At 36.3% G+C, this 71,867-nt stretch overlaps 8 protein-coding genes and 2 non-coding genes across 11 annotated transcripts in view; 3 read left to right on the forward strand and 7 right to left on the reverse strand.

The window, feature by feature from the left end:
- The first annotated feature begins 14,706 nt into the window (after positions 1–14,706).
- LOC103440982 (zinc finger protein ZAT5-like) lies at positions 14,707–16,038 on the forward strand. The gene is given in 1 exon segment (NM_001328971.1): positions 14,707–16,038. A coding segment is annotated over 1 exon segment (969 nt). The 5' UTR covers positions 14,707–14,862; the 3' UTR covers positions 15,832–16,038.
- A 5,142-nt stretch (positions 16,039–21,180) lies between these two features.
- Positions 21,181–21,253, reverse strand: TRNAV-UAC (transfer RNA valine (anticodon UAC)). The gene has a single exon. It is a non-coding gene; the product is annotated as a tRNA-Val (tRNA).
- A 97-nt stretch (positions 21,254–21,350) lies between these two features.
- Positions 21,351–21,423, reverse strand: TRNAV-UAC (transfer RNA valine (anticodon UAC)). The gene has a single exon. It is a non-coding gene; the product is annotated as a tRNA-Val (tRNA).
- A 450-nt stretch (positions 21,424–21,873) lies between these two features.
- LOC103440981 (large ribosomal subunit protein bL9c-like) lies at positions 21,874–24,838 on the reverse strand. Its single transcript, XM_008379677.4, has 6 exons — positions 24,537–24,838; positions 24,183–24,310; positions 23,513–23,558; positions 22,907–23,004; positions 22,783–22,830; positions 21,874–22,277 (listed from the first exon to the last, which is right to left on the reverse strand). Exons 1-6 carry the CDS (start codon positions 24,681–24,683, stop codon positions 22,157–22,159), a joined length of 588 nt encoding a protein of 195 aa, XP_008377899.1. The 5' UTR covers positions 24,684–24,838; the 3' UTR covers positions 21,874–22,156.
- A 1,736-nt stretch (positions 24,839–26,574) lies between these two features.
- LOC103440980 (uncharacterized) lies at positions 26,575–28,746 on the forward strand. Of its 2 annotated transcripts, XM_029099849.2 has the most exons (5): positions 26,667–26,787; positions 27,854–27,932; positions 28,024–28,123; positions 28,222–28,356; positions 28,445–28,746. In XM_029099849.2, the coding sequence occupies exons 2-4, from the start codon at positions 27,854–27,856 to the stop codon at positions 28,346–28,348; spliced, it is 306 nt and encodes a 101-aa protein (XP_028955682.2). In that variant the 5' UTR covers positions 26,667–26,787; the 3' UTR covers positions 28,349–28,356; positions 28,445–28,746. The 2 variants fall into 2 exon arrangements, with proteins under 2 accessions (XP_028955683.1, XP_028955682.2); XM_029099850.2 differs by lacking the exon at positions 27,854–27,932 and having other exon boundaries at positions 26,575–26,787.
- Positions 28,747–30,231: 1,485 nt separating this feature from the next.
- On the reverse strand, positions 30,232–30,939 carry LOC103440979 (histone H2B.7-like). The gene has a single exon (XM_070818994.1). It carries the CDS (start codon positions 30,847–30,849, stop codon positions 30,430–30,432), a length of 420 nt encoding a protein of 139 aa, XP_070675095.1. The 5' UTR covers positions 30,850–30,939; the 3' UTR covers positions 30,232–30,429.
- Positions 30,940–35,286: 4,347 nt separating this feature from the next.
- On the reverse strand, positions 35,287–35,808 carry LOC139194658 (uncharacterized). The gene has a single exon (XM_070819554.1). The coding sequence runs from the start codon at positions 35,806–35,808 to the stop codon at positions 35,287–35,289; it is 522 nt and encodes a 173-aa protein (XP_070675655.1).
- A 5,183-nt stretch (positions 35,809–40,991) lies between these two features.
- LOC139194659 (uncharacterized) lies at positions 40,992–41,738 on the forward strand. Its single transcript, XM_070819555.1, has one exon. The coding sequence runs from the start codon at positions 40,992–40,994 to the stop codon at positions 41,736–41,738; it is 747 nt and encodes a 248-aa protein (XP_070675656.1).
- A 3,437-nt stretch (positions 41,739–45,175) lies between these two features.
- On the reverse strand, positions 45,176–46,737 carry LOC103440976 (protein SENSITIVE TO PROTON RHIZOTOXICITY 2-like). Its single transcript, XM_008379673.4, has one exon. The coding sequence runs from the start codon at positions 46,589–46,591 to the stop codon at positions 45,356–45,358; it is 1,236 nt and encodes a 411-aa protein (XP_008377895.3). The 5' UTR covers positions 46,592–46,737; the 3' UTR covers positions 45,176–45,355.
- Positions 46,738–70,671: 23,934 nt separating this feature from the next.
- The window catches only part of LOC103440985 (cyclin-dependent kinases regulatory subunit 1), a 1,918-nt gene continuing 722 nt past the window's right edge, over positions 70,672–71,867 (reverse strand). The window contains exons 2-4 of the mRNA XM_008379681.4: positions 71,778–71,867; positions 71,606–71,666; positions 70,672–71,094 (exon numbers count right to left, since the gene is read on the reverse strand). The exon at positions 71,778–71,867 is cut by the window's right edge and continues 34 nt beyond it. Coding sequence (XP_008377903.1) covers positions 70,942–71,094; positions 71,606–71,666; positions 71,778–71,830 — 267 coding nt within the window. The 5' untranslated portion in view covers positions 71,831–71,867 and the 3' untranslated portion in view covers positions 70,672–70,941. The remainder of the gene's footprint in view (positions 71,095–71,605; positions 71,667–71,777) is intronic.

Consider the following 71,867-nt stretch of genomic DNA (forward strand, 5'->3'; position numbering starts at 1 on the left):
TTAGAGAGAAACCTCAAGTCATTTTATTCTCCTTATCTTATGATAATTATGATTATAATCTTCTTTTCTATGTTGCATAGTTAAGGATAATGTTGTATTCTCTTTTAGGAGAATGAGCTCATTCTCTCACTTGCAAATAACGTATTTTTACCATAAAAATTTCAAGATCAAAACCGTTCAATCTCTTAATAATGAGAGAGCCGTGGAGGAGAATTGGAATAATGAGAGGAAGAGGCCCCCTGAATCATGGTAGTATTTATTTGCAGGTTATCCTCACAACAAATCATTCGAATCGAATATAGTTTAGTCATCTACATGTATCAAATAATCAACAATATAGGTACTATGTAACATATTAAGGATGAACCGTTTATTTGTTTGATACATTTAAATGACTAATTAAACGATATCTGATACAAATGATTTTTTTTTGTTTGTAAAGATAATCTTCAAATAAAGATTAATAGATTGGACAGTATCTAGTCATAAAAATTTTGTGGTAAAGATACATGATTTGTAAGTGAGAGAATGATCTCATTTTCTAAAGTGAGAGAACCTTATGCGGAGGAATGCAATTAATTATAACTTCCATCAGACACCACGACTTTGAGTAGAGTAGTACTACATTACGCCATCACTATTACTAGTGCCACTAATTACTCAACCAGAAAGAGAGTCCACAGGGAGGGAGATCTGATTCGGCAGATTGCTTTTGGCACCGTTGAGCTGTTGTTAGGGTTGTGGCTGGTGTGTAGTCAAAGATTGTAATGCTACAGCTAGTCATGTTTCGTGACGTTGGGATGTAATCAAAATAATTTGTTAGTAGTTGCTTGCATTACGTATCTCTATTGCTTTTCTTCTCTTTTTTCGTTTTCTAGAAAATTAATAATGCAATTCCTACCTAATATTTTTGTTTTACCAGTTGTATTTGAACACTTCAATTTTCCTAGCAATGTGAGCCAACTCCTAAAAAAACTTGTTTAGTTTGTAACTTTTGCATCCAGACACTTTTGAGTATTTACTTGGCTACCAAGGCATCAAAACTTTTACTCATTGTTTTGGATTTTTTTTTCCAGTGACATGTAGCACTTAATGGTACAAAAAATGAATAACAACTTCTTTTTTTTAATACATCGACATTTTTACACTAGGGGAGGGGGAGTTCGGCTAAGTCACACAATGGGCAGCCTAATTTGGTATCGAATTCGTCATCCAAGAGATTCGAACCTAAGACCTCTCACTTCTAAACGAATAGGAATACCACTAAATCGTAGTACTGAGTGGCGAATAACTGCTATTTAGAATAACTAAACAATTGGAATTTTTTATGTAGCACTTAATGGCTAAAACACGCGTAACACTGAGTGCTACATAGCAATGAAGCTAATGATGGGGTCAGAAAACCAAAAAACCGAAAAATAGGGACGAAAAACCGAATCGAAATTGAAAAAAAAAACCAAATTGATTGAAAATCGAACTAATCCAAACGAATGAATGAGAACTAAATTAATACTTATTTATTTATTTATGTTGAGTATTCATTTTCTAAGTCCAATTCCAAGTTAACTATTAGCCTAATTTCAGTCCAAGACTAGGTAAACCTAACTTTAGGCCTAAATATGCTGAAAGTCTAATTCCCTAGATTTTTATTCTTCATTTTCTCTCCAATTTCAAGTTAAAAAGAAAATTAATTTGAAAAATGGAACTTTAACGAAAAGCTCCCGCTACTGTTCATTTTAACGAAAAACCACATTTTTACACTAAAAAGTCAATCCTGATAAATCAAAACCAAATGCAATAAAAAAAATTGAACTAAAATTTAAACCGAACTAAAATATAAATTGTAAAAATTGAACCTAACCAAATAGTAATTTCGATTTGATGAAACCGAACCCACCCCTATATATACCAAAAAAAAAAAAAAAAAAAAAAAAAAAAAAAAAAAAAAAAACTCATTCCTCTTTCTTTCATTTATGAACTTTTTTCGATTGTAAAAAATCGAATCCTGAAACTATCTTAAAAGAAATTTTAAACCATTAAGTTAAGAGGAGTTAAAATCCAATTTTAAATAGATGTTGAGAATAATGATTTGGAAATTTTGACTTCTAAACTGGCTACTACATTACTACCTACTTACGCCTGCCAATCACCTAAAACATAAAATACATGAACTGATCAGAAGGATGCAAAATAAAGGTCATCCCTTTTGTTTTTTTTTTTACTGATTTTATCTTTTTCTCATGCCCACGTAACTTTTGTTTGGTGTGGAACTTGCAAAAGTAGGTAAAAGTTCAGAACCGAAAGCATACAGAGTCAGTCTGAATAAATTCTATATCCATTGTATTATCTTCTGCAAGCAAACCTCCACTAACATCGTCTCTGCGGCTTGAATTGAATTATGCCCTTCTCGTACAGTCTTACTGGAAGGATCCATAATGCATGCTTTGCTTTGCTTTCCTCCACCACCGCCACACAACCACCATCCAATAACAACAGCACCAAACTAATGGCTGCATGCATTGGCCCCTCTTGCATTACGTGCTCGGTGAACTGACCACATAAATCTTTCTGCACCAAGAATCGTTGCCCAACTAATGTTGATCTTTAAAATACAGTTACGTCATATATAACTATTGGGGATGGATTCTTCTAGCACTGTTGGACAAATTAGATTTAAATTTGGACTATAATTAAGGTTCGTCAAGTAAAAGAAAAGGTGAACAAATAAAAAAGGTGAGTTTTTGTATTAACGTATAGTGTAAAATTAACAGTCTGATAAAATAACATATCGGCTCGATACATGTATGCACACAAAGCAAATAAAATTCCCATTTTTGTAGGAAAATAATCCACGATGTGTCAGAGATCAGGGAGGTTGGAGTTATTTGCAAGTAAAACTCTAGTACAAACTAAACACTCACTAATTATATCCCAAAAGTTTAATTAAGCTCTCAAAAAATGTAACAGTAATACATATCAAACTAACATAAACAATATAATTTATCATTTCTGTTGGTTACATTACATCTACATCGACCTCTACAAAAGTGAAATTCATGTGCAAGACATTTAGAAAAGTGCGGTTTATCTTTTTGGATAAGATATGTAGTTAGTAATTGCACATATCTTACCCACCATAAAAAAATTAGTAAACGAAATTTAACACTAATTAGTGCATATGGTTTGCTTAGTCTGTCAATGTCCAAGTCCAAGCATGGTGTACACTACCCACCAAAATATCATCAAGACTTTATGATATTTTTTTTTTTTGTAAGGATGTGCTTGGTTGCAAGAGAAAAGGCTTTGCTCTCACTTATGAGTGGCTCACAAGTCACAAGCTTCTCACACTCCCTCAGTGACATCTCAACTGTTAAAAAAAGTGGAGTGCGTATCAAGTCCCCCACAATACTTCATCACCTTCATTGTAAAGAATACCACATTATTACTCAATTGACTAAACTACTGAATTGGATTATTAGGACCCTCCCACCCCCCAACACTTTCCTCCAACTCCAAACAACGTGGCCACCAAGTGGCAATCACCAAATATAAATTCGATCGGATAAATGTGCCCCATATGCTATAGTTTTATTCCTAATTTTTTTTTCTTTTGAGGGAGCTTTCTTTGACCACTCAAACTATATGTATGTGTAATGTTGGCGTACAGATTATGGCACCTTTTCATCAATCTATGGATCGGTCATCATCACTGGTTGTTGATGCCTTCAAAATGATAAAGGATTAATGACTTTTACAATGACAAGCAATCCACATGGTTAGGGGTGTAAGGTATAACTGAAATTTTTTACTTCAACCGAAACCAATCAGATATTTTCAATTTTGACATGAGATATAATAATCTTGAAAGTATTTTTAATGATTTTAAAAAATGCAAAACCAAGCGTCAATTTTTTTTTTGAAATTTATGTTATTTACCATGAATGATAATACAATATATGAGTATCATTTACATTCTTGACATATCCCTCGTTTACTATAACACACATGGAATAAAAACAATAAATTTCATTACCAGGGATTTTTGTCATACCTAAATAATTTAGGTATTATTCCTGCATAATCAATTATCTCATGCGATTCCTATTCCTATTCCTGAAAATATAAGTAAACATTGAACAACTAGATTGAGAAATTCTGGAACCAAAATGCTTTATGGTCTAATACCTTATGGTCTTATCCATTTCGATAATTTACATAAATCCGTTATCAGTATTGATGCAGATATTGGTGGCTGCTTACAAAATTTGACATAGTAAATCTCTAAATATAAAATGAACATGTCATCCTCTAATGAAAATTTTCTGTTCTTTTTCTTCAGTGATGGAATCAAGCACTTAGCTAGCATATGTAGAGAATACATTTATATTCTACCACTTGAGCTAGAACCCCCACTAAACAAATTTTATCTCGGTTGAGTGGTCGAGTTATGAGATGAGCCATGTGATTAAATGTCTCTGGCTTCACATATCAATCGGGACCCAAATATATGCTCCAATATCGATCTTTGGGGTTATAAGCAGCAAACCACGTGAGAATATTAATGCAAAATATGGACATATTTTACTAGGGTTACAACTCTGGCAAACTATTCAATCTAATTTGATTGAATGGTGCCCTTAATTAGGAAAGAACAAAACCCCCAACAATAAACCTAATCAGATTCTAAAGAAAAAGTATGCAGCCACTTTTTTCAGTCCTATTCATTTTCTGATATATGAGTTGAGCCAACGCATTGTATTTACTATATAGCATGTGGAGTAAGTACATAAATTAAAGATGAGATTACTGCAAACTAATTATTACCTCCATTGGACCATGGCGTTATACTCTTCAAATATTCCATGTTTTTATCTAAATCTTTCTCAATTAGTCCGAGTACAGATTGGCACAAAGAAGAAGAATATTTTAATTTTGGTACACCATGCACCTTCCTTTGTGCTTTATGAGAAACGAAATAGTAGCACTAGCAGCATCACATAAACAGTAGTACTTTACGTGCCTCACACGACTAATTAATCACGTTTATCTGTTACGCCAAGAATATCTGCCTTACATTGCCTGCTCATTGTCTCACTACTGTTCCCTTATAATACTTAATTTGGAAATTTGGATGTCATCCGTGTATACTTTGTGTTCCTAAGAGGAAAACAATCAAGAGTAATTTCATCCTTGTATACTTCACAAATGCATGTAATTACCTACAAACTATATGTATTAACTATCAAATATACAAGAGTTGCTTTTGCACCCACGAAAAGGATCAAATAAAAAGCGCATATACCTAGAACCACTTCACCCGAAGAAAAATTGCTTGAGCTATTAGGCTACCCAATCCCCCAAGCTCCCCAAACCACTCTAGCCCTACCTAATCAATTGGGCTCCAGGGGAGTCTGACTCGGACAAGGATTGTATGCCCTCCCACTTCCGGTGCCCTCTCGTGCCCTCCTGTTTTGTGTGGTCACGGTTAAGTCACGTCAACATTTTATATTGTTTTTTTTATAGAGATAATAAGACAAAAATGAATAGTAATATAAAATGTTGACGTGGCTTAAACGTGACTACACAAACAGGAGGGCACCGGAAGTGGGAGGGTAGACAATCCTTGTCCGTCTGACTCACCACACACACTAGAATAGCCCAGCCTACTAACTAAGTGGATCTAGCGTCAACCACCTTTTTATTTATTGGTTTCGCCGGCGCATGAATTACATGCGAGAGAAGCGGCGAGTGGCCCGACAAGAAAACAGGGCTTGGGCCCACACTGCAAGCACAATCAACTCATTCGTGAAGGGGGCAACATGGCTCTTCCTAAGCTGTTGGATTTCAAATGGTTATATTTCTAGGCCGTTAAATTTTCAACGGTTAAAAAAAATTGAATTCGAATCTAATGGTTAGTACATGTGGCACTTTCTGGTCCGTTATATTTTCTAATCAACGATCCAGATTTTTCGGGTTAAAAAATAAAAATTCAGAAAAAAATCAATTGTTACTGTTGGCATATGTGTCAAAATCTGGGATGTTGGATTACTGAATTTTTGTAATCCAATGGTCCATATTAATTTGGTTAGATAAAAATTATTAAAAAAATAAAAAATATATATATAAAAAAGATTTATACCTAACCATGCTCTTCCACCTTACACCACATTTCAATATTTTCAAATTCTTACAAAATTTAGGTGCTATGAGATTGGTTAAAAATCTACTAAAAATATATCTACAAAAATTGTACTTTTGGATAATGACACGTGGCATGACAAGATTGATTAAATATCCTATCTGAAATTAAAAGCAAAAAAATCTTTTATTATTATATAAAAATAATAAGATTTTAATACCAATAGCATGGGCAACTCAGTTTAGGAGTTGGAGATACACTTGGACAGCTACTGTTCACTAAGGCAGTAATTGCTTGGGCAATTTGCTTGGGTGGAGTTGCTATTAGTTCCTATTTGGCCGCCCTAGCTAGTAATTTTTGTGTACTTGAAATCCCGCCAAGTGGTTTTATATATTTTTATTTCAGTCAAGCTACATAGTATGGGGATAAGAAAGTGTGAATGTAAGATTAAATGAGTATGGGATAAGCAACTTCCCTATATTAATGAAATACATTCATTTTTAAGTAATGTCATACCAAATTTTAGATAGTATACACCAATCCCCAATTAAATTGAAGGACCTTTTGGTTAGGCCCCTGATGTTCTTGATTTTCTACATAATATTTTCTGAGCTAAGTGTATAAATATAATAACAATCACTGAAATAACAAATAAAGTGTACCTTTTGGTTTTTTATAGCCTTGAAGATATTCCTACTGTTTTCTGGTACCGTAGCTCCGGACTAGAAGTTTCGGGGCAAGGTTTTTAAAAACGAGTAATCCACAAATAAGACAAAAAAACTGGTTGTGTGTGTATATATATATGAAGGAGCTTCCAAATATCTTTCTGTAGACTTTGTAATATATGGTTTTTCGAGGACTAGTCCCTAATTTTAGAGCAAAAGTGAATGAAAGAGTCTTTGTTCATCATGCATTCAATATCCCTTATCTTTTCTACTAGTAATTAACAAACAGATCCAAAACTTATATGGACTTTTGAATAAGATGGCTTTTTTCCATATTAATAGGTGCTCCCACTTCATCGGCTTGATCATCATCATATATTCCTGTGGATCAATAGTTCATCATACACAAAAATAAGGAAAAATTTATAGGTTAAAGTGAAAACAACAGAGTCGGAATATATGTAACACAAGCCATGAATTTATATATTTTTTAATGCAAGGAGAAGGAGATTCTCTTTACAGATTGAGGAAGAAAGGCATATGTGCTTAAATGCTTGAATGGTGCTTGTCGGTTAGATAGATTCCTCTTACACATTTTAAGACCATCTCTAACTCATGAAATAAAGCTTAAAATATAAGCTGTAAAACTTTCAGTAATTAGAAGAGTGCAATATGATTTCAGTAAATAAGGAATTTTTTTATAATAGGTAAAAGTTTTAATAATTATTCACAACTTAAACTTGAAGTATCATGAATAATGAAGGGTCTGTTTGAAAATACCTCAAAATATAATGAAATTTCTAATAAAAATGTAAGCGCTTCATGACAGAAGCCCATAGCACGTGTTATTTTCTTCTTCCAAAAAAATACTTGTGAGAAGTGCAAAATGAATTTTTTTTTACTACCAATAACAATTCTCTTACCAAATCTGAGGCCAGTCATTATCAACACTCATCCTCCTCCATCACTTGAACTGACCCTAAATGCTTATGTGTTCTTACCATTTTCACTTACCTTTATTATTTCTTCCTTGCATTGCTCTCGGATTAATGTTAAGTTTAACCCATAATTAAACTTTTCTTCAATCACAAGCAATCATAGTCTAATTAAAGCTTCAACGTCAACGTAACATAATGACGTACGTTATATAATCATGAATTTCTTCCGAAACTTTTCTTGTATTGCAAGGAATTCATCTTTTAACAACCCTTACGAGGCCTATACACTCTAAGGGCTTGCTTGTTGGCTTCACTAAGGGTGTGTTTGTTTGGGCTCGTTAACTTTCACTGGACTGAACTGGACTATTTGTTACTTACATGGACTAAGTTTAATGGGATAAAGCGGGACTCGCATGCACTATCTCCTTCACTAGGAGGTCTTAGCAAGACCCTCCGAATACCATGGGATTGCTAAGACCTCATATGCTTGCTTCGCCAACATGGCCTACACCCGCCAACCCAAAACCAAGGAGAACCTAGAATCCAGAATCAAGTTATCTCGTTTTGAATCGTGGAGAACCCAAAATTGCCAACTCTTCATCCGCTCATTTCGAATCGCGGAGAACCCAAAACCCAGAACCCAGAATCACCAACTCTTCGTCCGTTCTTTCGAATCGCGGAGAACCCAGAATCTCCAACTCTTTGTTTGCTCGTTTTGAATCTCGAAGAACCCATAATCAAGTCGCGCATTCTCTCTCTCTCCACTCTGCTTTCTTTGCTCTCGTCGTCATCCGTTCACCTCTAAGTATGCATGGGCCTTCGTTGGTAGACAAAGACAGAGAACTTGGTAGGCGAACAATCATGGCCGATGCCCACTTCCATCTATAACCACAACTTCATCTTAGTCTTCTACACATCTGCACAAATTCAATGGAATAAAAAAAAAACCCAAATTCGGTGGAAGTGCAAACCCAGATTCGAATTGCTAATTGCAAATCCCAGAGAGAAAGATTTCTGAAAAACTAACCTATTTTCAATAGAGGGAAAGAGTGTTCATGCGATAGAGTTCTGAAAAACTGCGATAAAGTTCATGCGATATAGGGAAGAGTGTTCGATAAAAAGGAAAAGGAAAAGGAAAAAGAAAAAGAAGAAGAAAAAGAAAATGGAAAAAAAAGAAAAGAAAAATATTATTCAATTTGTTAGTCTAAAACTGCACCAAATGCTTCACTAAGATAATCCAGCTTAGTCTAATCTAAGCCAGTCTAGCTTGGTCCCTAAAGCTAGTTCAGTCCGAGATAGTCCAGTGCAACAAACACACCCTTAGTATTCTTAGACTAGATTGGATTAACCTTTGGAGTCCCATCAGGGCCGGTACTAAGATTTTTGAACTCGGGGCAACGCCAAAAAATGTGCCCTAACTTTATATAAGAAAATTTTTTATTTTCACTTGTAAGACTTCGATAAAATTATATTTACAAAAGCACCTCAAACTCAATAATTTAGAAATAGGGAAAAACTATTTTATTTTGTACTGAGAAAGGGAACCAAAAAACCCCAGGCATACAAGTAGAAAGATGATGAGTTTTGTTTTCCTTATGTCTGAACTTTTAAAGTGTTTTTATATAAATCGTGATGTGTTTTTTTCTTGTTTACTAACCTTGTCAATATGAGACTGAAAAAATAGTGATGATGCTTTCTAGTCTTTAGTTGATATGTATAAGCAATGAATGGGCACTAAGTTAAACCAATTGGTGACACATCATATGATTTATAAATTTGGTATACACATTACTCTTTGTTGAAGGTTAGACTTGAATTGGAACGAATGTTTAAAAACTACAAGCCACATGGCTACTAGCTAGTAATTAAAAGAAATTAATAACCAAACAGAAATTTGTAAAATTTGAAAAGAATAAACATGCACATAGCATTTCGAACTCAAGACATCTTGTTACTTTTAAACAACAAAAACCATTGCTTCTAATTAAACCTCTTGATCATTTAGCCAAATTTCATAAAGTTAGACTCTTATGAAAAGAAATTTGTAAAAGTTGGAAAGTAAAAAAAAACACATTGTTTTGAACCTAGGACCTCCTTGTTTATTTTAAATAACATAAACCACCACTTATGGTCAAGCTTTTTTTATCTTTTAATCAAATTTTATAAATTTTACTCTTATGAAAAGAAATTTGTACAAAAATTGGAAAGTAAATAAACACACATGGTGTTTTCAACCCAAGACCTCATCATTATTTCACACAACAAAAACCACCAATTCTAGTTAAATTTCTTTGTCATTTAAACAAATTTAAGAAATTTATAATTAAATTAAATAACTACAAAATAATATTTTATAATATAATAATAGTTGTTTTTTGTTTTTCAAGGCACAATTCAAAATGATAAAAAATAATTTGTGACCTAAACATATTTTAATTCATAATTTAGTCTCGCACACTACCAAACACTTCATTATTCTTATCTTACTTAGTCCAAGCTAAACCAGTACTGCTTAGTCTCTGAAGATAGTCCAACCCGAGATAATCTGGTGCAACAATGCAACTAATATGTCATGAATCAATAAAAGAACAATCTGATATATCAAACAAACTCGCGTATTTGGTTAGAGGGTTATATTTTAGGCTTTTAGCAGATATGCAATTGTAAGTTTAAAATATTATGTTCTTGGTTTGTGAAAAAAAACCTAAAATTATATTAAATTCGCAGTCCAATTAATAAAGGGGCTCATTGATCCCGGCCGGCCTATACACTCGAAGTCTCATGAATCAACAAATAATCTAACACTTAATATGTATTTGCACAACTGATCATTCTTAACTGAAAAGTATGGATCTAAGTGACTAAGTAACTCGCTTTGATTTATCAAAGGAATTGAAAAACTCTAGCGATTGAGGAAAGCATAAAGGAACATCAAACAAATAATGCACCAGATGAGTAAGGGGGTGGCTCCTTGGGAATAAATAAGTGGGTCAACGGTACATGAACCACTAGATGAAGTCCCGTAGAAGGTACCTAAACTTTGGTAGTTGTTCTCAGACTTCACTTTGATTTTAAAAGCAACATTTTCATAAGAGGTCGTTGTGAACTTGTGACACTGTTCATTGTTAATTTAAAAAATCTCTAATAGGGTTGTCATGAAAATTGAACCATTTAATAGTCAAACATCGAATAAAAAACTAAAAAATTCTAGGATGTTCCGCAGTATTCAAAACTTTAGGTGTTTTAATCGTTTAATTTTTATTTTTATATTTATAAATTAGATTTAACGGTTAAAACATTCAAAGCATTCTATACTCTAAGGTACCGCTAAAAAATCCCTGAAAAAAAACTATCATAGTAACCAGCTTCTGTATTGCAATCAGTAAGAGCTATTGCATGAGCTTATAAGTAAGTTAGGTTACTCCTCATATTGCCAATTGGTTTTATGGTGGAACCTCAACTTTCTTCATGATATCAGAGCAAGTTGTCCTATGTGTAAATTCAAATGACCACACGCGCTTCACGTCATCTCGTTGTGTTGTCCACGTGTTAGGCTTGAAAATTCGCCACACGTGAGGAGGCGTGTTGAGAATGAATCCCACATTGATGAGAGAAGGGACCTTGCATGGGTTTATAAGTAAGTTTGGCTATTCCCCATATTGCCAATTATGGTGGAACCTCAACTTTCTTCAGTCCCCCAACAAGCCTCAAATTCCTTTTCTTTTTTTTTTCTTTTTTTTTATAGGTAGGTCGTATTTTCATGAAGAAAAATAAACACTTTGAGGTTTTTGAATAAGTTCCAGGGCAAGTTTTATTTTTCATTTTGTTGTTAAAACCACAACGTTTATTTGAAAATTCAATTCAAGGATTTAATTAACCAGTTAATGAGAAAGATCGATGAAGATGCTGATGATCTTGGCCATAATATATAAAATTTGGTAATCTAGTGTGAGAATATGAGTGTTGTCACATTGAAAAGGTAAGGACTTTGTACTTGTTTATAAGAAATTGAGTTTTTTCTCTTATTACCAATTGATTTTAGGGTAGAATTTTTTTTTTTATGGTATTAGAACATGTTGTCTCACATGTTAAGCTAAATGGTCATATATAAGTATGCTCTTACTTGTGTTCACTTGTTGGCTTAAATGTCGCCACACGTGAGGAGCAGGTGATATTGTGGAGTATGTTTAATTATAAAGAGTTGGACTACGCTCCCCAGCACTATTGTCAATAAATTGCAAGATGAAACCTCAACTTATTCATTAATTAGGTCATAATCCGGGTGCTTAGTCTTTGTTGTGGTGTATTAGGGATTATTTAAATTTATCTTAAAACTATATGTTAACTCACTCTTATATCTCGAATTAGACGTTACAGAAATTACTTTTTTTTTAATTGGCATCAACACAGGACGAAATATATATGTTTAGTGTCTCGTTGTTATTCAATTATGATGATGTTATCCACACATTTATTTTTACTTCTCACACACCTCTTTCAATTCCCGGCCATTAGATCGATTGAAGTACATCAACGGACAAAAATTAATAAGAGTGTGTAAGAGGTAAAAAAATGTGTGTGAATAGCACTACCCATTCAATTATACACATATATAGAGGTGGTTTATATGTACTATTTTTTTTTCCAGTTTCCCACGTGATCTATCTCAAAAATATCATGACCGACTTTGCAAAATACTCCAAGAAATTTTGTTTACATCTTTTAATACAATTTACTTGGTCCAAAAAATATAATGCTTTCACATGGCAGTGTTCTAACTGCAGCCGTATTATATTTCTGTTTCCAAACAAATATGTGATAATCGAACCACTTTTTATACGTCGACTTTTCTGTGATAATCGAACCCTTCTTTAGAATAATAGGAGCTTCACTATTGAACTGATAATGGACTTGAACTGCAAACAATTTTCCCAGCATGAAAAATATTATATAGCATTAATTATGTTCTAATAAGATGTATCTTAAGTTTTTATTTTTTGTTTGTCAACTACGTTGTGTGCTCACTTGAATTTGATTGGTAACTGGACCTTTCAAACTTTTTTTTTTGTTATTTTATAAAACAACGATATTATTTACACTAAGGAAAGGGATATTAGGTTAAGTCGCATAATGAGTCAGCCATAATAATTGGTATCAAACTTATCATCCACGAAAATCGAATCTATGACCTCGCACTTATAAAGAAAGATAAATAATGCTAGTGGTAACTGACCTTCAGACTTAAGCATAAGCATTAGTTGTTTAATTATTGAAATCGGCTAGCTGCACCAATAGCTTTACATTGAGTTCTTAATAACTCAAACGAACAATCAATGGTTGAATTAATCTTTATAAACGAAAAAGAGGTTATTTGTAGACATCACAAATTAATTAGCTGCTAGTGCACCCAAAACTACTGCTTTTAAACAAGATGATATAGCTAGTCATAAAATACCCGTGTGCATATATACTTGTATTGTATGGTAAACATGCCCTACTTATATATCACTTAACCAAAGCCTACTTGATGTGGGCACTTATTTGTGCACACTACTTAAATGATGTATCGATCCCCTTCTTTTCTTGCTAGGCTGGGCACTTTTGGTGGCTTAAAATAAATTCTTTTGGATGTTAATGTGGCACTGTCACGTGATGTTAATGATTTAAATTTATGCATTAGAATATGAATGAACAACGAGTTTATACTTTAGAATATAATATTACATAACAGTGTTACATTCATAACGAAAGCTTCCGTGCTTAATTAGTTGGTGATGCAACCTCATTCATATATGTATTGATACTACTCAGAGCTAATGTAGGCTACTGGTACATATTGGGCACGAGCTTTAGATGAGTGAGCAATTGGCAAAGAAAGAATAGTTGACAGAAAAAAAAAGTAATAAGGGGTTTGCTTGAAAGCCACCCGAATCTCCCATCAATTACTCAATATATATGAAGATGTAGTGCTACTTTTCTTTAACAAGAAATGAAGTGAATGAGGGGTAGCCATGCTTTTAACGTGCAATCCTCCTTTGCTTTGATGGGTGTGTTTATTCGTGACTTAGTTGGCTTACTATGTGATATGAGAAAGAGAGTGTGAAACCAACTCCAAACGTTTGTACCAAACATTCTTGAACTGTGTCTCCATTATAATTTTAATTTTAGTTTCCCCTCTCTCTAACACTCTCTCATTTTATTTTCTCCTCTACAATAATATAACAAAACTTCTTATAACAAACTAACACAATATAACACTAAACAATAATAGAAAGCAAAACTTTTTGCCATGCACTCCAACGAGTCATATATTTTAGTTTAGCTATAAAACAACAAACCCACCACCTAATCATTAAAAAGTCTATGCATGGATCATATTTGTTGATCATTATATTATAAATTACATACATAATATATTTTTCTTAGTGACAAAATTATTATGTTAATACGTTTGATACGTACATATAGATCTGACTTTAAAACGAGATATGGTCAACAATGTGGTTAGTAAAAATATAGGGAGTTTTAACAAAACACTCCTGGTACTGTTCACTTTTAATGAAAAATCACATTTTTACATTTTATTTGTACTATTCACTACACCTTTATTTGTCATTTTTCATTAAAACTAAAGTTTTTTTTAATTTTTCGTTAGTTTTCCTAAAATTATATGCCTCTCCCTTTTCCTTTCTAACCCTCTCATGATGCTAGGAGAGAACATGACTCTCCAATTGAAAAAAAATGTTGACGTACAATATATATATATATATATTCGCGTGAAAATAGAACAAACTTTTCTTGGTAGTCACACTTCGAAGGTTGGAAACGCAAGGAAGATTTTGGTGGCAGACTTATTTATGGTTAACTGTGTGCGGAGAGGCGGATTTTGACCCCACAAAACTTTCTCACCGTTCACTATATATAACAGCATCACTCACTCCTCTTTCCTTGCTTCCCTTCATTGCTCTCTCTCCTTTCTCTCTCTCTCACTCCCTCCTAGCCCTTCCTTTTCTTAGTTCTCATCAATCCCCTATCACAATTTCCTCTCTCTCTCCTCCAATACTTCTTTCTCTAAGCTAGCTCTTGGTCAAAACCAAATTCTGGGTTTTTGTTTGTGAGCATGGAAGGCCAAGAAGAACTAGTCGTGACCAATGATCAAGCGTCACAGATGATCATGATCAAGGGCAAGCGTACCAAGCGACAGAGGCCTCAGTCCCCAAACGGGTTGGTCACCGCGGCAGTCACCTCTAGCTCATCCAGCGCCTGTGGCGCTGGTACAATTGGAGGAGGAGATCACGATTACAATTATTATGGAAATTCATTCACATCTCCCACAACTTCTGGTGAGATTTATGAGAGCACGGAAGAAGAAGAGGACATGGCAAATTGCCTAATCCTCTTGGCTCAGGGTGATCATGTTAATCCAAAGCAGACCATTGAAGAAAGATTAGCACAAAATACTAACATGGGCAAGGCTGGTTTTTTTGTCTATGAGTGCAAAACATGCAACAGAACTTTCCCTTCATTTCAAGCACTGGGTGGCCACAGAGCAAGTCACAAGAAACCGAAGTCCATGAGTAGCACGGAGGAGATGATAAAAAAATCACCACCAGCGGCGGCTCCACCAACCCACCATTTCATCACAGCCACAACTTTTGAGGAATTTGAAGATCAAAGCAAGCAGTTAATCAAATATAAGAGCAGCCCACCTCCTGCAATTCCAATCCAAGTAGGTAATAAGCCTAAGATTCATGAGTGTTCGATCTGCCGGTCTGAGTTCACATCTGGTCAAGCACTTGGGGGCCACATGAGAAGGCACAGAACAGCATCTGCAGCAACCAATAGTAACACTATTAGTGGTAGTGCTACTGCTACACATGTGGCTGTGAATAATAGTAGCAATAATATGATTGGCTCAAGTACCAAACTGCAGAGAAATGTTCTCCCACTGGATCTAAACCTTCCTGCACCAGAAGATCATGATCATCACCACCATCACCATCATCGTGAGTCTAAGTTTCAGTTTGTGCCTACCCAACAAACTACCCTTGTCTTCAACGCCCCTGCTTTGGTGGATTGTCATTATTAAGAGAGAGAGAAAAATAAGAAAAAGAAGAAGAATCTTTAATTAGTAGAACATCTCAATGTGAATTATAAGCATTGTTATTTTCATTTTTTACTATTGTTGAGTATTTTTGTGGAATATAAATTTTTTGATCTATTCATTTTACTTTTTAATTTCTTTCTACCAAATGTTGGATCATGAAGTAAATGTGAGTTACATCAGTTGATTAGAACAATACAAACTCTTTTGCACCAAAGCTCGTATTTCTATTCATATAGATGAGTTTTTAATTAGAATATTACTTTGTCACTCAAAAATTGTTGAATCATCTAAATTGTTGAAGTTGAATACTTTGAGTAAGTAAGTGGTTAGTGTTCATGGTTGTCTTTCATTCACGAAAAGTGAGTGATGAGGCATCTTTTTCTTTTTACAATTTTCCTCCCTTTTTCTATTTTCTTTTCAAGTGGGAGAGTTATGCACATAAACACTATGAGAGAGAGAGAGAGAGAGGAGGGGGGGGGGGGGGGAATGTAGTGGCATGGGAGGGATGGCACAGCAGCAAAGGGCTAGGGTTGGGCAGCAGTGCAGCATCCAGCACCACAACCAAAAGTCATGGATTAGGTTCCATCTTCTCCTCCTGGAATTGGTGTGTTATATATTTTTATTACATTATTATGAATAATAATAAAGCTAAAAAGCCTATAAAAGCTCTCTCCCTCTCACTTCACAGTCTGTTCCATTAAATGACAAGAAGTAACGGATAGCAAGCAAAGTTGGCAACTGCATGCCACATGTCTCTCTCTCTCTCTCTCTCTCTCTCTCTCTCTCTCTCTCTCTCCCTCCCATTTTTTAGCTTAATTTATAATAAACAACAATAGTAATCAATTTGTATGTTTTTTTTATCAAGATAATCAATTTGTATGTTAATTTTATCAATCAGGAGATATTTTTTCATGTATTCAAAACATAAGCCACGATACTACGTGTTATAATATAAAAAAAAAGATATATTTTTATATTTGTATTATGATACGTAATGTACCCCTTCGTGTTTCAAATACAATGATAATTTAGTTAGTTCCTAGCCTAACATACATAATTATACATTTACAAGCACTCTCTCTAAACGGTTGTACCTAATTTACCCAACTGTGCTGCTGTGCTACTATGAGATCCCTTACTTTGCAAGTCACTTTAACTATATTTGAGATCATCAATCATCATCTCTCTCTAGTGAGGCCCACACCATGGCACATTCATTGATATTCCCAAGACAGATACTCCAACTCTCTCACACCACAACCACACACACACACACACACACCCCTTTGTTTTTAGGGTTTGGCTAGCTTCGACATATACAAGCTCCTCTCTCACTCCACTCTGTGTGTGTGTCTGTGTACGCTGCGTTAGGACCCACAATCCACTCGCATATTTGCTGTGATAGGTCACTGCTTTTCAAATCACCCAGTTCTCAATCATCAGCTATTATTCAGGGTTCCTCTGTCTTTAGTACTCTTTCTTTTACCATGTCATAGAATTTCCTTTTCCATATATGTCACATTTTCAAGAATGTAACCCTAGCTAGACTGGTCCAAGTATTATCTACAAAGACATCAGTTAACATAGGCCAATCGCCAGCCGGATGCAAGTGAATGAACTCTAAAATCTTTTACGTATTGTGTTACAAAGACGTCAAACTTATATACGTATTTGTGTGAGTACAGACAATTTATAGTTGGTATTTACGTGCGCACAAACAATTGTAGTTGGTGTATGCTTGTATATGGATTATGAATTCAGAGAGAGTGTTACTTTCACACTACTAGCTAAGTTGTGGAGAGTTTACTAAGTGCACGTTTTGGTGAATGCGTGAAGTGAAGCATGTGGACAGGTTGCGTGAGAATAGAGATGTCCAAATACACAGAGAGAGGGGAAATCATTGACATTGGCACATGTAGTGGGGAGGTTACCTTGTCATGTATCCTCTCCCATTATTCTTCTCCACATTTAAATATTCAGTATATGCTCAAAACGAGAGCTAACTAACTAAATAATAGCGTGACTTTGCTTCTTTTATAAAGATTCTCTTTATTGGCTACTCTATCAAATTATCAATCATATAGATTAGGAAATAGTTTATTAATTATGAAGAAAATAACAAGGTCGATAAGTCTTTGCTTAGTTTATGTCAAATGCTCATTATTTAAAAGAAATCACGCCATATATTGTATTATACAGCCGTATACGTGGTAAATGAATTGGAAGTATTTTACACTTAGTCTAGTTGTATTTCGCACGCAATATGATTAGTATAAGTACATTACTAATATTTAAAATGATCAAATATTTTGTAATATTTTACAAAAAATTGCATTCCTCTAAATTTTTACCATACTATCATCTATAACTCCTATAGTCCTATGAATACCAAACATCTCTATCTCCATAAAGATGCCTTAGATTAGGCTTTTTTTTTTTTTTTTCAAATATAAAAAGTAGATGCCCCTTGAACTCGCTTATATGTAAAGATGCGATACTTCAACTCTAAGTCATTTTCGTGGTATCAAAATTTGTGCAACCCATGGAGGTTGAAATTTATCCTAAAATTTTTATTTTTATTTTTGAAAAAACAATATTATTTACACTAAAGAGGTGGAGGAATGCGCTAAGCCTTATAATGGGGAGTCATATAATAATGTGATTCAAATTTGTTTTTCGCAAAAATCGAACCTAAGACCTCTCACTTACAAATGAAGAGGAATACCACTAGACCGTAGTACTAAGTGACCCATAAAAAGCATATATTTAGATTGGCAAACTTTTTTCTTCGTGCACACAATTCCTACTGCTGCTAGAAATGCCCGTATTTTCGACTTAGACATTTAGCTGTTTATTTATCTATAAAAAACAAAGGAAAATATATTTTCGTAATTTAATGAATATTGCCAAGTGGACATGGATTCCTTGATACATCCTTTCCTTGTACACGGAAGTGAAAATTTTGATCTCTTTGCATAGAGTATACAACATCGTGTACCACTCAAAAAGTTCAAAGAACCCCATTGCCAATCGCAACGAGGCAGCACAACATCGACACAAAAGTTGATCCATTCATACATGTCCTAACAAAAACGAAGTGGTTTTGTCAGGTTTGGCTCCTATGTTATGGAATGTGACTACTTGTGGACACTTCTCACTTCACATACTCGAATTAGATATGTCGAAATAGTAGTGTGGCGTGCTTTCCAACTTCACACAGCTGTATGGCCACGAATAAAAACCCACAGGCGCTGAGCTCCTCCAATGGCATAGCATGCAAGCTAAACTACCAAAAGCAAAGACACCCAGAAAGGATGCTGTGGTGGCATTGACATATGTATGGCCATTGCTTGCTTAGAGACAAATTAATTAGTTAATTAATTAATCTTGTCTAATTAGCTGTCGCACTGTCCAGAAATGGGTATTTGCCGGCCATTCTTGTTGCAATTGAAATTGCAGCTAGCCAATTGTTTTGCTGGCTTAATTACTCCAACTTTTAATCACTTTGGACTCAACTAAATTATTAACAAAATGGGTTAGTCTGGTGTTGCATGAGTGTGATACAAAAGTCGTGATCTTTTTGGTTATTTTTCTTATGGTTGTCATTACTTGGTTTGGTGAGATATTAAGTACCTAATCTCTACTACTAATCAGCTGGTTCACATATTTTGGTGGGTTAGGTTTTTTCATGGTCATGGACTCTTGGTAGTTGTGTTAACAAATTAAGAGGAACTTATTATCGTGATGCTAAAATTTGTCACAATTTGTAAAACTTGTGTTCTTTGCTATGTTATTGGTCATTTTGAAGTGTATTCTCTAATTCTTAGTTCATTGACTGAATCGAAAAATATTGATCCGCTACCTAGATCACTGCATGGTGAAAATGTCACATCTTGTCAAAGACTATGAGAAGAGCGACAAATTTGGAGTGCAATGGGGAACATTGTTTTAACCATTTGACCTAATACACGTTTGAAAAGTAAATCCCACAAAATTAAATAAATTAATGGCCTAAAACCATCTCCAATGGGGATGTCAAATTTTAAACATAGAATTTAAATTTGCAGACTTATGTGATAGATTGTTTTTTTTTTTTATTTTGTTTTCCAACTGATATGTCAAATTTAAACTATTATTTATTACTTTATTTACTTTTTATAGTTGTAATTAGTATATTTAAAACAAAAGATAAGAATAAAAATTATGAAAAGCATTAATTACTAAAAATAGATATAAAGGTGTTGTTTGACATCAACTTCCTCTACTGTCATTCCATGTTATGCCACATAGGAATTGACATTTCCGTTGGAAAACACTAATGATGTCGTTTTTTTTTACCGTTATTGATGATGTGGACTTTTTGATATCTCCCTTGAAAATGTTCGAAGTTGCTAATTTTTCTAATGATGTATATTAATTAGAAAGTGTAGAAAGGCAAAACATGGAGCATGGGAAAATTGAATTAAATGTCTTATCTCTTCAAATATGTGGGTGTGTATATGCCATGGTGTAGCCGAATTTGAAAGTATTGTACGGGGTCATGTTGCCTGTTGGGCTTTGGAAAATTTGAGATGCATAGATGCATGACACCTTTTTGTTTTTTTGTTGTTTTTTTTTAGGTATATGATTCACTTTTTGATGAATTAAGATATGTGATTTGAAAGCCAGAAAGGTGATTGGGTGCACAAAAAATGGTAGGTCGGGGACGTTTTTTAAGGGTAATAACACCAAAGAGGCCTAATCTTGATAAGAAAGATGGTATGAAGCTCAGTTTTTGTATTGATACACTTTTTTCAGCTATTTCACATGAACTAAAGGTTTTGTGTGAGAAAGTGACTATCTGAAGGTGGAGTCTTGATAATGTCTTAATCCGAGCTCGAGTATAGTATTCGACTTAGTTCGGCTCATCTCATTTACAACCCAAACGAACGTGTAAACAATTAGTGGCATATATAACACTTCATAAGTGCAAACTAAAAGATAATTTCAGGCATAATAACATTCGTGTTACTTCCGTTCTAAGAAGTCTCAAATAGAAAGGTGAAAAGCAACCACTTCCCCACAGAGCCCAACCAAGTTAGGGATTCATCAAATAAAAAATTTCAAAACATGCACTCAGTGCAAAAAAAAAAAAAAAAAAAAAAAATTTAACGAAAAGCTCATGGTATTATTTGCTTTAACAAAAAATTACATTTTTATACTAAAAAATCAATTATGGTACTATTCATTTTACCCTTTATTTTGTTCTTATCGTTAAGATTCAAAGTTTTCAAGCACTTTTCATTAGTTTTTCTAAAAAATAATGAAAAGGCTAAGGTGAAAAAACAAACATGTTGCTGCCCAGGATCGAACTGGAGACCTTTAGTGTGTAAGACTAACGTGATAACCACTACACCACAGCAACCCTGTGATAACCATGTGGAAACTATTAAAAAACAAACCTTTCCATTTATACGGCTAATAAAGTATTAAAAAACAATTAAATAAAAACTAATTAATTATGTTGCTGCCCAGGATCGAACTGGGGACCTTTAGTGTGTAAGACTAACGTGATAACCACTACACCACAGCAACTTCTTGTGTTGTAGATTTTAGCATTTTAATACAGTTCCTTCAGGGTTTAGTTATTTCGGAGACACCTTGTAGCACTCTTAAATTTAATTTCAATGATCCAAATTATTTATTTTTCAAGCTTTTTTTCTTAGATCAATATTGTGAAAAATTGGACAATTCAAAATTAGTAAAACGGATAGCCGAAAACGGTAGTTCAAGAAACCACTTAAATAACAACCATTTCATTGAGTGGTTTAAACGTTTTTGGATTTGAGTTTTTTTTTTTAAAGGACAATTTTTTTACAAAAAAAAACCAAAGACCTAACCACTAGACGGTTTGGAACATTCAAATACAATGCAAAGTTGAGCCTGCAAAGACATTACTATAAGCTTTTTTACCAAAAGAAGAGAATTAAAGAATTATTTACCAAAATCTTGGGACTTCTTGGGGTGACAATTGAAGTACCAAAATTTGCTGAGAGGAGGAATTATCACTCACAGGAAACAAATAATACTTACAAAAAAAGTGGTATCTAATCAAAGTAATGAACGCTAAAAATACATTGGCAGGAAAATCAGATTTATACATCTCTACTTTCATTAAATTACATTGCAGCCACCTTCCAATTGGTGCCTATATGAAATAGATGATGTTGATCATACTTTGGCCATGTACATCCTGCACAAACACATCAAAAATTCATCTTCTCCGCTCCCGTGGGTCCTCGAAGATGACTCCAGGAGGTGCTTATCCCTAGTTAGCCGAAACGATGACTCGCACTTTAGCAGTGACTTCTGGGTGAAGCTTCAGTTCTGCAATATATTCCCCTACCTCTCGAATCTCTGGAAGAGAAACAATGCGCTTGTCCACTTCCCTACACATGAACAAAAGAGCAGAGAATGGAGCGTCAGTCGAGCATGGGTGTATTTGGCAAAGACAAAACTACAAACACGAGCATAAAAGGTTTTAACTGCAAAATATCACAATATCTGCTATCCATATGCATATGATTACCGCGAGCTCTTAAACTGCAAAATGCATGAGCATACAATAAATCATCACAAGCTTTCACTGTTTGGAAAAGTTGTGTTCCAGGAATATATTTTGAAGGTATTATCTGGAAGTTCCTAAAGCTTTAATCAAATGCATTGATAGGAACAGCACACACGTATATCCTTCTTGTTTCTTTTCCCTCTTCTTTTTTCTTTCTTTTGTTAGTTATTTCGGGGGTAGTTGCAGTTTAAAATTATTAATGCTTGTGTTAAGAAACTCCTATGGTATATGTCATGCATAAAAAATTCACAACGACAATAACAGTGCTCATGGGAAAATTGTGATTGGTATATTGATCATACTCGTACTTGATAAAAGATACTAACCTGTTAAGTTGTGCCTTGATTATGTCAACGAGATCTTGGGGTGTCACACTGCAGAAACATGTCTGTTAAAATTCATACGCAGACAGTGCATGAAGTACTTAACATTGCACTGAAAGCAACTCACCTTCCAAAAATTAACTTCCCTTTTCCACCTTTGCGCTTCACCTTGAAACCTCCAACAGTTTCAAAAATCCGAGCAAGTTGCTCTGCCTCTTCTTTTACCTGCACCAAGATGAAACAATCTTACAAGACATAATTGTTAGGACAAATTCAGACAATATAGAATCTACTACCAAGAGAGGCAACAAGTCAGCTCAGAATTTTTTTGGGTATTCAACGCCACATAGAATGTAATTATTTGCATTTTGTAGCGTTCATTAATCCACTTAAAGATACAAAGGTATTCTCCAGGTACACTCTATTTGTGACAAGCAGCTTTGCTGTCTTTCCATGACATGACAAGGGATAGCAAGAAGTTGCATCATTTTATAAGCAGCATATGCTCTTCAGGCCAGCTTAGGATGGCATGATACGTCCAAAGCCCCAAAACCTGAGCCTTAATGAATGATATGTGCATAGGGGTTACCATGATGTATAGAGACATGGAACGGCAAACTGACAGGAGGCACCGAAACAAGGTACATCCAAATCATACTTACGATTTGAGTTACAATAACATCTGTATGGCCCCCGATGCAAAAGGAGACAAATAAATGTGCTATCTAAATACCCGTATTTTCTCTGCCTCAATCCTTTCCTCTTCCACCTTCATTTCCCTGGAAAGAACAATTAAAATTATGGGTAACATGTTCTTAAGATATAATCATTTTTCCCTCAAAATCCAAAGTGTGAATGTCAAAGACTGAGATGTTTCCAATTAATTAGCAGAAGCAACTAAAAAGCATAATAGTTATGCAAATAAAAGTTCACATTTTGATGCAGACAACTTGAGAAGTATTACTACTAGTAACTCACATTGATAACAAATATGAGTATGGATCCAATCTCGAAGTATACAAATAGGTTGACCACTCAAAATTTTTGTGGATTTATTACGAAAGAATTTCAGAGTTAGTAGTATACTCTAAAGGCTATTTACATTTGAGAGCAGTTGCTTAACGATAATCAAGTCTCACCACCACAAACACCATCAACATTTCATACATTACTTTCACAACTTGTATTGTATATGCCTCCTCTATCCATCTCATTATACATCATCTAATCAATTCCGTCAGCATTCTGCATAAGTCCTATCTTATGGATTCCAACTAAAACTTCTTGTCATCAAACTAGTTCGACTCCGTAAGCACAATACAACAGATTCACAAGCCTTATCGTACACTTCAAAATCGAAAATGTGACAAAAATCGAATTAAAAAGTTGAATTTATGCATTACTTGAGCAGCAGGGGAGTGACAATCTGGGCTTTCCCCAATGGCAGCAGATAATTCCTGTAGTAACCAGCTTTCACGCTTAGAAGTTGCCCTTTCTTTCCCAGATCAGTTATGTCCTCCTTTAGAATTATCTGAAACATTCCAACAAAAACAATTAAATTAAACAAACCCCAATAAGACTACATTCAAATTCACTATTACACTTTGAATTAGAAAGAATAAAAGAAAATGGAACACAAAATTGAGGTGGGTTCTTAATTTACGAATTCTGGATTCAGAGAAACTATAAAAATTTGAACTTTTGGGTAACCATTGAAGCACTGGAGAAAAAGAAGAGAACCCATTTCTCAAATTTACCGTTCGAGCCTTCTTTGCTTTCTTCTGAGCGATAACCACCAATCCTGTTCTTCTATCTGACAATTTAGTGGCTTCGTTTGTGTTTCCGGCGAAGCTTTGAAGCCACGAGGAAGAACTCCATGACAGAGTCGATGCTGCGGATGCCATTGTCGCTCTTTTACCCTTACACAGGCTCACACTGCCTCTCTCTCTTGCTCAGTTGCTCTCACGCAGTCTCTTAGGAGTTTTATGGGATTTACTATCTTATCTCTTTCGGCACAATTTGCGTTTTATCATTTTGGCCTCTCTGAAAAATGTAAACTACAAACGTTACCCGCTGATTTTTGTAAATTTTAAAACAGTTGTCTATCAACAACTATCACTGCACTACAATTTGCGTTTTATCATTTTGGCCTCTCTGAAAAATGTAAACTACAAACGTTACCCATTTTGTAAATTTTAAAACAGTTGTCTATCAACAACTATGGAATCGGATCCCTTCGGACCCAAGTAAATTAAGCCTAAGAATCAAAGGATCTGGACTATTGAAATTTGATATAACGGCTACAATTATTATAATTTTTAGAGGAGCCTCCTGTTTGTAGCTGTTGGATCAAATTTTAACAGGCCGGATCCTTTGCTCAGGAGGCTCAGTTTATTTGGGTCCAGATGGGATCCGGTTCCAACAACTATCACTGCACTCTCTAGTCATACTTATGTACTTGTAAGGGGAATGCCTGAAATTTGATTTAATTGAACAGTGAGTTCACACACCTATACACCCATTTGTATCTTCCGTTTGTACTTCTCACACATACTTATTTATTTTTTGTCATTGATCTTTTTTAAGTCATTCTATCCATCGCAGAAAATTGAAAAGAGTGTGTAAGAAGTAAAAATAGTGTTTGGTAGCACTATCCTAAAATAAAAGTGGACTTTCTCTCTCCATCTAAATGCAAGAAATAAAACCAATATCATGTAGACCAAACTTGACCAACTCGTCCCGTAGTTTTAGGTCTAATTCTCGACAAAGGAAATTTTGAAACACATTATTATGCCCTGCCATTGTAAGGCGTAGCCTACTCTCCCATTCCTTTAGTGTAGATAATATCGTTTGATTAAAAAGGAAAAAAAAAAGGTTAGAAGAAAGCTTAAATGATCTGATAGCGCCATACCAGTTAGGGGTGTGCCATGGCCGGCCCTGAGAATTTAGGGGCCCTAGGCGAGCCTTCGAAGTGGGGCCCTAAAATTCTCTGATCTTCGGTTCTTTGTATATTGATTTGTATAAAAAAGAATTCGCTAAATACATAAAAAGCTCTATACATTAATTTAAGATTGAGAAGTGGGGCCCTAAACATTACACGATTCACATTTTTAGACACAAATGTACTAAATGTTTGCAGTCAAGAGTTTAAGATTGAGAGTGAAGAACAATAAAACTTGATGATCAAGAGAGTAAATAACAATAAAACTTGATTGAGGAGTATAATTAATTTAACGCCAATTGTTTCTCTTGTGTTTTTTTTTCTTCTAAAATCAACATCACACTAACGAATTGAATATTAAAATAATCCATTGAATAAAAAGTTATTGAAAAGAAAAATATAAAATTCAAAGTTTTGATTACCTTAAAATACAATCTTTAAGACCATATGATAGTTGGTTTAAACATTTGATAGAAATGGAGAGAATGGGAAGTTGGTTTAAACATTTGATAGAAATAGAGAAAATGAGAAGTTGAAAGAAAAAAAATTGCAAAGAGACTTGAGTTTTATAACTTTATATGCATTTGGACAGATGGATTGACAGTAAATTTGAAAAACAAGAAAAATCTAGTGACTTAAAAAAAGGCAGCTTCGTGTTTCGAACTCAACACCCCAAAGAAAAATGAAGCCAACACTTTCCACTACACTAACAAATGAATTATGATATTTTTTACTTTTTTGTATTTATATGTTAATTACAAGATAAAATTTTTTTTGGGATCCTTCTGAATTGGGGCCTAGGCGGGCACCTACTTGGGCTACCCTCAACCGACCCTGGGGTGTGCGGAAATGATTTCTCGTGTATGAAATGCCAAATAATTAGATTTAAGTTTCTGGCCCAATTTTATTCAGTTCTTCACTTTAGCCAAGATTTGTAGGCATTAGCCCAAACACCTACCCAACGTTGTCTTGTATTTTGCTAAAGCCCGAGTCTTAAACCGAGTCAGAGCACTCGGCGAGTTGTTGCTTCTTTCATCAGCAATCCGCGTCAGTCGGAAGTGACTCAGGTGATTCAACACCTCTCTGTTATTTCTTGTTTGCAAACTTAGATTGGAATCCCCCAATTCATTTCTTTATGCAATTTGTTTAACATTAGGGTTTTTCTTCCATTCTATAAATGTGATTGTATTGAATTTTGGTTAATATTACCCAATATATTGAAAAATTTGATCTTTTTTGTTTGTTTGTGAATGACTAATTACCTGTTGGGATCAAAACATGCGGAAATTAAATCCATGATTAACGAAGTGATAGATGTGTTCATTTTTTGTTCTATGAAAATTGGGGCTTGTCAAGCCTTTCAATTTCTTAATGTGAGTTGAAGGGTTATTCATGATTCAAAAAATGTGAAAAACTGTGGAGAATTTTAGTTGGAAGTTGTTCAGTGTGATATAACTCCTTTCGGAGACATATGGAGTTCTTCGTTCGACATTACATTAGTCGGGGAAGTTGTAGACTGTTTCTTAAGCTTATTGACTATTCCAGTAATCCTATATTCTTTTTGGAATACCATTATTCCGAATTCTGAAAGGGAATTCTATTTAATTGATATGTTTTCTTCGTAAATACGTTTTATTCTTAAAGCAACTTGTGAGTGTGAATGGTGTTTATACAATCAGGATTCATGTGACTGTTAGTATACTGAAGTGTGTGCATTGGTCTTTGTGGAGACAACCATTGGTAATTATAGAGCTGTGCATTGATGGCATTGATGGATTGTCACTTCTGTGTGCTGTAATCTTGGTTAGGTTTAGAATCAGTCCTAGTGGGATCATGTGCAATGTTCATGCATTGTAACTGCCAACTAGAAGAAACTAAAATGTATTTTATCCTTAGTTTAGTAGGATCTGAATGTAAGATTTAGCGTTTGAGCTGAAAGTAGGGTATTTGTAGGTTTCTTATAGTTTGAAGGTTAGGTTGGCATGGAAAATGTTTAGCTGCTGGATACACATAGGCATACCCCAAATTCCAATCTGTTTTATCAGTTGAGCATTTCCTTGTCCAAATTTACAGTCTGCTGAACATTTCGTTTGATTAATCATGGTGTGTACGTTGGTAATGAAAATAAACTAGATGTTTGTTCTCACTTTGATACTGGGCTGTAATTTTCGGGACAATTTCATGGAAGTGTTCACTTGGAGTATACTGAATAGTTAGTTTCATAGTCACTTAATTTTCAAGTAGCTTCACTGAAGAATCCAGCTGAATATAACAGTTATGCTCCTTGTTTACTCCATATTTAGTTTCCTGCGTACTCTCCATGGCCCGATCACGGAACGCAATTGTTGCTACTGGCTTGGTAATTTTCGCAGCTGCAGGCTTGGCATTTCCCTTTTACATGGCGTAAGCATATTCTCATTTCAAAGATGGTGACTACACAATATAGATTTATGTTAATTCATCAGGAGAAAGTTAGAATCATGTGGTTTTGTGTTATGCAGGTCATCGCCAAAGCCTGTCATTGACCCATCAAAGCCACTATCACCCCAGGCAACATTTCGAGGGCCTTATATAAACACTGGTTCTCGTGACGTTGGACCTGACTATCAGACCTACCCGAAGAAGTGACCATCATGGTATGATATCTTTTCTTGGGAGGAACTTTAAGTAAACACTAGCGTGCATTATACCTAATCTGAATCATTTTGGAATTTGCTACTCCAGATGAAAGGACTTGTCTGTATTTTGGACCAAGAAGGTCTCTCTTGATCTACAAATCTAGATGACATATAGAGATCTAAGATTCTTCTCGTGTTCACTTTGAATGGAAAGAATAAGCGTAAGAGTTTTAAAATCCAGTCCACCGGACATGTATGCTTTAATTTCGTTGTAAACTAGTATTACTAGCATTATTATTATTTTTTGTTTCTTTTCTTTTCTTTTTTCACTGTAAGCCTCATAACCTAATTTCAGATTCATGAAGGAAAATCATAAAAGTTCAAAGGGAAGTAGTATACTTTCTTTAATTGGGTGTAAAATTCTGTATGCTGTTTATACCTTTATTTTTTAGCATAATTTATGTGGAATGCTAAATAGTATGGGCTCCAGTTTTCTCAGATTAGTAAATTTTTCAGACGAGTTTAGAGGGTTTATTCCTGCTCGCCTGCTCGTTTTGAATGAGTTTATTGCTTCCTCACTTCCTGTGGACAATTATGTTGGTTTGGTGGTGAACTTCCTATGGAGATTTGGTTCCTATCTCTTCTGCATATAACATAGCTCAGAATTGATGTTTACTGATCTTTGTTGCGTCCAAGAGTCCAACTCTGTACAAGATGCAACCATAGTTTCACGGTTCATTTTGGTCACTTGACCTACATAGAACTAGGTTACATGGTAATGTGTTGTACAAAATTTCTCTGTACAAGACATCTTTTCTTATCAAATAACGGATTTTGCTAACATTGTTTATTTATTTATGCATTAATAATGTTAGCGATGTGATATTGACATATTATCGAGACCATATTAGCAGTTCTCTTAAAAAGAGAATTTGTGTATGTACAATATGTTTCAAAGGTTGATTTTCACACCCCCTTCTTCATTTCTAACCACTGAATTGAATCGATCCTACGAAAATAATGACAAGATTAAACCGGAGTGTGTAGGAGGACAAATCCAGTGTGTGTTTATCATTTCCTTACGTTTCTCACTGCTCTTTCTTGAACTTGCTTAATGCAATAACTAGTTGTAAGAGGAACTTGCTTAACGGGGATAAGTAAATAGAGTCTGAGAGGATGCTTGATTTGTATAAGAATATTTTGGCCCGAAAGAATGCTCAATATGCAACGGATTCATCACACTTCTCATGACAACGTATTCTTCAACTAAAATGTTATTAAAACCGTTTTATATAAGTCGCTGTTAGATTAGGAGGCAGATTCTCTGCCTTCCTATTTTCCGTGCCCTCCTGTACTTTTCTGTTTGTATAGTCACGGTTAAACCACGTCAACACTTTATATTACTATTTATTTTTGTCTTATTATCTCTATAAAAAAAATAATATAAAATGTTGACGTAGTTTAACCGTGACCATACAAACAAGAGGGTATGGAAAGAGTGAGGGCAGAGAATTTGCCTCCGTTAGATTAATCTTGATTTTTCTCTTATGTCACGTCGTTGTTATACACATAAATTTGAGCTGTACATTGTGTATGTTTGATTGTGACTACGAGTAAGATGAAATTTACTCGCATGTAGGGTCATAATCCCGGGTAACAGTTCAACCCCTGTTTCCCGCCATGAAAACTTGCTTGATTTCTTGTACAGTCTCCAACGTACATCTCACTGAAAAGCTAGTGTCTACTTGTACCATCTCCACCGTCCATCTTACTGCTCATCAGTGTGAAGTATTCAAAACCAACTCCTTGTTTATAAATTTTCAAAAGAATTCATCGCATAATTATGTGTAAATATTACTAATTATCATATACCAAAATTAAACAAAAATAAAATTAAATGCAAAAGATAAAATCTTCCATTATATCCAGAAATCATCAAGCAGATGTTCCTATCCGATTCCAACAAAAAAGGAACTGCAAAATACCATATAACACTAATCATTCTAGATCCCCATCCCAAAATTCAAACTTTACACCTAAAAACCCTAAATCCATCCAAATCCCCATTTCCCAAGTTACCCCTTCACAACCCTAAGAGCTAGTAAACTTGGTCACCGCCTTAGTCCCCTCAGAGACGGCGTGCTTAGCAAGCTCACCGGGCAGCACCAGACGCACGGCCGTCTGTATCTCCCGGGAAGTGATCGTCGGCTTCTTGTTGTACCTCGCGAGCCGTGAGGACTCCTGGGCGAGCTTCTCGAAGATGTCGTTGATGAAGCTGTTCATGATCCCCATGGCCTTGCTGGAGATTCCGATATCGGGGTGGACCTGCTTCAGGACCTTGAAGATGTAGATCTTGTACGTCTCCACGCTCTTCTTCGATCTCTTCTTCTTCTTATCTCCGGCTGCGGCGGCTTCCCTCGGGAGCTTCTTCTCAGCTCGGGGCTTCTTCTCGGCGGGGGCCTTCTCGGCCTTCTTCTCCTCCGCGGGCTTCTTCTCTGCCTTGGGAGCCATTGGTGTCCGATTCTCTAAAAACTTTGGGTTTGCAGAAAAGGGGGAAATACTGAGCGTTTTCAGACGAAGGTTGTGAGTAAATGAAAGGCGTTTGTTTGGGGTTCTGTATAAATAGGGGAAGGGGGTGAGGTTTGATTGGTTGGGTTTGTGAGACGCAGATCGCTGACGTGGAGTGGTTTGATTTTGGGAGGTTATATGGACGGTCGAGATCGGATATGTTTGAGCGGTAGAATTTTTGGGCTACTTTGTTTAGAAATTGTTTTTAAATTGGGATCTTGGATTCTTAGGCCTTCTCCAATTATGGGCTAAAAGCCAAATTTCTCTTTCCCCCAACAAATCCAACCAAACCCAAGTTAAAAAGTGAACCTAAAACTCAAAAAAGGGCCAAATATCGGCGGGCTAGAAATCGGTGTGGGGCCCACCTGAAAAGTGAGCTGTGAAGCCCATATGCCGATCCCCCACTTAACCAATGAGAACGCACCAGAGCCAATCCCAGCGGGACCCCACCCACGTGGGCGTGTCCCCCGCGTGTCAGCTCGGTCGGGTAGCCTAACGGCTACTTTTGTGATCCAACAGCCTACGTTCAAATTTTTTTTTTAGTTTTATATTTATATATTTATTGAATCCAACAGTTTAGATCGAACATAATCAAATCCAACAGTAAAAAAAAAAAGATCTAATGGTCCAAATTTAAATCCAACGGCTAAAATAATTAAAAAAATTATTTAACTCAAAATTCACCAAAAAACTCTATAAATACCTATGTATTTGTTCAAACATCCACACAAAACTCACTTTTCTCCTACAATTCTTCCAATTTTTCTTTCTACCATTTCTTCTCATTTCCAAATTTTTCAAAATGGCAAAAGAGCATATTAGAGGTCGTAATTGGACCTTTTGAGGAAGATATTGCTTTACGTTTGGCATGGGATTCTATTAGCAAAGATGATGTCGTCGGCACGAATCAAAATAAAAAGGTTCTATGGGTAAAATTGTTGATAAGTTCCATGAAACTCCAATGCCGGCCGAAGGGAAGGTGGTGGTGTTTATGATCAGTGGAATGTTATCAACAAAGCGTGCACTTTGTGGAACGAAAGCTTGAAGAGAGCCATGGTTGACATGGCTGGTGGAAAGAACGCCTTAGAAATTGTGAGTTTCTTTGTTGATATTTTATTTGTCATGTACATAATAGTATTTTGCAACTATTTTTTTTTATGTATTTGTTGCATAGGGTGACAAAGAAATTGCGATTTACAAGACAAGAACTACACCAAAAAATTAAGCTTTTAAGTTGCATCATGCTTGGAACGTCCTCAAAGATTGTCCGAGGTGGGGAACTGATGCGGACCAAATATGGGGAAGATTATTTCAAAGTCAAGCCCCACCCCCAAATGATTTCAATGAAGGTGTGAATGAAGGTCTCGAACAAATGACCCCAACTTCTTCTTTTGCAAGACGCCCGGGAAGAGATAAGTAAAAGGAAGCAAGAGAAAAGGGAAATTCCAAGATCCCATACCGGATTTGCAAGATTGACTGAAAACCATAGCTCTTAGGAGGAAAAAGTTGCCCGAATATGTGTGGCTATGACGCACGAAGGGGCTAAGGAGCAAGAGAGGTTCAAAATTAATTTCATGATGGAGGACCTCAACAAATACACTCTAGAGAGGAAGAAGTACTTACGTGGTAAGCAAAAGGAAATTTTGCGAAGGTATGCCACAAGGAGTATATTTCAAGATGATGATTCATCTCAAGGCTATATCTTAAGTTCACCACCAAGTCAAGATGGTGGATATCATTATTAAGTTTATGTAGTTTCTGAGTTTTCTATTGTATTAAGTTTATGTGTTTTATTAATTGTCCTTTTTTTTTTGTGGGTAAAGTACAAAAAACTACCTCAACTATTGGTGTCATGACACTTTGTACCTCATCTTTTAAAATTGACAATGTCATACCTCATCTTACGAATTTGTGACAATGTCATACCTCCGTCAATTTTTCTGTTAATTTCTCAGTTAATTGCTGACTTGGCTTGATTCGGGACCCATTTTCTATTAAAAAAATTATTAAAAACTAAAAAAAATCATTTAATATTTTAAAATATTAAAATAATAAAGAAGGTTATTAAAAAAAATAAAAAAATAAAAACCAAATAAAACTTCCCCTTGCACCCTCTCTCTTCTCCCCCATCTTCATCTCCCTTCATCTTCTTCCTACCTACTGCAACCTAGAAAAAAGAAAAGAAAAAAAAACAAAACAAAACAAAATTTGTCCCTTACCCCCTAGGCGCCCTCTCTCTTCTCCCCCATCATCTTCTTTCCTCTTCTTCCCCCTATTTGCTGCAACCCAGACAGAAAATAAAAAAATAAAATAAAATAAAAAAACAAACAAACAAACAACTCCCTCCCCCCCCCCCCCGACACCCTCTCTCTTCTCCCCCATCTTCATCTTCTTTCCTCTTCTTCCCCCTATTTGCTGCAACCCAAAAAAAAACGAAAAAAAAAACTCCCCCCCCCCCCCGCCCAACTTGCAAAAGAAGATGAAAGATAAGGAAAAAAAACAAGGTCCCTTGCTGCAACCCAGAAAAAAGAAAAAAAAACAAAACTCCCCCCTCCCCGCCCAACCTGCAGAAGAAGAAGAGAGAGAAGGAAAAGAAAAAAAAAGTCCCTGCCCCCCCCCCCCGGGCAACCTGTAGAAGAAGAAGAAAAAGAGAGAGAAGGGAAAAAAAAAAGGAAGGATACCCAGTTCGTCCATCCCCCCGCGTGCCCACCTTTTCCCCTCCACATCCATTCCCCCCATTTTCTCTGCGCCCAAGTTCTCAATGAGATCTGGGTTTTTTTATTTTTTATTTTTTGGGTTGCAGGTATTGGGTGCGAGGTTGGGTGCAGAGGGTGGGTGGGAAGGTGGGTAGGTTGGGTGCGGATAGTGGGTGCGGGGAGAAAAGGGGGTGGGGAGCGAGGAAGACAAATTGATTTTTTTTTTCTGGGTTGAAGTTGCAGGGAAGGTTGAAGAAGAAGAAGATGGGGAGAAGAGAGAGAAGGGGGGAAGGGGACGAATTGATGTTGGGTTTTTTTTTTTTTTTAAACTTTTTTTTATTATTTTAATATTTAAAAAATATTAAATGATTTTTTTGATTTTTTTTAATAGAAAATGGGTCCTGGATCAAGCCACGTCAGCAATTAACAAAAAAACTGACGGAGGTATGACATTGGCACAAATTCGTAAGATGAGATATGACATTGTCAATTTTAAAAGATGGGGTATGAAAGTGTCGTGACACCAATAGTTGAGGTAGTTTTTTGTACTTTACTCTATTTTTTTTAAAGTTTATGTGGTTTATTGATTGTCCTTTGTATTAAGTTTATGTGGTTTATTAAATGTCGTTTGTATTAAGTTTATGACTTATCAATTATTGTTTCTATTAATCTAGATGTCTTCAATAATTATTGTACTTATTGTTGCACACTTTGATGTACAATAGATGCCTTCAATAATTCAAACGGCCTTCAATAATTGACAACGTACTAGTGAAAAAACTTGTAACAAGAAGACAATTCGATTTATTACTACAAAATACCAACATAGTACATACAAAATTATTACATAACATAACACATTAACATACTTAAAATTATCCATCATCAACGTTCTCCTTCTCGGCACCATATATGCTCAACCAAATCCTTGCAGACTATGTCATGGCCTTGAGGAGCTTGAATTCTATTTAAGCGTCTCATATACTCACTGAGTGTGACCCTATCCAATCAGGTCTCATATGTGGTTGCAGCGAGATATTCAACATCTTTTGCCATAGCTCTGGCATATGTTGGTTGGTCATCATCCACATCTTCATCGGAATCTTCCTCAATTTTGACGTACTCATCTTCCACAATCATGTTGTGCAAAATTATGCACATCATCATGATTGAATGAAGGTCTTCCAAATTCTACAAGCGTGCAGCCCTTCTAACAATGGCCCATCGAGCTTGTAGTATCCCGAATGCTCTCTTCACATCCTTCATGTAAGACTCTTGTCTTTGCAAAAATAATTTCTTCCTTACACTATCGGGATGAGAATAATTTTTCAATAAGATAGACCAACTAAGATAAATACTATCAGTTAAGTAGTAACCTAGCTCATGCCTATTACCATTTACTTTGTACCTCTATTCCGGTGCCCATCCATTGACAACATCATCGAGCATAGGAAAAGACCAAAGAACGTTGATATCGTTGTTTGATCCAAGAACGCCAAAGAATGCGAACCAGATCCATTGTCATAAGACGCCATAGCCTCAAACACGATGGTTAGCTTGTTATAACGACCCTTAAATTGGCCAGCCTAAGCAGTAGGACAATTCTTCCACTCCCAATGCATACAATCGAGACTTCCTATCATGCCAGGGAAGCTTCTTTTGTCTGCCTTGCGTAGAAGCCTTTTCAAGTCTTCACGATTTGCTTGCAGAGGTATGTGGCTCCATATATGACTTCAATTGCCTTACAGAAGTGCTTTAGGTTCTCAGTAGCAGTACTCTCCGCAAGTTGGCAATACTCGTCAATTGAGTTTGCAGAGCACCCATTAGCTAGCATCCGAAATGCAGATGTGAGCTTTTGATGAGGTGATAGACTTTGTCGGCCTACAATATCTATCTTCCTTACAAAGTAGTGATCCTGATGGACAACTGCGTTCAAGATGCTTTCAAAAAGCTTTTTCCTAATCCGAAATTGCCTCAAAAAATCATGAGAAGAATATCTCGGACGTTTGATGAAATAATCTTTCATCATCCGGTCATGACACTTTTCTCTATCACGCTGCACAAATGAACTCCCCGTGCCAGAACCACGATAGCTAGATTCGGCATGGTGCTCATATTGCATAAGTGAGTTTGCAAATTCGGCTTCTTCGTTGTTCATTTCTGCATCCGTAGTTGCATTGCTTGCTTGGTATTGTCCCATCTGCATTGCCCAACTACGCCTTCTTCTATCTTGATGAGATATTGATGATTTTTAGAGCATCTCCAAAGGAGATGTCAAAATCCTAGGTGGAACATCAAGTCTTTCCAATTGAAATGTTATATGCTAACTGGATTTGAAGGCTTATATTTGACATCAATGTCAAATTTATTTTTAATTCATTTTAATAATGGGTCCCTTATTCTACTAACATTTCAACCAATAAAAATTTTGTTTCAACATTTTTTTAATAATTACAATCATTTAAAGCTCTATTTAAATAATATTTGACAATTCGGTTGGAGAAGTACAAAATTTGACATAAGGCTTCAGATTGCCACATCAGCCATCAATTGTAATTGACTACTCTTATAATTTGACATTTCCTTTGGAGATGGTCTTAGGAAACAAAAGCACTTTAAAAGTTGGAAGATTGGTGAATATGTTGTTTGATGGTTAGATATTCAACATATGCTTATATAAAGGATGATTGAAGGTTTGAGTTTCATGTGTGTAGGTTTGGGTTTCATGTGTTTCATGTGTTTTGTATGTATTTGGTATGTGTTTCGTGTATGTCATGTGTTTCACATGTGTTCTATGTGTGCTTCATCTCTATCGTGTGTTTTGTATGTCCTTCACATGTGTATGTGCTTCACATGTGTTATGTGTGTCTTGTGTGTTTCATGTATTTTTTGTTTATACATCTCTATCAAGATTTTCATATTCTTCTATAGTATTTCATGAGTTTCATGTATCGATTTAGTGATTTCTCAATATTTATAGGAATTTAAATATTTTTAGATTACAATGTTCATAAAATTAATTTACAATAGTCTACATATTTAAAAAAAAGTTAATTTAAGAAAAAAATTAGCCTAAATTCATTCTTTAATAATTTAGGGCTACAATTTTAGGCCAGAAGGGTTGAAGTAGAAAAGTTGTTTCTGGGCTAAAAATTTTAGGTTTTATGCCAAGGGTTAAAGATTGTCACAGCTCGTCCCGGAATTTTAATTCCGAGGATGTGAAATGACCAATGTGACCTTAAACGGGATTAAGGTGTGTAAATGTTTGACATTTGTTTTACCTAAAGATCCTAAACTATTGTTATTTAGAATATTATTTTATGTTAGGGACTTAAACTAGGGTTTAGATTTACATTTGTTGGGTCTAATAATTTTGTATTGGACTTAGGTGGGATCCCCACCTCCTGAAATCCTTCCCCAAAACCCGTAGGTTGTCTCTCTCCCTCTTTCTTCCTCATCTCTCCCTCAGAAACACTCTCTCTCTCTTACTCTCGAACTCTCTCAAGCTCTCGGACAAACACCAAGAACAACCACAAACGTGCACCAACGTCCAATCTAAGATCATCTTCGTGATCTTGGGAACTTCACGAGCACGGGGGTATAAGTTTCAGGTAAGTTTCATTTCTGAAATCCTAGTTTCAAAACACCCCGTGAATTGACACTGTTCACGAACTTAAATTTGGTTGTGTTTTAGGCTAAAGCAAGATCACCACGAGTCTTAGGAAGTCCTAAGGAGGCTCGGAGTGCCTCGTTTGAACAAAATGGACGTCGGGATCGTTGGGTTCGAGTTTGGCCGAATTTGAGGAATTTTGGAAGGTATGATCTAGTAGTTTTTAGGCCTTAAAACCCTTCCAACGTGTTAGTACATGTTAAATGCTTCATTTTGGTATAAAATGCGAAGAAATTGGTTGAAAAACGAAGGAGAATAGTGGATTTGAAAATTTTCCAGAAACCGGCGAACAGTCGCCGGCGACCGGTGACTCGCCGGAGAAGACAGGGAATCTTCCGTCAAGTTTGACGGAATATTCCGACGCCGTTAGTTAACTTTAACGGAAACCGTTAGTTTTTAACGGAATATACTAGGATTTGACGGAATATTCCCTAACGCCGTTCACTGTAGCCGTCAGTGTGCATGTCACGTGGCCGCGCGTGGGTCCGTGCCACGTCAGGCGCGTGGGGGCGCGTGAGGACTCCAAAAATTATTTTAAAAATTTGGGGGTGATCCTGAGGTTGTGTAGGTCACTGTGGTATATTCATATACCCAATTTGAGCATCGTATGAAGAATTAATTACCTAGTTTGGTTTAGGTGCGTTAATTGTGCGTTAAATGATTGTTTTAAGTTATTTCACTTCTAGGTGGAACTTTTAACGAGGACGAGCACATCCAGGGGCGTCAAGGGGGTTACGACCCGGCGACATACCAGTGAGTGGGCATTTGTTTTTATATATACCTATATACTCGATTTCCCCAGAAATCAAATTTAAATGAAAAGTATATTGAAATGAAATATGATGTGATTGCCATGCATAGAATATTATGGATATTATGAACTGTCGTATGATGCATATATGTAAGGTGGTGCTGTGGACGCACAGGTAAGTATTTAATTACTGTTATGTTGATGATGATGATATATTGAGCTCATATCCTGCACCATGGTTTAGTGCTTATAGTATTCACCGCATCGCACGCTCGCATTGGATCCAAGTAGATGCTGGTCGTACAGTCCACGCGGAGTGGGTACGACGGGCCAGTCGTAGAGTGTTAGTGAGATTATGACTGGTGGGTGACTTTAGGTTATTGTATACAGATGATTGATGAGAGAAGCACTAGAGCGAATATTACCATGAGTCGTTCAGACTACATTAGGTGGTTCCGACTTATGTGCAGAAGGCCGGACAGGTCACGCGGAGTGACTCCGGCAGAGTGAGATTGATAGATGTTGAGCTCTAGGTTCAATCGTTCAGGGCTATTAGAGGGCCTCCGATTGATTATTTCTTTTACCTGATTATATTATGTTAATGCATTCATACTACACTGTTGAAATTGGCATGGTACATTCTTTATTGAATCTGTTATAAGATTGATGATTGAGACAGTTGAGATATATATGCTATATACTATTTTTCTGGGAAAGTATACAAGTTTTCCAAAAAGGGGTTATAAATGTGGATTTATGAAATGATTTGGAAAAGCTTGATTTTCGCCCACTCACGTTTTCTGTTTTTCGCCCTTCCAGGTTCTAGTTGATAGTTGAGGCGTTGGTGGCCTACGAGGACTGCTTCGGCGTTCTGACAGACTAAATAAATGTAGGTTTCACCCGAGGGTGTTGTAAATTAGTTATGTTCCTACTTGACTGCACCTAGATGCTTATGCTCTGTTTATGTGTGTTTAGTACACTCTTATGCACATAGAATGCTCGGTTGTAAATAACTGCAATTAGTGGTTTTCGTTGACTCGTATTTTATTATTAAATCGTTTCCGCTTGCGTTATGGTTACGTCACACTCACGTGACGGCCAGCACGTCCTAGTCTTCGGGTTAGGGTGTGTCAAAGATGGTCTTAGGACGTGCTTTGGGTTTTGTGGAGCTGTTGGATTTTCGTCCAAATATTCAGAAAACACTAGTATCAACCAAAATTTCATTTCATCTTATGAAGGGGCATTCAGATGTAGGGTGATTTTTTATAAAATCAATAAAAAAATTATAATATCAATAATATTTATCCTAGTTAGAAACAGTTTAATCTTGTATTGTAATACTTAAATGTATTTAAAATAAATAAATATTACAAAATATGTCACTACAGTTGGCATCCACTTCAATTGACACCTCATTTTTCATATTTTTTATGTTTTGAATTAGGTCGATACGTATTTAGACACTACAACGTCCATTTTCTGGTTAAGTGTTTTATAGTTAGATTCAAAGGTGAGTTGTAGTGTCGTTTCCTGATCTATTTTTTTTTTCATCATTCACACACCTTATTTTTTTCACACATCGCATGACTCCTATTTTTTACACTTGATTCAGATGTTGCGTTGTAGTGTCTGTTACCTGGTTCTCCAGGCAGTTATTGTACACGTGCCATCATTCCTTCTCGAACCCCGCCACCAGCATCTGCTTCATGATCTCATGATGGTTATGGAAGAAATCGTGTCAATATGATGTAATAATCGCTGATCAGATGAGTCATTGGGATCTGGTGCTCCTCGCTATTGCCAATGACCTCTTCTTCATTAAAGAGATAGATGGAGAAAGGGAGGAAAGGATGGGAGAGAGTGAAGAGAGAATGGAGAGAAATCTATGATAGAAAAGAGCAAATAAAGATGAGAGAATAAAGGAGATAAAGAAAGAAATAAAGTGAAGAAAGAAGGATATAATAGTTTTTCCTGCTTTGAACAAGTTTTTCCAGATTATAGATGTTAGAATTTTGATTATTATTATCATTTAAATTAGTTGTCTTGTGGGCCAAGGATTAATCATTTGCCCGTTAAGTTTTAAATTACTTTCTTGTTTTAGTCTAAGGTTTGCTTTAGTCTTTCACTATATAAAGATTTGGTATTTGTATCTATCAATAAACAATGCTTTATCGGTATACTATTCAACTTGGTATCAAAAGCAGATTCGCTGGACCTGTCTTGGGAACCACCTATCAGCCTAACTGATTCCTAAACTCGTTTGCCCATTGCAGCACCTGATCACTACACACAGCTGCACCTATAGGTACCATTTGGTACATGGGACGGGACGGAACGGAGTGGGATGAGGTGTTCCGTCGCACGTTTGGTGAGCCTAAAAAAGGTGGAATGCACTGTTCCACGGGACGAATTTTGGATGAATTTTTGTTTCGCCTCACCCCCTGGAACGACTTGTTCCACATCCGTGGAACACAAAATTATAACGTCTTCATCTCCTTCTTCTTCCTCCTTGTTTCCATCCAAAGGCATCTTTGCTCTCTCTCCGTTCCATCTCGTCTTGTCCCGTCCCGTCTGCATACCAAACGATACTATATGGAACTCACCTGCTGCACCGATTCCCATCTTGAACTTACCCAAATTTGCACCGCCGCTTGAATCCGTAGATCACGCCCCGCTGCACCTGTAGCAGTTTGCACTAGTACCAAATTATAATCCTTACTGCATAACTAGATCAGAATTCGTTGTTGTTTTATGTCGTTCTGCACATAACAACCCCCATATGTTTGACTCGCCTGCTTGCTATCAGGTATCTTTTTCCATAGTGTTGTCATTGTAAATATGGCATTTGCAAATGATGATTCCCTACAAGCTATTAGTGTGAAATTAAATGAAAATAATTATGTGTATTGGGTGTATGTGATGAAGAATTTTTTTTATTGGAAAATGACTGTGGGGCTATGTTTCTGGAATGGTTTCCATTCTGAATAACCCCAAAGATGAAAAACATGTTGAATTGTTTGCTTCTTGGGAGGTGAATAATTCAAAGATTATTATTCGGATTAATAATTATGTTGATTTGACTATTGGAATGCAACTTGCTAAGTTCTCAACATCTAAGGAAGTTTGGGATCACTTAGCAAAGTTGTATACCAAGGCCAATTTTGCTAAGAGGTATCAATTAGAAATGGAGATTCATGCAATCCAGCAGGGTGATAAGAGTATTCAAGTTTTTCATAATGAAATGACCAATCTTTGGGATCAACTTGCATTGATTGAACCTAAAGGACTTGGCAATGTCGAGCTCTATTGTCAATATAGAGAAGAACAATGTCTTGTTCAGTTTCTAATGCCTCTTCGAGATGAGTTCGAGACTCTCTGTAGGTGCATCCTACATAAAACTCCTCTTCCATCCGTTGATTATGTTCTTAATGAGTTACAAGTCGAAGAAGTCCGTGTGCAGTCGCATAGGCTTTCTTCATCTTTGTCAAACACTTTAGCATTGGCTGCAGCAATTAGGCCAATACCTCGTATTAAAACTAGTGTTGCTATGGATGATCGTTCTTATTGTAAAGGGAAAGGGCATTGGAAGTCCCAATGTCCTGAGTTATCTCAAAAACATGGATTTCCACGTAGACCACCACTTGCAGCAGCAGTTGTATCTTCTGTTTTGCATATTACAACTGATTCGGAATCTAAATCTAGAAAAGATGATTAGGCATGGTAGCTTGAACTTGCATTGGAAGTTTACACTATTACTCGCATTGGCATTGGCACTGGCACTGGAATCTTGCACTGGCACTGGCATTGGCATGGCACTGGAATTTAGAGTCTCGCACGCACCGATGGAATTTCGTATTGGAATTGGCATCGAAAGACAGCATAACGGAGCTTGCATCCACATCTACTTTGGCAAACCCATGTCGTGTACCGCCATGAGTTTGATGAGGGATGTTGCAATTTAGATTATTATTATTTAAATTAGTTGTCTTGCGGGCCAAGGATTAATCACTTGCCCGTTAAGTTTTAAATTACTTTCTTGTTTTAGTCTAGGGCTTGCTTTAGTCTTTCACTATATAAAGAACTCTTTGTACTGGTATACTATTCAACTATAGAGGCCGATTTTCTACTGATTATAGAGGCCATTTTGTACAAAAATAATGATTAAATGAAAACAAATACAAAGTGTGGCCAAGGCTACACATCATCTTCTTTCTCGCACCTGCACAACCTCTCATTTCTCTTTGGAATTCTCGGCAGCTGGAGTCCCTGGGTTCATTAGGGCCTGTGATGTCGCGCACAACTATAAGCCGGCCCTCCGCACCCGCCACCAAAATTCATCATTATCATTGGTTTCTAATAATAAAACTTGTAGAAGTTGCACAATTAAACTACTTTTTGATACTTTTGACAAACAAAACAAAAACTACTTTTTGATACGTAATTTGTTCGTAGTTGTCTTCTTCTCGTATGCACTTACATTAGTAGCTAGTTGATGTCATTATGTTCTTTTGGAAATTTTGAGTAGAAATTTCATTGTTCTACATTGGTCACTACCAAAAGGTTTCCTCACTTTATAAGGTTTTGTCCCTTATAGAAAGTTATTTGAGTGATAGATCATGGAGAATAAAATTAGGCTCAACATTGGGGTTGGACTTTGGAGTGTATTAATTAATTTATAATTAATATATAAGTAATATATCTCTATTAATTAATGAAACCCCCTTTGTCAACCAAAATATGGTGAAAAGATTAATTAGTCTTCTATCACAAAAAAAAAAATATGATGGGCAATAATGTAATTTCACTGGTCCAAATTTTACTTTTTTTTATTGAAGCCTCACCTATAGGTGCTGTTAAAATACCTCCAATATTAAAAAAATATAAAAAAAATTAAAAAACAAAAACAAAAACATCTCACTCCCCCGACGTTCTCTCTTAACCTCTCTCTCATTTCATTTTCTAAAAATGTGTGTTCATACACACGCTATTGGGCTCGGGCTCTAATAATTAAATTCTTTAATTAATTATTTTTAATTAGTTTCGAATTAATTAATTTTAATGAATTAATTATTTTTTATATCAACAGACTCATCTTTTCAAATGAAGTCTGAAGTGATGAAAGAACGCCAGAGAGCAAAGCACACCATTGAGAAGATGACTCCCAACAAACGCATCTCATTTTCATACCTATTGCGAACATGTATGAACCTATTATATATATATATCCATCTGCATGACATTTAGGACACAGAAATATAAAATTCTTCTTCTACAATCCCAAACATTCTTACTGTTATTGAGAGAACCACAAAGAAATTCACCATAAGTCAAGTTTTCCGGTGTTGGAATTCTAACTTAGATCATTGAATCCTAGTGAGCAGACATCCGTAGAACTACAAGCATTGAGTAGGGACGAAATTTCTGTTTCAAGGATATTGCGGTACGCAAGGCTCGATCTTCAATTTGTCTATTTAATATCATTTCGTCTTGTTCATATTCTGTTAATTTATTTATTCACATTTATTAGTATATATAAATTTATCATTGATTGCTGATATTTATCCAACATGTTTATCTATATGGCCACTTAAACTCCTTATATCTTTCATGGCTGGTCGTTCATGCCACCTATATAAAAGTGCAGGTTTTATTGAATAAAATGTAAGAAAATTGTTGAACCAAATAACGTGAATTATTTAGAGGTCAAGTTCCTCTCCGTAAACCCAAGATTAAGAAGTCATATGGTTCCTCCTCCATAAACTCCAAATTTGTATTTTTCATTGATATTCTTAAGCATTTCCCTTGTCCATATCATTTGGCACCATAGCATAGCCTGGCGATGGATCCTCGTGTGGAAAATTTGAAGGTTTTGGAGCTTGTTTTGGGATTGTTTGCTTTGCACGCATGCTTTAGCCATACTCAATGACAAGACAGTGACGTTCCTCTCAAAATGAACATCGATAATCCAGAAAAATTAATACACGAAAGTAGTTGTGAAGTAATATTTTGAGAAAACTAATTTGTGTTCGTTCATGTAAACAACATGCTAGAGAACTAATTATGGCAACGAAAGTAGTTCAAACCATTATCAAGTATCTTTAGATAAAAGGTTAATTGTGCTCAGATTGAATTCTACTCCAAATTTAAAGAGAAGGAAATAGAGAAGATTCAATTTGGTGACTATCTTTGATAGGAATTAAAATTTTCACTATTTGAAAAGCTTCTACTCTTGTTAGATGTATGCCTAATTACAAACCAATCATTAGTGGCAATCTTTAGGATAAATACAGATGATTAATCAAACTAATCTAATCAAATTGTAAGATTGGTAAAGGTTATCTCATTAGTCGTTTTACGTTTGAAAAGTGAATCAATGAATAATGAATAAAGAAAGAAGCAAAGTAATTAAAGTAGTTAGATTTGAGAGACCTTCTATCCAACTATCATACACTAAACTGCTTTCAATCATAGGCTTATTGAATGGACATTGATAATCCAGAAAGACCAGTACACTCTAAGTCTACTCGATAGGGAGAATGGACTAATCTCAAGCCATTTGTGTGTGGATACTAAGACAAGTGTATAAGTGCTCAATAGAGGGTGAGTTCACTCACGGATCAATCGAGAGATGCTGTATGGAATTTCACTTACATGTCAAGCAAGAAACTTTAAGAGTAGCAATAATGCAAGTAATTCTTAGACTTGAGACACCACAATTGTCGTGTGGATATGTCATTGTGCAAGACAATTGGCCATGCTCCACCACGCGCGTGTTCCATGCACTGTACTGAGGTCCTTGACTTGTTCACAAATGTTCGTGAGCGTACGATATAAGAAATCTTTAACCTTCAGTAAGAGAAGGGTAATAGTCTACGATATGATTCAAGAATCTTCATGCGGAGTGTTGAGCCGATTTAGGAAGGTATTCCAATACGTCTTTGTTGAATCATATGAATTAAAAAAAATCAAAATTATCAGTTTTCATAAACTATATGTACCTAATAATGTGATTAAGGGTATTGAATTAGAGAATAATCGGATTGCGTTGTATTTCCAACTGAACATATACTCCGATTTCAAAAGTTTCAGAAATTGCTTTGTATTTCCATCTGAATAGGTTTCCCAATTCTAATAACTAATACTACACACAGGTTGGGATCAGTACAGATTTTTTCCTTGAAAATTGAATCGAAAGTTTCAGAACTAGAATAAATAAGTACGCTTAATTAATTACAATGTGTATGCTAAACTCACAAACCAAACTGCTAATTATTGTAGTTAAACATTTTCATTGACACGTAAGATAATAATGTACATATCAAACATCAAGATTCATCCCAATTGCATCTGCGATCCATGGCTTTGCTGATCAACCTTCCCACTCCTTGTCAAAGAAGTTATCATAACCGGCATATGCCCAGTGAACAAGGCGATATGCCCCATCAGCTTATCCTTCCTTGAAAATGTTGTACCACATGAACACTGCCATCTCAGATCGCCGCAGTGCTTCTCATGGGTGCGTAGATCAGATAACACCGAGAACTGCTTCCTGTTGCACCTCTTGCACACATACATCTTGGGACAATGGCTCCTCTTGTAGTGATTCTTCACACAAATCATAGACTTCAAAGGCTGGAACTTCGCATGCTTTTGATTCCATTTACACCCTTCTTGCGGACACGAATACTTTCTTGGCAATTTCGTCGAACTCTCTGTGTTTCCATCTATGCCTCCTGCACTATCGTTATTGTTGTTATTTTTCTTCAAGGGGTTGCTTAGAGCAACGCTCGTCTTGTACTGATCCCCATGAGCCCTCATGTGCATTCTCAAATTCGCGTCACGCTTGAACCCTTTGCCGCAAACATGACAGTAATGGGTGTATTTAGCCAACAAATCAGAAACATCGAGCTCAATAATGTCGTAGTTTTTCCAAGAAACAGGTAATTCCTTGCCTTGCACATACCTATCATTGTGGCTACAATGATTGACAATACTAGTACTCGTATCTCTAGTGGTACAATCATTGAAGCTATCGCTAAACCAATCGATTGTTTGTTCATGAGTTGAATAGAAAGCCGATGGATCAATTTTACTGCTATCACCGATGCCAAAGTTTGTTTGCGACGTGCGATTATGATCACGATGATCACTAAGACCTTGAGCAGTAGTGGTGCTAGTAGTAGTGATGTTGATGTTGTTACCTGGAGTAGTAGCGGAACCAAGGGCCATCTGTTGACAAGTGAACATCATCGAAGAAGCCGTGACCAAGATTTCTTGTATGACATTGCTCACGGCGATGGTGGTTGATTCATGGGGTTGACTTTGATGATGGTCCGGAGAGATGAGGACGCTGACTAGTGATTTGGCTTGATGAACCTTTTCTTTGAGAACTGAGAGGTTGTAGAGGAGAGAGGTTGAGTGATTCTCAGGGCCCGACGACGATGTCGGGGAGTTTGGTTCAAGTACAAAAGATGAAACCCGATGAGGATCTTCATAGTTTTGTAACCCTTGGTGGTGCTGTTGTTGTAACATAGGTTGGAGATAATCAGATGGAGCCTCAGAAATCATTTTCTTTCGGTTTCGCTTCTTCTCCAACCTGCCTTCCTTTGAGACTGAAATATTGTTTTTTCAGAGTGGTTGCCAGATCTTTTTCTGGGAAAGATTAAATACTGCTTTTAGTGCATAACTAGAGATTAATTATATAGGGTCTATATGAATTAAGAAAAAACATATACGCTTTCAGAAATATAATATTACGTAAGTTAGCTAAGATAAGAGACAGCGATCGAGAAAAGTCAACTTGGAGTTTCTAGGTCACAACTGAATCAACTGATCTTCCCCAGTTGCGACCTTCCTCGTATGATCACACTAATCTCACATTAGGACAAGCTAAGACCTTGGGCAGAGATAGAAAAGTATATAATATTATAAATTAATAATGTTCTTGGTTCCGTAAGTTTATTATCATATCTTTTTACTTGCATGAATTGCCTGCAAAGCCTATATAGCCAGCTACTAGGTTATTTCTTGCATGTTGAAGGGCTACAGAGCTAGATTTATTTTTCGTATAGGCTTTATAGGGTTCCTCCAATTTTTTTGTAAGAAAGATATTATAGACATGAAAATTTCGGTGAAATAAATAGTAGTCAACAAATTAAATTTTGATTCATTAGAGTTTATGTGCATATTATGGGTCTTACAAATTGCACACATGACATATGACTTATTAAAACTGAATCAATTATCAAATCTCAATTCAAATCAAGTAAAAAAAATAAGACAAAATTAGTATCCAGTCCCTAATTTTTAATGTTTATTGACTGAGACCTTATGAGTTTTAGATTTTGATCAAAGTCCATAGCATTAATGTATTAATGAATTACATGTCAGTTACATAATTTTTTTTTTTTTAAATTAGTAATTGACTTTGGGTTTTAATACTTGTGTCCTTATTAAGCTCCAAATTAATTTTCAATTCAAAACATTTCCAAAATATAAAAATTAAAATTAGACTAAGTTTGTACCTATTAATTTTTTAATCTTATATGTACCCATTCATAAAAAAATTTAATTTTTTGCAATCTTAAATGTACCCACCCCCCTCCCTTTAGTGTAGATAATATCGTATGTTAAAAAAAAAAGGGTAAATTACATAGTAGTCCCTCAGGTTTGATGTCTATTACAACATCATACAACGTCTTTAAAACATTTCATTTTCGTACATCATGTAGCATTTTATTTCAAAATAATACATCCGTTAGATTTTCCGTCCATTGATCCGTTAAGTGCTGACGTAGCTACCACATTTGTGCCACGTGGCTGCCAAATGTGTGCCACGTGGTAATTTTTTTTTTAATTTAAAAAAAATATGAATCTTCTAAATTTAAAAAAAATAAAAAAAAATAAAAAAAATAAAGCCTGAAACCCATTCCTCCCCGCAGCCCCCAACCTACCCACGCCCACCTCCACCTCCAACTCCACTACAATCCCCCACCCCACCCCTCACCTTCCTGAAACCCCCAATTCTATTTGAAAAAAAAAATAAAAAAAATAAAAGAAACCCAGAAATCCCCGACCCATTTCTCCCTCTTCTTCACTCTCTTCACCTCCCCTTCATTCTCTCTTCCCAGATCAACGCCGCCCTTTCCCCATCACCACTGCAGAGCTCTCTCTCTGATCCCTCTGCTCCTCATGGAGGTCCTTCGTCACCACCCGATCTCGCCGTCGACCGGGATTTCTCATCGTCGCCCTGCTGCTCCTGCTCGTTGTCGTCTTCGACGATGAAGATGATGCGGGTGAGAATGACGTCCTTGCAGTTCGGGGGGGGGGGGATATGGGTTTCGCGCCGGAGGGGTGGTAATGGGATCTGGGTTGGGTTTCGCGCCGGGAGGGGAGGTGTGGTAATGGGATCTGGGTTCGGGGGTGGTCGTATGGGGTATGGGTTTCGCGGGGGTATGGGATCTGGGTTGTTCTCTGGTTTTTTCATTTTTCCTTCAAAGGTGCAGGTATGGGGTGGGGGAAGATGGGAGCGGGGAAGAAAAAGGCTGAGCAGGGTTCACGGGGGTGGGGTATTGTTCATGGGTTTTTATTTTTATTTTTATTTTTTTTTTAATTTAGAAGATTTAGGTTTTTTTTTTAATTAAAAAATTATTATTTTTGCCACGTGGCACACATTTGGCAGCCACATCAGCACAAATGTGGCAGCCACGTCAGCATTTAACAGATTAATGGACGGAAAGTCTAACGGATGTATTATTTTGAAATAAAATGGTACATGATGTATGAGATTGTAATAAACCTCAAACCTGAGGGGCTACTATGTAATTTACCCAAAAAAAAAAGTACTCATTCTTAAATATTCCAATTTGTTATATGTGAAATGTACCTTGTTTTATATAAAGTACCCATTTTTTATATAAAATTCATTCAATCTTTTTCCTAATCCATTATATAAACTTATATGGATGCATTATAATTCGTTGATTTGAGAATGTATCCATGTCAAGTTTAATAGAAGAAATTTAATAATGTTACTACGTCTAATATTTTTTTTTTTTTAAAATGTACCCATGTTTTGGTACAATAATTTTTTGGTTAGTTTTGATGAACATACCCATGTATATATACACACACACATAATATATTGGAGAGTTGTGACAACCCGTCTCTACTTTTATGATTTTATTAATTTTAAAAGAGTGGAAAATACCATTTAGGCGAGATTGTTGACCTTCGTTGACAGTCAATTCGTGACACGAAGGGACTATTATTTTTATCGTATTCTCGATGTATTCATCGATACGAATATGTGTACGCAAACGGACCTTAATTCCGAGTTAGAACGGAGAAGTTACGAGCCTCAGAAGTAGTGAGACCTTTTAGACATGTGAACTTACTATTAGTAGTAAGTCTCTATAATTAGTCAGCCAAATTAGGAAATTTCCATATGAGGAAACTGACCCAAAAGCCCCAGAAACCCCAACCCAATTCGCAACCCAATTGACCCTCGCGACCTCCCATTTTCCAACGCCGATTCCGGCCAACTCCGATGGAGTTTTTCGACGCCACCACCACCATATTGAAGCTCTCATTCCCCTCTACAAAACCCAACCAAAAACCACCTTGATTAACCACTGTACGTGGCGGTGCAAGGCCACAAAATCCGATGAAAATCAATAGTGCTCCGGCCACCCTTTTTTTCCGGTGAATTGGCAAAGTGATGGCCGATTGCACCACTTGGGTTTTGTAGCCCATCATCCCAAGGGTAAATCCCAACCAGCTTCGTTGGACCACCATTGGTGACAAATTGACTCCGAGAAGCTTTAAGCACCCGCCAGCTTTATCGGAAAATTGACTATCTTCTGTCCACTTTTGGACTTCGTGGCAGGTATGAAACTTGTTCCTATTATTGAGCTCTATCTTCCTGTAAATTTTGGTAGAATTTGGAGTTAGTCGAAAAAATGGGTTTTCGATCGCTGGAAACCACCACGCGCGGCGGTGCATGGGCCGAGACCCCACCTGACCATCTTAGGCTAATTTGATGCTCTAATCCCATAATTGACATCTGTTTAGTGAAATTCTAATGTTTTAATATAGTTTCGTAGTGGACTGCCTGGTTGGCTCTGGACGATCGAACCATTGGATCGGCACCAAACTTTAATACATGATAGTACATAATATTTGTGGACATTAGGAACTTACGGATCGGAAATTCAACATATGGATCTTCCCAAATTGAATTTCTAAAGTTTGTTAAATCAAACTTTTACCGTTACTTGAATTTGTGATTGGATGAGATCCAACCGTTGGATCGTAAAGAAGTTTGAGTATGTTGTTCTAAAAGAATAGTGTGAACTTTGGGAAGTTACGGATCGGAAATCCATGGGCGGATTTTTCAGATTGGCTTATGTAAGGTTGTGGACCCTCCTTAGCGTATTTCGACGCGCTAATTCCTAATCCGTCGTCCGTTTTTCGAAATTCGACCATTGTAGGATAGTTCCTTTATTATCCATACTTTGTATGAAAACGCGTAATTTCATTAGCACGTTATATTTATCTAAATGGTTTCGTTTTTGGGCGAAATGGATCACAAAGACTCTCAATGCTACGAGACGGGTTCGACTCGGCGACATGATCTGTGAGCGGGTATTTTCTATGATATATATATATATATATATATATATATGGTTGTTTAGTTTCCATATATGCATCTAATGATGAATTTGTATATGAATGCCATGATTAAATAACGTTATAAGAAATGTTGTACTGTTGTGAAATGCTAAAATAATCCTGTAGACATCGAAATTTCGGTGAAATAAATGTTGACCAATAGTTACAATTTCAACGCTCACGTGTCACATAAATTTTACACGTAGCGTGTGACTAAACGAAAAATCAAAATAAATCGGAAAAGTCATCAAATAGGACACATGTCAACACCTGGCAAAAACGATTTATTCCATCTGCATATTATATTCAAAATTAGGCCTTGGAAAATTCTATAAATAGGAAGCCAATGCATTCATTTGGGGGGAATTCAGAACCAATTCATAACCAATTCCTAACCAATTCATATTACACCAAAACCTTGAAGCTCTGAAGCTCTGAAACTTCGAAGCTCTCAAGCATCCAGGTTCCCGAAGAATCAAGAAATCCCTCTTCGTTCTTCGTTCATCGTTCTTCCAAGATCAAGCCCCGACGGCCCTTGGATCAACAATCATCCACCTTCAAGATCAAGCCCCAACGGCCCTTTGAAGGAACTTCCACCAATTCAAGATCAAGCCCCGATGACCCTTGAAGAAAGCGTTCATCGTTCATCGTTCATCATCCGTTCATCCTAAGATCAAGCCCCAACGGCCCTTTGGATCAACAACATCAACAAATCCACATATCCAACCGTTCTGCAAGATAAAGCCCAAAAGCCCTTAAAGATCCATTCATTAACTGTTCATCAAGATCAAGCCTCAAAGGCCCTTGAAGATCCGTTCATCAACAATTCTTCAAGATCAAGCCCAAAAGCCTTGAAGATCTATTCATCACTGTTCTTCAAGATCAAGCCCAAAAGCCCTTGAAGATCCGTTCATCACCGTCATTCAAGATCAAGCATCAACGGCCCTTGAAGAAACTTTCAACCGTTCATCCAAGATCAAGCCTCGACGGCCCCTAGATCAATCGTACATCCACAAATCAACACCTTACGGAGATCGAATCAGAGGATCAAATTAGAGAGAGATTGTAATCCATAAATCACAAATACAAATATTATTTTGTGCATGTTGTTCTTGTCTCTTTCGTTTCAAGAATTTTTTTGTGCTCACAAATCCTACGGAATGTGCAGCTAAGTTTACTATGTTGACTAGAATTATTGAATCATTATGGTATGATTATATTTATGTAGTCTGCTCATCACTACTGCACCTGGTGTTAGTGGTCACCCAGGGCCAGGGCCAGTCTTTCACGTGTATGTTTACATCCATACCGCACGCTCGCCTTAGATCCAAATAGGTGCCAGTCCTATCATATAGGTTGCAATAGGCAACTCAGACTCGTATGTGACCGTGAATAGCGCCAGTCTTCACGTGATTGTAGCACTAGAGCGTATGTATATTACACCCAGTCATGTTCATGTCAAAATATCTCTAAATGAACTCGTGTGCAGGTATAGATTGATGGAGAATCTAATGAGCATTAGATTATTGATGAGCAATTGAGAATATTGATGAGTAATTAATTACTATGGAGAACTTGATATTACAGTTGAGTATTTGATATTGTCGATAAGTACTTGAATTATTGCAGGCTACGGTAAGTATATATATACTATACGTAGCATGTGTATTTTGGAAACTATACTAATTTTATGGATAGTGGTTACAATGTTTTCAAAAAGGTTTTATAAAACTTTATTTTCAAGCCACTCATCCTTGTTTTTCGCCCCTCCAGGTTTTAGTAGTTGAACTTTCGTACCAACGAGGATTCATGGAAAAACCTTGGGATAGATGGTTACCTCCGATGGTAAAATTCTTATATTTAGGCACAAGCGCAGTCTTATATTTAGGCACTTTTAGGTTTAAATTTATTCACATATTCCACTACACTACATTTTATGGCTTGGTCACCTTCCAAGTGTCGGCCAGCACAGCTTGATTCGGAGTCCAAGTGAACATTACGGGTCAAGGTGTGTCAGTTTGGTATCAGAGCATAAGTTGGGTAGTATTGCGTTCATCACACGCGTGACGTAAGCATTCTCGGTTCTTAAGCCTAATTTTCGAATCTTGCCACCTCATCGAGTACAAAGAATGTGTTAAATTTTTCTAAGTTTTGAGTGACTTAGTCGACTTATCGACCTTTTAAAGGAACATTTTGGCGGCCACCTCTAAATTTTTAAACGAAGAATCTCCCTGCCAAGGAAAAATCCCGAATTGAGACAAGTTGATGGCCCTGAAGCAAGGCTAATGTATTGATAATTGTGTGCCACTTGAGTTTTACCAATCAATCCCACTACCATCTAGTCATTTCTACCAACCATTCGAAGTTAGGAACCATGAATAACTTTGATTCCTTGGCAACATCCGATAGCACACCATCAATTAGAATTCCTTCAAAGTTTACTTCGCCAAGATTCCAAATTGTCTTGAGCGACAACCTGGTACTAAAGTAGTAGCACTCGACGGGGGGAACCTCCAGGGGAAAATCACTTTTGGTCCCCAATATCATTAATCTTCTCAAGCATGCTAGTTATAATTTCGATTCTTCAGGAGGAAAATCGACTTACATTTAAGTTTGTTCTAAAGTAGATTATTAGCAAATTCATTTTTCTGGCCTTAGGGCATCTCAACCAATGCTAGTTCCCAGAATTCATTCGATGTTGTACTCGTCATTTCGATGAGTAGAGAGTACGAGTTGTTATACCTATGGTTAACACAGATATCAGAAGTAGTAATCAATTTCCTTAGAATCAACAAACCCACCTCATTTGACTAGTTCCTTACCAATCATCTAAAACTAACCACCCGAGCGGGCTCTAATATGTAATCGGCCAACGGTGGCGCTACTAATTGACAATATTGTCCAATATCCAGGAATTGTGAACTAGTATTCAGGCGGTATGATCCCTGATACCGGACACATGTACTAGCATTTGGGAGTGATACCCTTATGCCAGAACATCGGTTCACAGCTTCAGGGTAGCGAACAATATCAAAATAACATATGTACGTTAATTAGCAGGGCGACCAATAGACTAATTAACAATGATTACCTAAGCCGAAGAAACTTAGGAGCAAACTTTGTATTAGGATAGTAAACTCATGGTTGTTTTTATTATCATCTATCTAGGTAAACAAAACCTCTTCGACTAGCTACCTTTTTTATCACTTCCACAGGTGGATAGTAGAATCGAAGTACGAGTTAATTTCCCGCTATAAGAGCGAATTGAGAACAATAATTTTTCCTTTTCATTTCTTATTCACACGTTTACAATTCACCACAATCATAATAACAGTAATAAGATAATTGGGAACAATAATTTTTTTTCGAATATATAATTTGGTAATTGTTGGAACCAAATTCGCTCACATCCGTGGACGGAGTTAAGAACCCAGCCGAACTAGTCCATGATCTCCGATGAGGGGAGAATGGGGTTGATTGAGGGGGTGGTTGAATCCGAAAACGAATGCCTACATATATCCGAGAAGGAGAATCAAACCACGTTAGTTCTATGAAAGAATGGTGTGAACCATCCTTTACAAATAACCTATGGCGAGGCATTGTGAGATGAGTTTTCTATAGACGTGTCTAATCATAGACTGTGGCATAAGGGCCCATGTTAGGCATAGTGGGAATAAGTGTGTAAACATTTGAGAGAAAGATAGGTAAAGGGATATGTGTTTGTCTATGATTGTCTTGTAGAGAATAAAGTGATCGTTCATGACAGAGATTGGTGTTCTTGCCTAGAGAGAATTAGATGTCCTCCTGATAAACACCCAGGCTAGTGTATTTATAGGGATCTTAAGAGTTCATGTAGGAATAATAATCTTCATCAAATCGAGAGACTATCTAGGAGGAAATCTAGGATAAGATACCCAATCTTGCTAGGATTATGATTATTTTGTCTAATCTTAAGATATCCTAATGTAACTTTAACTAGGGTTTTCTTTACTTGGGAGACAAGTAATATCTTTAATAGGCCTAAGCTTATCCTATCGGACTACACTCTATGGGTTTTGGGCAATTCCACCATTCTCTCCATGTGTCATGGCCCAAAATATCATTATCTCACAGTAATCACAAAATTAGGGTTCATGCTCTTTGGTCAATGGGGTTTCATGCAATCGGGCTAAAAAATATTGACAATAAAGACCATGTTTTAGAAGAACCTAGATTGCGATGATAGATCTTGTGAACTATTTTGTAGCATAACTTCCTTACTTCAATGACATGAGCGTGCTAATAAGGTGTTGTGGCCTTTTTTATCTAGAAAAAACGGCAAACATAGAGAGAAATTGAATTGTGGAATTTGTTAATTTCCTTTTTCATGTGTCTTTATTTATAGTAAATCAAGGAGAGAGAGAAACTTACTTTTCAAGTCATACAAGTTCTAATACGAAATACTCACCATCATAAAGAGTAAATCAAATCTACCAAGGAATAAACAATCATACCAATTCTAGGATTTATGTTACAAGAATTTTAATTTTTAATTTTTAATTTTCAAACAAACAAGAATTTTTAATTTTTTTTTCTTCAATTTGATTTGTACGAAATCTGGTAAATTTTTTTATTTTTTCGAAATAAAACTTTATTGTATTTTTTTTTTAAATACCGTTACATTATGGATAAAAAGGTGAATAAATTTTACATTTAAAAAATGAGCATTTTACATTTAAAAGTTGGTATGTTTTGCATATAACAAAGTGGTACATAAAAAAATTAGTAAATTTTACATAAAATGTTGTACATTTATTGTTTTTATTTTTTATTTTTAGCAAACGAATATTATCTACACTAAGGAGGATGGAGTGGGCTTAGCCTCACAATGGGCTAGCAACAATGCAATTCAAACTCGTCTTTGACGAGAATTGAACCTAAGACCTCTCACTTACAAGTGAAGAGGAATACCACTAGACCATAGTACTAAGTGGCTAATATGTTGTACATTGTACATTGACATAAAAAGTTGGTACATTATACATTTTACATAACAAATTGGTACATTTTACAACAAAAAATTGGTACATTGTATTGTGTATTGTGTATTGTAAAAACTTCCCCAAAATTAATCCAATGGAAACTTGATATCAACTTGATATCTTCTGTTTCATTTTCGTAGATGAAAAAACTAATTGAGTTACTCATTAACTTCTTTTGGACAAATTATTAGGTGGTACTGTACTACCACGTCATCCATGATACTTCCATTTAAAATGCAACATGTGGACTAGTTATTTACAACTGGATTTATAATTTTTTAATGAATTGCAAATTAAATATAAAAAACATAGATTATAAAATTTAACCACCCCATATTGAATGCCATTTAATACCCATATTGAATCCCATTTATGTACCCATCCTTATCTCTATTTTTTTTTTTAACAAACGATATTATCTACAATTGAATCTCATTAAAAGCCCCACATTGAATGCCATTTAATACCCAGATTGAATCCCATTTATGTACCCATCCTTATCTTTATTTTTTTTCTTTTTAACAAAAGATATTATCTACAAACGATATCATCTACAAGTAAAATTTTTGTAGATGAAAAAACTAATTGAGTTACTCATTACCTTATTAGGTGGTACTGTACTACCACGCCATCCATGATACTTCCATTTAAAATGTAACATGTGGACTAATTATTTACAATTGGATTTAAAAAAATTTAATGAATTACAAATTAAATATAAAAAACACAAATTATAAAATTTAACAGCCCTAGATTGAATGCCATTTAATACCCAGATTGAATCCCATTTATGTACCCATCCTTAGCCTCATAATACACTAATAATAATGTGGTTCAAATTCGCCTTTAGCGAAAATCAAACTTAAGACCTCTCATTTACAAGTGAAGAGGAATATCATTAAAACGTAGTACTAAATGATATCCTTATATCCATTTTAAATTTTACATTTATTGTCATTTAGATTTCGAACCCCGACGGATCCCCAGCCGTCCTCAACCTCCACAGGTCCAACCCCACCTGCCTGGCACTAGTTGCCATGGTTGTCGACTCTCCCTTTCCTTTCCTTCCACTCCTTGCAACTCCCAGTTGATGAGAGATTAATAGCAAACTCCCCATCGATCAATGGGTAACTGAAGTTATAATTTTATTAGGAAGGAGTTGAAGGTGGCGTTGCAACGGGGGCGGAAGGCAGACTCAACGTTGCCATTTGGGAAATCGAGGAAGTCGTCAATGGTGTCGAAAAGGCTCCCGCAGTCTATGTTATCGATATAGTTCGGTCATTTCCTCTTCCTTTTTAAGAGATTAATCCTAGATGAAATCTATATAGAGAAAGAGGGGAAAAGATCAGAATGGTGGCTGAAATGGAAATCAATGTTAGTTTAAAAAAATAGTATCAATTTGGGTGTTAAATGGGAGTTAAGGATGGGTGGTTATTTTTTAAGGAAAACTAATGAAAAGGGCTTGAAAACTTTGAGTTTTAATGATAAGGACAAAATAAAGGGTAAAGTGAATAGTACCATGATTGACTTTTTAGGATAAAAATTTGGTTTTTCGTTAAAGTGAACAGTACCAGGTGCTTTTCGTTAAAGTTCCTTTTTTTTTATAATCTGTGTTTTATTTTTAATTAATATTTGATTTGTATTCCTTAAAACAAATTAGAAATCCAACTGTAAATAAATAGTCCACAAGTCACAATTTAAATGGAAGTATCTGTCACGTGGTAGTATAGTACTACCTAATAATTTATCCTTGTCTTCGCATGAAAACCCAATGAATTAAGAAAGGATTTGTAAAATGTAAAATGTATGTACAATGTGGTACATAAAAAATTGGTACATTTTGCATATAACAAAGAGGTACATAAAAAATTGATACATTTTACAAAAAAGTTGTACATTGTACATAAAAAGGTAGTACATTGTACATTTTACATAAAAAAATTGGACATTTTACATAAAAAAATTGGACATTTTACCATAAAAAATGTGTACATTGGTACATTCATAAAAATATTGGTACATTGGATTGTGTATTGTAAATTGTAATTGTACATTGGTATATTCATACAAATTGGTACATTTTACATAAAAAAAAAAGAGTACATTTTACCATAACATGGTACATTGGTACATTCATAAAAAAAATTGGTACACGTTATAGGCCTATTTGACTGAAGAATTATATAAAGACTGAGAGAGAATGTGCGACAAACATAGAGAGAATTGGGTGGATTCTGAGGTGTGATTTCTCACCCCATTGTGCCTTTATCTATAGTGATCAGAAGGTAAATTCCTTATCCCAATAGGATTATAACTCTAATAGGATAGTATCTAAAGATAAGATATGGTATTTCCTAGGATTTACGCAATCACATTCCTAAACTATAGGGTTGCAACACTCCCCCTTGAATTTGTAAATACTCAAGTAAGTGACGCATCAAGTTTTCATCGATGAAGTAAGTTCAGTTGATGAAGTCGTTGGCATGATGAGTGAATGCAAGTTTCAAATCAACGGAAGAATGCATAAAAGGTAAAACTCACAAAACCTCATTATGGTAAAACCCAAGGTGGGATAAAAACCTATAGACTAAGGAGAAACGTGAGAATTTGCATTAAGTCAAAACTATACGTTTTCTGGACTCAAGTATAAGAGCTCATAAAGGTATGACTAGCTCAAGCTAGGTGCCTTGTCAAAACCTAGTTAGGTAGCAAAAACCTAGTAGAAAAAATGCTCATAATCATAGGGAAAAATAGTATATTAAAATCAAGTGAGTACACTTCTATATACTTCATTGAGTTTGAAAAAACTTCCAAATGAGAACTACAAGCATTGCATATGAATGGTTATGCATACCAATTCCTCGAACAAGCTTATGGAAGGTAAACTTCAGTAGTGACGTCCTAAAGAGGTCGGCAAAGTTCTCTGGGATCTGATTGCTTGGCTTCATTGTCCTAATGCTTTTCTTATGTGATGTAGACACAATATGTCTTGGTGTTGACTTTGTTAATGAATCATGTCTTGGTCAGGTGGATTCATGAGGCATAGTCTTCATGGGTTGTTATTGGGACTCAACAATGGATGAAAACAGCAGGTACTCCAAATATGCTCAACAAGATATATCAACCATGTCTCACATATGGCGTAGGGAATTGTGGTGAGCCTTGGAACGATTCAAAGATTTCGCAACTAAGGTCTATATTGTGGACCTCCAAGATATTACGATATCCCAAAAAGTAATGACATAACCATTTAAGGATGTACCTTGTGTGGGTTTGATAACTAACTAGCGTCAGCATAACAAACAAGGCAAACATCATTATGAGGATTAGAGGGATCAGATCTGCTCGAGATGCGTTGGGATAAGTCCAAATCCATAGTACCTTTAGGGTAGCAGAAAAAAAAATATCTTTAATAACATTTCAATGGCTGAGTGTATGAGCAGTGCTACATCTTTACCAACATATCAACAATGAATGAGATGTCTTTTCTAATGCAATGAGTAAGTACAACAAAGCGCAAAGTTGAACTCATATCTAAACTTCAGATTTCATAACCTCTTCAAAGGTCTTATTTGTATATGAAGTATGGAAGATCATAGGTATACTCAAAGGTAACACCTTAGGGGTATAGTTTGACTAGTAGACCAAAGTACCATCAAAACAACACTTGAACTTCAGATTAAGGCATAAACAAGTTTTCCTAAGATCTTTCATCTCATATTCCCTCTTCAGGTGCGAGGCAGTTTTCTCAAACTCTTTAAGAGTCTTAGTGAGATTCATCTTGTCGACGTAAACTGCAACTCTAGCAATTAGGAATAAGACTTCTTAAAATAATACACAATGGCATAATTTCATATCACTAACTGATCAAATAATCACTTAGACAGGAATACCACATCCGTCATATTGCTTCAATCCATAAAGTGTAAGCCTCAAACGAGTTGAGAAGGTGTTTAGTGTCTGAAACTATTTGAACTAGTCCATGTAATTCTTTAGGAATTCACATGTAAATCTCTGTATCAAAACCCCCATGGAGAAACATTAACCACATTCATAATATTGCAATCAATTACAGGGCGTTTGAGAGAAACTTTATGTCGTAAGGCATGCATTACATTGCACTATTTCATTCATCTCAGTACGCTTCGTTTTCCACTTATAACACAACAGGGTTACCTTGGGCAATGTAAGAATGATAGGTCATGTTTGTACCATACTTGACCAATTCCGAAACTACTGAGCACCGGTCAACATTATATCATCCATGACCCATAAGAGTTTCCCTCCAACCAGGAGGCCAATCACAGCGCGACACGTGTAGACATCAGAAGCCAATCATAGTGCAACACGTGTCAACATCAGAAGCCAATCACAACACGACACGTGTCAATGTCAGAATGAAACTAGAAACTCTCTTCTATAAATAGAAATCATTCTCTCACAATATTTTCGAATGTCATTTGTACTAAATCATTCACTAGTACTCACTAAAGGAGAGCTTGAACCTATGTACTTATGTAAACCTTTCGCAATTAATGAGAACTTCTTTACTCTGTGGACGTAGCCAATCTGGGTGAACCACGTACATCTTGTGTTTGCTTCCCTGTCTCTATCCATTTACTTACTTATCCACACTAGTGACCGAAGCAATCTAGTGAAGCTTCGGTCACTAACTTAACACTTTCTGTTGCGCCAAAGTCCTCACTAATTTTGTGCATCAACATTTGGCGCCATCTATGGGAAATGACACTTATTCCTACTATCTTCAGCTTTGTCAAGGTGGTTTCCACCATTCGTACACTCTCTTTTGACCAAGCATCCCTTTCCAACATGGGGAGCGAAGGAAGCCACAGCACACAGAATGACACCCCTTTTGCACCTAGTGCGAAGCAACGAAAGAAGGAAGGAAAGAAGGTTGTTTTTCAAGCTAAAGTCGATGAGTTAGAAGCTCAGAACAATAAGATAGCAATGAAGAATGAGGTCCTCCAGGAGCAGTATGAAAAGCTCTTTGAGACGCTCCACAAAACTAGGCGTACTCAAACACACAAGCTCGTTGCCCCTGTGAACATCAACCATCATTCGGGTGCCCCCAACACTGAGGGTCACCTCTCTTCGACATGGGTATCCCTGATGAGGAGCAAGCTAATCATCAAAACATTGATCAACATGAGACTTCTCTCAACCCAGATGCTTCGACCCGAAGCAAGAGAAGTGAAGGAAGACACCTCCTTGCAGAAGGGTTGGAAGGATCGAAAGCCGTTTATCGCGACTGACAAGGCTTCCTAAAGCAACGTCGAAAGAATCCCCTCCACATATGCTCGAAGATCAATGACCCAACGGTTTCTGAAAGACTCAGTCTCATCCTACGACCCAGGCCAACTGCCAATCTAGAGAAGGAACGACAGGTCCTAGAGGAACATGAAGGTACAGGGGACTCTGAGGTATTCCGAAAGACTCGCCCTAGAAGTCAGTACGACGAGTCTAAGGAAAAACCACATGTTATTACTCAAACTTTCCTACTTCCAAAAGGCGATGGAGACTTACAAAAGAAAATTCCAATGGTACATGACTCCACTCAGGACTCCATTGTCCTATAGCTCCTTAAGGAAGTAAACAAGTTGAAGGTCGAACATCAGGCCGAGACATCTAACTGGAACCAACCCAGGCCTGGCCCTCTCACAAGGAGGATCATCGACACCCCCTTCAAGCGAAGACAAAATAAAAGCTTGGTTTACAACTCTATACTGGAATGGATGACCCAATTGAACACCTTAACCTATTTGAGTCCACCATGGCATATCGGATGCACACCGACGAAGAGCAATGTCTTCTCTTCCCCTCCACCCTCTCTGGCAGAGCTCTAAACTAGTATTGCCGTCTTCCACCTGAGACAGTAGACTCATTTGAGGAACTAAGGAAACTGTTTGTCTCTCAACACATCTTCCAGACCGATCACTTGCATTCTGTAGATGACTTCTACACTATTCGCCAGAAGCCGGACGAGTCACTACGAGAGTATGCCAGTCGCTTCAGCCATGAGTATTCTTGCTGCGCTGAGGCAGATGACAAAACCGCCCTCAAGGCCTTCATGGCAGGCCTACGTGATTATTTCTTCAAGTACAAGATCAATGCCAACACTTGGAATACTTACTCTAAGGTGATGGTACAGGCTTACAACCACGTTTTCGCCGAAGCAAAGACATACCAAAGGAACCCTCATATGGTTAACCCTTATCAACAAGTGAGAAGTGGAAGTCAAGTTCTACCAAGTGAGGAGATCTTAGCCATTCAGACACCCATTGCATCATCTTCTGCCTCATTTAGCTACTCGCTAAGTCACTAAACGTATCTGTCTCTTGGTAAGAGGAATGATTTTTACTCTCAGCAAGCCCATTACAACAAGAAGGATAAAAGTTCGTATCAAGACAACCAGAGGTGAACGTACCTTGACTATTATGACTATGGGGCCAAGCCTCATTCTTTCAAAGTGGAGGACTAGGTACAGAAGGAAATGCTATTATAAGAAGGCATACACATTACAAATGTTTTGACTCTCAACCGTTTGATCTTTTGTCACACAAGCCATTCAGCAAATATTTAAAGAAAAGGGAATTCAGACAACTTCTTCTGAGTCTTTTGCGTTCCTAGCACTGGAACATTTGGTCTACGATGACCTACCCTTATACTCCAACTCAGAGCTTCAACATGCGTACTTTGACACAGAGTATGTGATAGTAAGGGTTAAAACCAACATGGTTCACATATCAAAAGCATGGATCCCTTCATGCATAGCAAAACATTCATAAGCATCACTCATATCAATCAACATAAACATCATACATTCTAACACATTCATACATAAACATCATACATGCCGACACATTCATACATAAACATCATACATTCCAACACATCCATACATAATCCAACTGTGCTTCGAAAGGGTTCAACATACTTTGTGTCATTCGACACTTGCTACAATGTGCCTAAACACCTTACCCTTATTCTCACCAACCAGGTGATGAAATGTAAGGAAGGAATTCATCTTTATGCCACCAACCAGGTGATGAAATGTACAACCCGTACTCTCCTTCATGCCACCAACCAAGTGATGAAATGTACAACCCGTACTCTAATATCATTTGGCAACTTGCCACTCATGCCACCAACCAGGTAAAGAAAGAACTCATCTTCATGCCACCAACCAGGTGATAAAATGTACAACCTGTACTCTAATATCATTTGGCAACTTGCCACTCATGCCACCAACCAGGTGAAGAAGGAACTCATCTTCATGCCACCAACCAAGTGATGAAATGTACAACCCGTACTCTCCCTCATGCCACCAACCAGGTGATGAAATGTACAACCCATACTCTAATATCATTTGGGAACTTGCCATTCATGCCACCAACCAGGTGATGAAATGTATAACCCATACTCTCATTCATGCCACCAACCAGGTGATGAAATGTACAACCCGTACTTTAATATCATTTGGCAACTTGCCACTCATGCCACCAACCAGGTGAAGAAGGAACTCATCTTCATACCACCAACCAGGTGATGAAATGTACAACTCATACTCTCCTTCATGCCATCAACCAGGTGATGAAATGTACAACCCGTACTCTAATATCATTTGGCAACTTGCCACTCATGCCACCAACTAAGTGAAGAAGGAACTCATCTTCATACCACCAACCAGGTGATGAAATGTACAACCTGTACTTTCCTTCATGCCACCAACTAGGTGATGAAATGTACAACCCGTACTCTAATATCATTTGGCAACTTGCCATTCATGCCACCAACCAGGTGAAGAAGGAACTCATCCTCGTGCCACCAACCAGGTGATGAAATGTGATGAAAGGTGATAAAGGAACTCACATTCATACCATCAACAAAGTGATGAAAGCAACTCACCATTCATTCCGCCTACTAGAAGACGAGTGTTACAACTTGTACATGTGAACTCCTAGCATTCACAAATAATCAAAAACCCTCAAGCTTGACAACTCAACTAGGGGAGCACTTATGCCCAACAAGAGTTATTGTCACCAACAAAGTCTTATTACAAGCCAATAACAACTTCAGTACATGGCATACGAAAATCAAGCTATTCAGCCCTCTTGCATCTGCTTCAGACATTTCCCCTCTGTAACAATGCAAACACTACAACTCGTAGAAAGCTTTACACACTTTTGATCAAGACAGTGTGAACAAAACCAATTTATGGTGCCAACAAGAGCTTCATCAATAGAGGACAACCACAATTCACAAAAGCTTTACACATTCTTGATCAAGAGAGTGTGAAGCAAAACCAATTTATGGTGCCAACAAAAGCTTCATTAATGGATGGCAACCACAATTCTCAAAAGCTTCACACACTCTTGATCAAGATAATGTGAAGCAAAACCAATTTATGGTGCCAACAAAAGCTTCATCAATGGAGGGCAACCACAATTCTCAAAAGCTTCACACACTTTTGATCAAGACAGTGTGAAGCAAAACCAATTTATAATGCTAACAAGAGCTTCATCAGAGGAGGGCAACCACAACTCTCAAAATCTTCACACACTCTTGATCAAGACAGTGTGAAGCAAAACCAATTTATGGTGAAAACAAAAGCTTCATCAATGAAGGGTAACCACAATTCTCAAAAGCTTTACACACTCTTGATCAAGACAGTGTGAAGCAAAACCAATTTATGGTGCCAACAAGAGCTTCATCAAAGGAGGGCAACCACAATTCTCAAAAGTTTCACACACTCTTGATCAAGACAGTGTGAAGCAAAACCAATTTATGGTGCTAACAAGAGCTTCATCAAAGGAGTTCTACCACAATTCTCAAAAGCTTCACACACTCTTGATCAAGATAGTGTGAAGCAAAACCAATTTATGGGGCCAATAAGAGCTTTATCAATGGAGGGCAACCATAATTCTCAAAAGCTTCACACACTCTTGATCAAGACAGTGTGAAGCAAAACCAATTTATGGTGCCAACAAGAGCTTCATCAAAGGAGGGCAACCATAATTCTCAAAAGCTTCACACACTCTTGATCAAGACAGTGTGAAGCAAAACCAATTTATGGGGTAACAAGAGCTTCATCAAATGAGTTCTACCACAATTCTCAAAAGCTTCACACACTCTTGATCAAGATAGTGTGAAGCAAAACCAATTTATGGTGCCAACAAGAGCTTCATCAATGGAGGGCAACCATAATTCTCAAAAGCTTCACACACTCTTGATCAAGACAGTGTGAAGCAAAACCAATTTATGGTGAAAACAAGAGCTTCATCAATGGAGGGCAACCACAATTCTCAAAAGCTTCACACACTCTTGATCAAGACAGTGTGAAGCAAAACCAATTTATGGTGCCAACAAGAACTTCATCAAAGGAGGGCAACCACAATTCTCAAAATCTTCACACACTCTTGATCAAAACAGTGTGAAGCAAAACCAATTTATGGTGCTAACAAGAGCTTCATCAAAGGAGTTCAACCACAATTCTCAAAAGCTTCACACACTCTTGATCAAGATAGTGTGAAGCAAAACCAATTTATGGTGCCAACAAGAGCTTCATCAATAGAGGGCAACCATAATTCTCAAAAACTTCACACACTCTTGATCAAGACAGTGTGAAGCAAAACCAATTTATGGTGCCAACAAGAGCTTCATCAATGGAGGGCAACCACAATTCTCAAAAGCTTCACACACTCTTGATCAAGACAGTGTGAAGCAAAACCAATTTATGGTGCCAACAAAAGCTTCATCAAAGGAGTTCAACCACAATTCCCAAAAGCTTCACACATTCTTGATCAAGACAGTGTGAAGCAAAACTAATTTATGGTGCTAACAAGAGCTTCATCAAAGGAGTTCAACCACAATTTTCAAAAGCTTCACACACTATTGATCAAGATAATGTGAAGCAAAACCAATTTATGGTGCCAACAAAAGCTTCATCAAAGGAGTTCAACCACAATTCTCAAAAGCTTCACACATTCTTGATCAAGACAGTGTGAAGCAAAACCAATTTATGGTGCTAACAAGAGCTTCATCAAAGGAGTTCAACCACAATTCTCAAAAGCTTCACACACTCTTGATCAAAATAGTGTGAAGCAAAACCAATTTATGGTGCCAACAAGAGCTTCATCAATGGAGGGCAACTATAATTCTCAAAAGCTTCACACACTCTTGATCAAGACAGTGTGAAGCAAAACCAATTTATGGTGCCAACAAGAGCTTCATCAATGGAGGGCAACCACAATTCTCAAAAGCTTCACACACTCTTGATCAAGATAGTGTGAAGCAAAACCAATTTATGGTGCCAACAAGAGCTTCATCAAAGGAGGGCAACCACAATTCTCAAAAGCTTCACACACTCTTGATCAAAACAGTGTGAAGCAAAACCAATTTATGGTGCTAACAAGAGCTTCATCAAAGGAGTTCAACCACAATTCTCAAAAGTTTCACACACTCTTGATCAAGATAGTGTGAAGCAAAACCAATTTATGGTGCCAACAAGAGCTTCATCAATAGAGGGCAACCATAATTCTCAAAAGCTTTACACACTCTTGATGAAGACTGTGTGAAGCAAAACCAATTTATGGTGCCAACAAAAACTTCATCAACGGAGGGCAACCACAATTCTCAAAAGCTTCACACACTCTTGATCAAGACAGTGTGAAGCAAAACCAATTTATGGTGCTAACAAGAGCTTCATCAAAGGAGTTCAACCACAATTCTCAAAAGCTTCACACACTCTTGATCAAGATAGTGTGAAGCAAAACCAATTTATGTGAAGCAAAACCAATTTATGGTGCTAAGAAGAGCTTCATCAATGGAGGGCAATCATAATTCTCAAAAGCTTCACACACTCTTGATCAAGACAGTGTGAAGCAAAACCAATTTATGGTACCAACAAGAGCTTCATCAATGGAGGGCAACCACAATTCTCAAAAGCTTCACACACTCTTGATCAAGACAGTGTGAAGCAAAACCAATTTATGGTGCCAACAAAAGCTTCATCAAAGGAGTTCAACCACAATTCTCAAAAGTTTCACACACTCTCATTTATTTAGATTAACAACTTCCATTTTCTCAATCCGTAATGTAACAGACAAAAGACAACTTACATGTGAGAAGAAATGCAGAACCCCATCCTTGGACACCTATTTTGTTACTCATGTATGTAAATATTACTCCACCCTTTGACTATTCTGTTTTGTAAATAAGGTTGAAAATGAATTTTCACATCTATGTAAATAGTACCCCATCCTTGGACACCTATTTTGTTCCTCATTATATATATATATATATATATATATATATATATCCTTTTACATGTTTTATACTGCTTTAAAACCCGCAGCAATGCACGGGCATACTTGCTAGTTTAAGTCTAATCATGGCATTTTTTTTAGTACATCAATTTTTTACACTAAGGGGGGAGGGGGGAGTTCTGCTAAACCACACAATGGGCAGCTTAATTGGTATTGAATTCGTCATCCACGAGATTTGAACCTAGGACCTCTCACTTCAAAGTGAAGAGGAATACCATCAAACCGTAGTACTGAATGGCAAGTCTAATCATGGCATTTGATACATGACAAATAATTTTCACATTTATGTTTTTTTTTTCAGCATGCAATTCTATTTTTTTTTTGTTTTTTTCTCTTCGCATTATGTTTGGATAAGGGAAATAAACTTGGAATTTGGATAAAAGTCAGAATTTATAAATTGACATGCACCAATTCCCTTGTTTGGATTTATAAACATAGAAATTTAGAATTTTCGCGTGGAAAAAAAAATGGAATTTGAGACCTCCATTTCCCAAATTTAAATTCCATGTAAATAAGTGTCATTTCCCAATTTCTATGATTGAGAGTTTAAAAATAACAAATTATGTATTCAATTCCATTGTTCTTTTAAATTAACCGAACAAGAAAATTCACAAATTCTAAAAAATAAAATCCCGTCATTTTAAAATTTCTTAATAATCTTAAATCTCTTCATCCAAACATATTGTAATTCTCTTTGTATCACCCCTTCTATTGAGGGATCCCTCTAATGATTTTGTATCATTTCTTCTATTGAGAGAGAACTTGTTCATATTTCGAAGTAGTTTAAAACAATACTAGCATATGGGCACACACAAAGTGTGAGAAATTTTTTTATTTTTGTTTTTGAAATAGAAGGAGAGAGGAAGGGAGTGATAGATAACGTGGGAGTGGGAAGTTTATATATATATATAATTAGAGATATGTTAGGATTACATGTAGCTGAGGTTTTGAAAAAAAAACAGCAAAATTTAATTGTGTGAAATTACATTTATGCCCCATATTTCTTATTCATGTTCTGTTTTAATTAGAGGGTTAAACTGTTAATTTCATAAAATTTTGGTTGACAATAAGTGTTTTATTAATTAGTAGAGATGAACCGTCTATGTTATAATTCATAATTCTTAAATTATTCTACCAAAAAAATAAAATAAATCCAAAATTATTTAGACATTATTGTAGTAAATGTATCCAACATTATTTAGACATCATTTGTAGTAAATGGAATACAAATATGGTGCCTTAAAGAAACACTATAACGATCACCGTTTAATCTAATGGTCATATATATGTTTCTCATTTTGTATGATATTTTGTAAAGATAATCTTTGAATGAAGACCTAATGCCCAGACATTCATATTGTTGAAATATAATATGGGGTAGACCCTATGGAATTGTTTCTCAAGTTAGGTTACCTGAGGAGAGGTTCTTGAGTAGCAAACCAGAGAGAGAGGGCGGGATTAAAGCGGAGTCGGATTAGCATGACAAATCAGAGAATGTGGGCTACAGTGATGTTTTTTTCTTTGTGTCGTAAGAGTTAAGTAGTTCAGTATCCAAAATCGAGAATTTCTCTTATTTAAGATCTCTCTCAACTAAACTAAGACGCAGTGTATTTAATTCAAATGTCAAAAATAAGCAAAAATTGCGCTCTAATCCCTTTCCTTTCTACAAAATAGGGTCGTGACCATATTAGCATAGTGGCATATGGATGTACCATAGATGACAGTTGTCGAATGTAGAAAAAGAATCACAATAACAAATGCCAATGGAATTGATATATAAGGAGTGATTCGACGGACTCTTCAGAATTAAAAAGATTGGTTTTATGGACACTACATTACCTTTATTATTTCCCAAACATCCAAATTTCATCCTATAAGAGCACTTCCACTCCTCTCAAATTCTCTAGGGTATAGTGGATTAAGGAAAAGGATCCTGATGATTAAGGAAAAGGATTCGACAATAAGAGCACTTCCACTCCTCTCAAATTCTCTAGGGGATAGTGGATTAAGGAAAAGGATCATGATGATTAAGGAAAATGATCCTTGTCGAATCCTTTTCCTGAGGATCCTAAAAATTCAATGATCATGACTGTTCATCGTACATCGTGCGGTTAATTTTTGTTAGGTGCTATTTATATTTAATTTTAAATTTTGAAATAATTTCTAACTGCACAATGTGCGATGAATCGTCACGATCACAAATCCCTAGGATCCTTAGGAAAAGGATCTGCGTCGAATCCTTTTCCATGGATTAACCCCCCCCCCCCCCCAACACACATTCCAATCCACTCGGCTGGTCTCACCTTGGCTAAAATCAATTAACCTAGCCCCTAGGCTATTTGATGCACGACTAATGTCAGTTACAATTAAAAATACAAAATATATAAAAAAAATTATAAACTAATTATAAATAAAATATAATAATTTTTTTCTATAAATACCTAATCATGTTCTTCCACCTCACACCACATTTCAATATTTTCAAATAATTTCAACCAAACTTCTATTATCATCAGAAATTAAAAATAAAATTATTTTTTATTATTTTGTTTTAAAAAATAATAATATTTTAATACGAATTATCTAAGCTATTCAATTTAAGAATGAAAGATGCCCTTGAGCTTCACTAAAGGCAAGTTACTATTCACCTGAGGGGATTGAATTGCATATTACCCAAGGAACTTTTTAGGGGTGGAAATGCTCTAATTTCTCGACCAGGAACTATACTCCATTGCCGGCCACCGGTGGTCGGCAGCTTCTCTGCCCGCTTCTCCTCCCACGGATACGAGTGGAGAGGTTAGGACCATCCCCGATACAAAACTGAGTTTACATAAAACTACATAAGATGCAACTTATAGACAGGTTTATAATGCCCGATGATACTTACATAGTATCACTTAGATGAACTGGTTTGTTCTTCCTTTGGTGATTACAAAGAAATTCAGCACACAAATCTCTAGCAAAATCCTAGTCATAATTTAAACATCGACGTTGTTAATTTCATAATTCAAAATTTTCTGACTACTATACCGAGCCTTTAGAGAACTCGGCACCTTCTCTGACAAAATTTACAATGAATGAGAAACAAACTCATACTTCAAACCACCCGAACCGCACATCTTGAGTGCACATAGAGAGATCAGCTTTGCTTCTCAACAACTACAAAACTTATTCAGAACGACTCAACTTACCAACCACTAGATCTGTAACGGGTTGGATTTATTGGATTTGGATTGGATTCAACCCGACCCGTTAAGTTAACAGGTCACCCGAACTCAACCCGTTAAGTTAACGGGTCATCCGAACCCGACCCGTTAAGCTAACGGATCATCCATTTTACCTATTAACAATTATTATTATTATTTTTTTGCATAAAGTTTATTTTTTGTTATTAAAACTTTACTAAAATTATTAAAATATCCTTAACTAACGGGTTAACCCAAAGTGATCCGTTATTTAACAGGTTGTTAACGGGTTCATCCGTTAACGACCCGACCCGTTAAGTATCCACCCAAATACAAATATTAACGGGTTGGGTCGGATCGAGTTAACGGGTTGGGTCCAAAATGCCAGACCTGCCAACCACTAAAAGATAAGAACAAAAAACGCAAAGCCACAAATCTTATCCATAATAATTATCACTCAATTTCACCAATGGTTCTAAATCCACACAAGAACAGCGGTGAGCCAACACGTTTGAGAAGCCATCAACACCATTCTACATAAGTATCAGTTGCTACACTTAACAATTCTTCAAACGAGAGAATTACACTACAGTGCCACGACCGAAGCATTTATATTACTTTTGAACAAATGATAAACCTGTTCATGTAACATTTCAGTTCTGGAGATTAACACGCTGTCTTTGAGCAGACAAGGGTCACTTTGCAAGCACCTGCTGGGCGGCTTGGTTCTCCTGCTGTTGCTGGTAGTTCAGTGGCCTCCTGAAGAGCATGATGTGGGGCTCCGGGCGATGGATTGCATAGTGAACCCAACCACGGCTCTGCTGAACCCCAATTGCACGCCATTCATTCTAAATCAAAACGCAAAATGAAACAAAATGAGTGTTAATTGAATTCAGAAGTGACGAGATGCTTCTGATTTTAGAACTTGATGGAATCATATCCTTCACTATCTTATTCCTCTTTCCACTTTACTTCCGATCCTCCGCAACCAAACGACCAATCCATTTCATTTCTTAACAGAAATGAGGAAGACAGTAGAAAACAATTCATGTGACTACACCATCAACATTTCAGAGAGCATCTTAAATAATGGGTTCTAACTAATCAGAATTAATTTGGGTTCCACAACTGAAAAATTAACCAAATTACCCCAAACAACAGAATGAAAGCTTCTAAATTCGGGGTTTCGTAGATTTTACAACTGAGATTACAAAATATGAATTGCATGTCTTTCATCCACAGAAATCAAACATAATAAATTTTCCAAATAATTAAACACAGAGAACCAAATGATCATATAATTACAAACAAACAAAAAAATGAATGAAAAATTAGGAAAAAAAAACCCTAAGAAATTACCTCAGAGAGAAGCCGATTCTTTGGAAGGAGTTTAGCCACATCCTGAGGAAGAACCACATGCCTGTACCAACATTAAAACAAAGACAAAAAAGTGTTAGTCAAAATACAAAACAAAAAAAATATTGAAAAATGAAGAAGTAATCGAAAGAAAAGGAAGCAGAAAAGAGCGCACCTGTACTCGTAAATATCATCGAAGTACTTCTCGGAGTACTGGATCTGACCCATCCTTCGATCCCAAGCCGCGATTTCAACCAAAAAATCT

This window comes from Malus domestica, chromosome 03 (assembly GCF_042453785.1).
Source record: "Malus domestica chromosome 03, GDT2T_hap1".
Classification (NCBI taxonomy): Eukaryota; Viridiplantae; Streptophyta; class Magnoliopsida; order Rosales; family Rosaceae; genus Malus; species Malus domestica.

What these genes read in the sequence shown, in the direction of transcription:
- LOC139194659 (XM_070819555.1), top strand. Translation starts at nt 40,992, where the DNA reads ATGGTTTCCATTCTGAATAACCCCAAAGATGAAAAACATGTTGAATTG.
- LOC103440980 (XM_029099849.2), top strand. Translation starts at nt 27,854, where the DNA reads ATGTTTGTTCTCACTTTGATACTGGGCTGTAATTTTCGGGACAATTTC. An exon ending in CACTTGGAGTATACTGAATA is followed by an intron (nt 27,933 to 28,023) that starts GTTAGTTTCATA and finishes CTCCATATTTAG; the next exon opens with TTTCCTGCGTACTCTCCATG. An exon ending in GCATTTCCCTTTTACATGGC is followed by an intron (nt 28,124 to 28,221) that starts GTAAGCATATTC and finishes TGTGTTATGCAG; the next exon opens with GTCATCGCCAAAGCCTGTCA.
- LOC103440979 (XM_070818994.1), bottom strand. Translation starts at nt 30,849, where the DNA reads ATGGCTCCCAAGGCAGAGAAGAAGCCCGCGGAGGAGAAGAAGGCCGAG.
- LOC139194658 (XM_070819554.1), bottom strand. Translation starts at nt 35,808, where the DNA reads ATGCAGATGGGACAATACCAAGCAAGCAATGCAACTACGGATGCAGAA.
- LOC103440981 (XM_008379677.4), bottom strand. Translation starts at nt 24,683, where the DNA reads ATGGCATCCGCAGCATCGACTCTGTCATGGAGTTCTTCCTCGTGGCTT. An exon ending in AAGCAAAGAAGGCTCGAACG is followed by an intron (nt 24,311 to 24,536) that starts GTAAATTTGAGA and finishes GGAATGTTTCAG; the next exon opens with ATAATTCTAAAGGAGGACAT. An exon ending in GTCACTCCCCTGCTGCTCAA is followed by an intron (nt 23,559 to 24,182) that starts GTAATGCATAAA and finishes TGTTCTTTCCAG; the next exon opens with GGAAATGAAGGTGGAAGAGG.
- LOC103440976 (XM_008379673.4), bottom strand. Translation starts at nt 46,591, where the DNA reads ATGATTTCTGAGGCTCCATCTGATTATCTCCAACCTATGTTACAACAA.